This window comes from Micromys minutus (genome assembly GCF_963924665.1).
Source record: "Micromys minutus genome assembly, chromosome: 1".
NCBI classification, from domain to species: domain Eukaryota; kingdom Metazoa; phylum Chordata; class Mammalia; order Rodentia; family Muridae; genus Micromys; species Micromys minutus.
In genome coordinates, this window is record NC_137969.1 from 21,544,500 (window position 1) to 21,616,588 (window position 72,089).

General features: G+C 41.1%; 1 protein-coding gene across 2 annotated transcripts; it reads left to right on the plus strand.

Annotated features, from left to right (window-relative positions):
• Nucleotides 1-21,501: 21,501 nt before the first annotated feature.
• HS3ST1 (heparan sulfate-glucosamine 3-sulfotransferase 1) lies at nt 21,502-51,480 on the plus strand. Of its 2 annotated transcripts, none has more exons than XM_080923692.1 (2): nt 21,502-21,676; nt 50,016-51,480. In XM_080923692.1, exon 2 carries the CDS (start codon nt 50,122-50,124, stop codon nt 51,055-51,057), a length of 936 nt encoding a protein of 311 aa, XP_080779818.1. In that variant the 5' UTR covers nt 21,502-21,676; nt 50,016-50,121; the 3' UTR covers nt 51,058-51,480. The 2 variants fall into 2 exon arrangements, with proteins under 2 accessions (XP_080779818.1, XP_080779819.1); XM_080923693.1 differs by lacking the exon at nt 21,502-21,676 and adding an exon at nt 28,571-28,642.
• Nucleotides 51,481-72,089: the final 20,609 nt, after the last annotated feature.

Genomic DNA, 72,089 nt, shown 5'->3' on the forward strand with positions numbered 1-72,089 from the left:
ATCCAAGGGGCTTCAGAGCTTTGTCTCCTCTATAACATCATGATAAGATACCCTTTTTTTCTTTTTTACTACATATTTTATGTATTTACATTTCAAATGGTATCCCCTTCCCCAGTTCCCACCTCTCCCATGCCCCTTCCCCCTGTTTCTATAAGGATGCTCTCCCTCCCACCTACTTACTCCTACCTTACCACCCTGGCATTTCCTTACACTGGGGAAATCGAGCCTTCACAGGACCAAGAGATTCTCCTTCTATTAATGATAGACAAGGCCATCCTCTCCTACATATGTGATTGGAGTCATGGGTCACCCCATGTGTACTCTTTGGTTGTTGGTTTAGTCCCTTGGAGCTCTGAGGGTTCTGGCCCATATATAGTTACCAAACCCAGTCACTATTACCGAAGCCAAGAAGTGCTTTTTGACAGAAGCCTTGTCTCCTGAGAGGTTCTGCCAGAGCCTTACCGATACAGATTAAAATGCTTGTAGGTAATCATCAGACTAAACACAGAGACCCCAATGGAGGATTTAGTGAACAAACTGAAGGAGCAGAAGGGGTTTGCAACCTCATAGGAAGAACATCAATATCAACCAATAGGACACACTTTTGTCTGTTCAGAATCATATCTTCTCAAGCCCCTGAAGATTCTCACTCAGAAGGTCAGTGTTGAGGCCCCACTATGTGATTCCCATATTCATAAAAACTTGGGTGCAACTACACAACACTTTACCTAAAGTTCTAAGAGATATGTAGTAAAGATTTCCTTAGGCATTGCAGGGACCATTTTAGAAAAAAACAACTATGATGTAAACTCTAGACAATTTCTAATTTTGCTCATGTCAGCTGATGCTGCATGGCTTTCAAAATGTAGATCAAAATGCAGATTTCTGGTTCCAGGTCCAGAACTTCTAATTATATATGTCTGATGGTCTGACAATTGCATTTCCAAGATGTGCTCGGAAGGAGGAGAGTGCATAACAAGTTAGTGTGGGAACAGGTTATGCTTCAAGAAGTACTGACAGAGCAGCAAAGTAGCCATGGAAGTTCAGCACATTACTAGTCAGGCCTTAGAAGCAAGGCCTCTCAATTATTTTTAAAGAAACAGCTACTCTCTTCCAATAGCCCACAAAGCTGAACAAAAAAAAAAAAAAAGCCCTACTAAATACTGCATACCTTACAACACTAAGCCTAAAACCTATGTCCATATTCTGGAACATAAATATGGAGCCCTTGTTGTGACTACCACATAAAAGCAGACATTTCTTCCAAACCTTAACCCTTTCTATACTGAATAAAGAGAAAAAGAGGAACAAGTGGTCTATACATAGAGGAGCTGATTCTACAGTTCAGTCTTCCTGGAGTCTTGATAGAGTCTTGCCAATGAAACTAAGGCAAACCCAGGTTTGTGTTAGGGAGAGGTCAGATAAGCTGCTTGAGAGACTGTTCTGAAGGGAAATAGAACAAGTAAAGGTAGGAGAATGTTGATTGAACAATATTGAATTTGAGGAGCTATGTTCATGGGAGCTGCCATTAGGTGGGCTATCAATATCCATAAAATAACCATAATGGAACGCTTTTACATAAATCATCTTTTTTACTAATCTGAGCTAATAACTCTCCATTGTAAACATTCTTTCTTAAAAAATTGGAGAAATGGGGGACCAAAAATGTGAAGAGTCATTTGTAGTAGCCACTCAGTGAGTCTCCCTGTGGGCCACATCTCAAAGTCAGGGTGACATCAGAGACTGTGGTGTCACTTGGACATGTTGCTGTTTCTTTTTGTCAGAGTATCTAACTCCTGAAAAGCCACCAGTGAAAGCAGTATTTCAAACATATGGACCAGTGACTAACAGAGAGACTGTAGAAAAGGGAAACACTTTTTGGGCTTCATTGAGATAGATCCCATTCTTAGGGGAGGGCAGCCCTTTCACAGATAACTCAAAGACCAGAACTCCAATCATTTGTGAGTCATGGTAAAGGCTACAGGAATGAGCTTTGGTGAGATGCCTGGCATGCATTAAGTATAAAGGGTTCTCAGAGAAGCCAATGGGTTGAAAACTTGGTCTCAAATGTCATCTTTAGATGTGGGATTTGGTGGAAATGATGGAATTATGAGTGTTCTGATTTTATTAATGAACGGATGCAGTGGTAGATTCATAATTTCATGACAAACATTCCTCACTAGGTGGAAGTTGGTTGGGTCCTGAGAATGCCTTTGAAAGATATAACTCCTCCTCACCCTACCTCTTCCCCATTATCCTCTCCTCTTTCTTTCCCATCTTCTTCCTTCTCTTCTTCCCCTTTCTTGGCCTCCTCCACTCTCTGACCTTCCTTCTTTTCTTCTTCCTTTTTCTTCCTGAATTTTATGAGGTGAGGGTCTCTGTCTCAGCCTTCCACAGCCATTAGTCAAAACAATAGTTCCAACTGGCCTTGAAGTAAAACCTGGTTAAGTCCACGCTTCTTTTCAATGGTCTTGGTTTTTGTTTATGGTTGTTTGTTTGTTTTTTAAGCTTCTTTTTTTTTTTTTTTTTTTTTTTTTTTTTTTTTTTTTTTTTGCTATTTTTGCTGTGGTGAGCAAAGAATGCAGCAGTATGCCATAGAAATCTGACAAAAGGAGTTTTTGCCTAGGGCCTTGAATGAATAGTAAACAAAAATCAGTCAGTGGGAAAAACACCAGATTCTGGACCTCTGGCCTAATTTTGTTTTAATTCTAGTTTGCTCTGTTTCCTTCACTGACTACATTATAGCCACCTGTCATCCTGCTGGTCTCGGAGCATAATAATCCTTGACTTCTCCAGCCAGACAGAAAAGACTTTTCACTTAACTCCCTACTGTACAGCTGAGGTGAGGCTGAAATTAAAAATAATGAAAATCAATATGCCCTTTTACTAAATGCTGAAGAGCAGAAACAGGGAAATAAACAGTCCTATAATATCAAAACTTCATCTGAGAGGTTTTCCCTATCCCCATGGGACATACATAAAAGGAGACCATGCCTGACTTCTTGTCCTCTAGGTCCTTGTCTCCCCTAACCTAGCAGTTGCTATTTTTACCCATGCCTATTATTTGGACGCCCCCAAGTCTAGACAAGCTGCTGGGCAATGATTCTCTTTGGATCTGCTGCCTGCCCTCCAAGGTACAGCCTCCTGTGTTAGAACTCACCCGTTCTCTGAGTAATTGGAAGTGACTGATGTTCCCCTATGGGCTACAATTTCTTTATGATCTTTCAGAGAATGTCATGGCTACCTTCTCTGAAATCAGATCTGGATGTTACCATTAATTAATGGCATAAATTTCGTTCAAGTACTAAACCTCTCCACGTTTCCATTTTACTGTCAGCAAAATTAAGGGTTTGTATCAGCACTAACTCAGCCTGCTTCTGCCTTCCCAGGGGGTCTAGGGCCATCCATTCACATGACTCAAGCTGTTCACAGCATATGCTTTGCTTCAGTGACATAACTCATTAAGGGACTTTCTGAACCTGAAAGTCTAGCATAAGAGAACCACTCACCTCCCTAAGCTCAAAAAGTCTCTGGTTGTAAAGAATCCCAAGTGTGTGGGGTTTATATTTTCTAGCTCGTGATGCATTGTGTTTTACAACATTAGGGATAAGGAGATATATAAGACCATTTGGGGGCAATCTTAGCTGTGTATTAAAGCACTGGTTCCCTCACACCTTAATATCCAGTCATTTGAAGCATCAGAAATGATAAGCAGGACTCAAACTAGCTCATATCATCTAACACTTCCCCAGGACCTTCAAACTATGATCTGAGTCATGTGTCTTACGACTAAGAGCTTAGACATGGAAGTGACTCTCAGCCAATCTCTGTGTTTGGAGTCTCATCTTGGGCATATAGAGAGGATTTGGAAAGCCTAAGACTGAAAGGGGAAATAACCACAGTGTTTGTCCCAAAATGCTTTAGGCAAATCTACAGGTATCACTTGTGAGCAGTCTTCTGATACACCCAACTTATTAACCACATACTATGCTACATTTAGTCATGCTAACTTTATATATTTTTACTTTAAAAGATAATGCTTTTTCTGCTGCCTAAAGGCATGCTTGCCCTAAAGGAGACACAGCTAAAAGAATATGGTAAATGTAAGATCTAGAAATTAATCAATGCAAAGGGACTGATGTCCTTCTGACATCAAGGTGAGTATATACTTGCATTTTTCCCACTCCAATGTATCTGACCAGGACAAAATCCTAGAGCCCACCAGACAGATGAAGTGTCTGCCAATAGATGGCATACAAATCAAGGGGAGACTTCAAGGCTTTAACTTGACAAGCATAGACTGGGGGAGACAATAAGGACACAGTACAACTAATACCAAAATGATGATGTCAAGCTTACTGACAATATTAACTTATTAAGTCTCAGCTTCTCAATGCAGATTCCAAATACCTTTTGTCATAGGGATAAAAGGCATAGCTGTAATTGGAGACAGTATATGTTTGTTACTTTGACATGCTAAAAATTAGCTTCTGTTTTTTGTTTTGTTTTGTCTTGTTTGCTTCTTTTTCTGTTTGATTGCCAGTCCCAGGAACAATTTCTGAAATACAAAGAAAGGCTTCAAAAATGACTTGTATGATTAGTAAATCCATTTATATTACAGCAAAACTGTTAGGAGAAATTAGCTAGGAGATGGGCAAATTGAGAACAATTTTACAAAATAGAAATTTTATAGATTATGTGTTACTCAAGTGTAATCTTGGCTTAATGTGTCAGATTTCTCTCATCCTATCAATGGCCAAATAAATGATCTTCATAAAGATATCAACAAAATGTCTCAAGTGACCTGTGAATGGGCATCATAATTAAGATGTCTATCATTTTCTTTGGTCCTCTGATCGCTTTTTTTATAATTCTGTTATGTTTGGCTATTTTAGTTAGAGTAGCCATTCATCCAATAAATTCAAACTTGGCCTCCATTACAAGCACAATTTTTACTTTTAAAAAGCTGAAAAATGGAGACAAAGGAGAAATTAAGAACCATGTGCTGACAGACAAGCATTAGGTAGCCTAGAATGTTAACTCCATGGGTTGTTCCTTTAAAAGAAGGGATACACAATCTGTTAATCACCCAGAGGGCTGGAGTCGGATATGCTTAAATAGCCTGGTGACCTCTGCACTATCCTTATGGGCAGAGACCACACTTGAGCCTCCTCCAGACCCTTATTATAAGCTTGTTTTGTTCAGTCTACAAGATCTATCATCATGAAGGGTGTCATGAGTACTTTACAAAGAGTTTCAAAAAGTCACATCCAACCTTTACTTAGCTTGCTTTGTAATTCATTTCACGTGGAATTTGAGTTAGTTATCAGTAGGTGAATTTTTCCCAAATTCTGCTCTGCTTAAGTATGCCGAAAATAAACTACACGCGGTCTGGACTTCCAAAGTTTGAACCAACACCAGCTACTTAGTCATGTTGAAATGAACTACCTTCTTATCTTCTGTACATCAGTACTCTGTTGATCACGGAGGATACAGAGATTCCCCCACTCCCACTGACATCTATTAAAGTTCATGCTATTGACTGCAGGCTTTCACCGTTTTAGAAGCTTAGAATGTGAAGTGTTTCTTCTTGGGCAGAAAGTGTGGGAGAATCAGACATGAAAGATATAGATTAGAAGGAAGATAAAAATATTTGCATTTGAGTGCCCAGGGAACATCCTACTGGGGTAACATTCATCAATGCACAGTCACAATTAAGAGGTCAAGAGAAAGGGGAAACCAATATTCAGATCTGGATGAGAATCGAAAGATCCAAAGTATAGGAAAGGATGAGAGAGCTGGGACCACTGAAGCAAATGGGTGTTCAGACAATTAGTCTGTAGAAGGACAATAGAACCTCAGAATTGCTTTACTAGTTAATGATATCCAGTAGCACTTTAACACCAGAAGTGTAGGGTACAGGAATCATCACAGCTTATCTGAGTCAATTCAACCCTTTGCAAAGACACAGTAACGTGTTCACTTGGCCTTACAATGTCATGGGATTCCAATTAATTTTGTTTCTGCTGTTTGGTTATATGCACAGTAGCTACACATCGATGGGCAATAATGGCAAATATTTAGTATATCACAGTTTCTGTGGATCAGGAGCCTGTGTTTCATCCTTTGCTTCCAAAATTTTCAGGAAGCTTCAGTCCAGGGTGAGCCAGGGCTGCAGCCTCCCTTCAACATATGGCGAGAACCAACCTCTTCCAAGGCTATAATTGTTGTTGTTGTTTATTGGTTTGTTCTATTTTTTTTTTTTATGAATGCTGTTTGTTTCAAGCAAGCAGGGTGAAGGCCTCAGTTTCTTGCTATCTGCCAATGAGTAACTGCCCTCAGCTCTTAACCTTGTGGTCTTATCACAAAACACATCAGCTCCTAACATAAAATCCCACTTCTTACTATAAAAACTAGAGGAAGGTGAGCTGCTTAACAATACAATGCTATTATTGTCTGTAATTTAGTTGTGTGGGGTGTGTGTGTGTGTGTGTGTGTGTGTGTGTGTGTGTGTGTTTGCAATCACATGCACACCAGCACCTTGTCTACCATAATTTTGTTGGTTAGAACCAAGTAACAGAACATGCATTTGCATGTCCAAACACTGAGGTTAGAGTCTGTCACATACAGAGTTCGTGTTAGTGGATGGTATCAGAAATAGATTCCACAGCAGCGGCAAGAAGGAACATCACAAAATTAACTATAGGCAGCCAGATGAGACAACAAGGTGCTCAAATCACATCAAGTTAATGGGACAGGCTTATTTCTCTGTTCTTTTACCCCTAGGTGAATTTCTTTCCCCAAAATCAAAGCCTTTCTTTTCCCAAATAGATAGAGACCACAAACAAGATGAAATGAGGTTAGTAATCTAGCAGGGACAAGTGTAAGGATCAAGATTTTGGTCTCTAAATTGACTTCACAAGTTGAGGCAAGGCTGGGTAATAACGGCTTGTGAATAAGGCTTAAGGGATTTGGCTGACTCAGTGAGTTAGTAGCATGAGGTGGTTGCCAAGAATAGCAAAGCAATTGTGAACAGTGTTAGACAAGTAAAACTCCCTCTTCCAGAGGGATGGAGATACCCCTTCCTTACTCTGCTGCCATGAAAACACACGGAGGATGGTTCACATCATAGGTTCTCTATTCTAAAAGAAACAGGGGTCAAACAAATCACCTGCAAAGGCCCAGGAAACTGAACAGATTGGGATAACACATTGGCTAAAGACTGAGCATAGCCAATCTGCAAAGAAGAAAAATCCTACTGTGGCTATCCATATTCTTGCCCAACCCTGGAAAGCTTTGTTCAAGGAGAACAATTAGATGGCGCACTAGCAATTTGTCTGCTTGCTCAGACCAGACACCTAAGAAGCAATTGAAGAAAAGAAAAGGCTTATTTTGGTTTATGTTTTAAGAAGGAGTAAGAGCTATCGTGGCACAGTAGACAGCAGCAGGAATGGAGGGGGTTTCATGCATTAGGCCCACAGTCTGGAAGCAGAGAGAGATGAATGTTGGTACTCAGCTTGTCTTATCCTTTTTATTCATTTAGGGCCTCATCTCATGGGATGGTGCCACATTTAGAGTAAGCCCATGCTGAGTTATGTCTTTCTGTAAATAGGCCCATAAACAAACCCACAGGTATGTTTTTGTGGTGATTCCAGATCCTTTGAAGTTGGCAATGAGGACTAACCATCACAGACAATTTTATCCAGACAAAGGCATAGACTAAAATAAGTCATGCAGGATCAGCTTTTGCTCATGGTGGACTCCCATCTAGTAGACACTGGTGACCTAACAAGAAATCTATGCTTCTCATTGGAGGCTCGGTGAACGATGGACATATGCCACTGACTGCTAAGCATACATTATGTCTGACAAAGAGGACACTTTCCCTGTCACTAGGTGTGTCTCTTGAACAAGTCAGGCAAATAAACTCGTAGAATAAAAAAGCTGAAAATGTTAAGTTGAAGTGACCAGCATACCTCAAACCTCATTTGCTTATTTCCTGTCCATGTCAAATGCTGGGGTCTAAGGATCAACATCTGTGGCTTCATGAGCCTTCTTCTCATTCCTGGGACTTAGCTGAACAAACTGAAGCCACAAGAAGAGCAAAAGAGCTAATAGGGAGTTTATGCCTTTAGACTTTTCCTTCGGGGTGGTGTTAATCATATCATTGGTGGAAGAAGGTCACATGGTCAAGGGCAGCATGAAGGGCAGAGAAGTCTACTTTTGTCATTGGTGGGAAGGAGAGATCACACAGATGTCGCAGATTCCAGAGCAGTGGGCAAGTGAGTTCAGCTCTCTACAGAGAAGTGTCCTGTGGGGCACAAATTACTTCTCTCCTTCACAAGTCAGATGCTTTGATGGGAGTGATAGCTCCTTCAAATAATTTTCCAAGAATATCATTCTTTGTAGTCTTGGGCTAATCATCCACTTTTGGCAACCTCCAATTGTATACACAAAGAGTAACAATATGCTTTAATGTGAACATCTATAAATTAGTTAGCTCTGGTCTATGTGGAACAGTTTCCTTGCCTGGGAAAGTGATGGAGGGTATAAACTACTTGGGAAGGGAAATCTACAGAAATTCAAATCTCGTAAATGAAATCCAACAGCTGAGAAAGCACCATTCTGAAGAGCTAAATTAATCTGGGAGTGAGGGGAGGGGAATGGATGAAAAGAAAAATAGGAGAAGCTGAATTTAATTAAGGGACCTTAAAAGAAAGTATTAGTATCCAGTCTCCATAAAGAATAATAAATGAAAATAGCCGAGTTGGGCAGCACACACAGGCATAAATTGTGGTACCTCTTATGTTTCTTTCCTCCAAATTGAACTTATTTATCTGTGAAAAATTCCATAGATGTGAGAAGAAAAATCAGGCTGATTAAAGCTTATTTATCTGCTTTTAAGAAATTCTTATTGTTTGGCCACCAGAAGTAAAAGAACCCCCCGTGGTATGGAAAATAAAAACTGCTTTTTTTCTACCGTGCTCACTCTGCCAGAGAAAGAGACAAAAGAAACACTTGGATCAAAATACTCCACTGCTCTTCAGAACATCCTCTAATTTTTAAAAGATTTAATTTTAGTATTCAGAGTGTAGACCTTTTTTTTTTGATCGTTTCATTGTTTGTTGTTTGTTTTGCTTTGTTTTCTTCTATTGTCCCTCTTTTTCATCTCCTGTCATAAAGGGTAAGGATATAACTCAGTTGGTGGAGCATTTGTCTAACATACATGAAGCTCTGGGTTCAATTTCTATGTTTGTAATTCAAACACACTTCAGACCAAAAGGGTCAGAAGTTCAAAGCCATCCTCAGCTACACAGGGATTTCAAAAGCATCATGGACTACATGAGACCTTGTCTCAAGTAAAGCAAACCAAAACTCTTGGAACGAGCATGTCCAAAGATACTCACATCACACATTACACACTACCAAGGTGCTTTTTCAAAACCAGCTCGATATCCTCAGGAAAACATATTTTAAAAATTGCAATGGGTTAGCCAGCTCAGCAGCATTCTCCTTTGAAACTAGCATTTAGGGCCAGTTTAACAGAAAGGTGCTGAATGAACTGAACTGCTAAAGGTCAAGTCATGATAAGGCCAGTGACAATTAGAAAGCCTGGCTGGGTCCCCTGGTAGAAAACCCTCTAACCTTGGCCAATGCTAAAAAGCACTAAGTACTTATTTTTTAGTAATATGGCTCTCAGATATTTGCTGGTATTTTTTCATTATGGTATCACATGTATACACATTATTTCTATGCCCAGCTCACAGATATGAAAACAGAGCTAGAGAGGTAGGCTTATACATCTAAAACTGTGTAGAAATTAATTATTAAAGAAGAGTAATCAGCATGTTTGGTGTGCATGGACGTTTAACCCTAGCACTCCAGAAGCAGGGGACCCGTATGAAATCAAGGGCAATCTGGACTAGAAAACACAGTCAACAGAGTGTCTAAAATGAAAGGAACTGCTGTTGCCAGTCATGGAGGAGGAATGGGGCAACACAATTTTTGAGGTATGAGGTAGATCCTCCTTATTTGAAGACTAACCATTCTTAACCACCAGGGGGGTTTATCCTGGGAGAGAGAAGCCTCACTTGAAAGTCTCACCAACATAAATGTTTGGCTCGATGCAACAAAGATTACATAAAAGTGTTCCAAGAGGCAGAGTTTGTCATTGTGCTAACTAACCAGAAACCACAGAAATGCCATCTACAGAAGGGCAGCTAAGAATACCGCTCACATTCAGCCCACAGCATTCAGCATTAAAAAGGAATTATAGCCATGTGCAAGAACAGGTGACTTCTGTTAGAACTGGTGAACAAGGACTAAGAGACAGAAAGTAAATATACAGTGGCATTTAAAACAAGGAACTCTTTGCAAAACTGGGGCTCACTGAAGACTTTAGGGGAACAGGGAGAGGATATTAGTGAAGGTGAGACCTTCACGGTCTCCTCGCATGACATCAGTGATCCACACTTGGCCTGAGTAAGAACAGAAAATCTGTCGATACCTCTGAAATGTTTGTCTTCATTCTACTTTATGAACAGGAGCAGGTGCTGGGGTTTTAGCTCAGTGGTAGAACATTAACCAAGCAAACATGAGGGCCTGGGTTCAATTTGTGGAAACCAAAATAAGTAACAATAATATATGAACAATAATGACTGGAAGGTGATCTATTGCTTGCAGTTCATTAAATCTCCTTGTGCTGGCCTGTGGGGTTTTGAATTTATTGTCTTTTATAGTAAGTGCTGACATAATTGCTTTTTAAATGAAAATTTCTACTCTTATTGTACCTGTGTCTAAGAAATTAGAAAACTAAATAAACAATCAACATTATGTTTACCAAAGCTAGTACTGAATGGCATTAAATGTTAAAGACTAAACAAGGCCAAAGGCTGACTTTCCTTCTTAGCTGAACCTTGCTGTTTCCAGAGTCCTCCTCTGTGAGTTGCTTTTGGATAGTAGAATTACTGTTGCTTTCTTCTTTATTATTTCTAATTTTCCCAATCATCTTCAATATTTAAACAGGAGTACATTATAATGAACCAAATACAGAATCAAACCAACCATTGTTTTTAATTAAGTCTTGAAAGCAAAAAATTGTGTTAAAAGTAAGGCACGGGGCTGGGTATTACTCCAGTGCCCCCTGCTTCTGTTTCCATGTTAACTCTAAGTATATTCAGTAGAGAATGGTACCATTTGAACATCCTCCCAGGAGAGTAATGCCATACTGCATAGATACCTTTCTCTCATCTCTGCTGTTAGGACTACATTCTCTGACCACACAGAAGGAAGCAGTACCTTATAAACCTTACTGGTAAAGGTAGAAGGATCAGGAGTCATGAGCATTGTTAGCTATCTGGAGAATTTTCAGGCTGCCTAGCCTGCATACAACCCTGTTTCAAAAAATCTTATAATTTTAAAGCTATGACAAGAATCTGCTATACTAATACACATTCTTAGGATACTCACATCATGACTGATTGGCTGATTAACTAGTACTCAATTTTTATAGAGTGTGTTATTATTTTACATTTTATTGCATTGTTATCTATTATGCAATGTGAAAGTCTTGAGAAGAACATCTAAAATATGATTTCAAGAAATAATATACTGTAATTTATTGACCTTAGGGTTTAGCTTTTTAACATTGTAATACTAGAGAAATCTGAAATGCCTAAAGACTGGTGACAACTTACTCCTGATGCTGGCCAAGTGCTCACATGATGCTGGTACCCCCATGCCTGCTGGTCTATAGCTACTCTCCTTGCGAAGAATGCTCCCTTTGGTGGAAGAATTTTCCCCTGTAGAAGGATGCTCCCCCATTGAAGAACGCTTCAATGTAGAATGATACTCCCCTATAAAAAATGTTCCCTGTGGAAGGGTATACCCTCGTAGGAGGATGCTTCACCCCAGAAGGATTCACCCTCATGGATGGAAGGATGCTCCCATGTGAATGGATGCTACCTTGTGAAAGACAGCTTCTGCATTGCCTTCCAGTGATCCCAACTCTCGGCATCTGTGCTGCTAAGTAACAACCTCAGCGTGAGAATTGCCTGGGTCTGGTGATTTGTTTCCAAAACCTGAAAATGTAAAATGCCAAAGACAACTCTCTACAGATTTGGTTACAAAGACACTATGGCATCTTCCTTCCATGGCCACTTTTGTGTCACTTGCTCAGTCATAAGAAAGCTAACTACCTTCTATCAACTGTCCTATAAAGAGAACACATAGCATGAAACCGAAGGAAGCCTCTGCAATAGCTGCCAAAAAATAAAAATAAAAAAAAAAAAAAAAAAAAAAAAAAAAAAACACCCAGCTCTCATACTAAAAACCTATCAGAACTCAAGGCTTCTCAGCAGCCAAGTGAATGGATTTGGACATAAGTTTTCACCCGTGGAGCCTCTGCAGTCATATTCATATCTCATACCAAAATCTCAGCTATGCCAGCCAAAACTGTGGACCCACAGAAACCATGAGATAGTTCTAAGATAAGAACATTGGAGGTAACCTGTCATGCAGCAATATCTACCCAGTATGGGTGTAATAACATCGACTCAGTTGAGATTCTGGCATGGTCTGAAGTATAACTGTGGAATGTAATCACTTGAATATCTTTAAGAATACATGCTAAGATTCCACTTAACAAAAAAAAAAAAAAAAAAAAAAGGGCAGCCTGTATGCAGAAATAAAAAGAAAAGCAGAGATTTAAAAAAATGAGGGACTTTATGTCTCATGTCCTCAGATATGGGAGTGATCGTGCATCCTGTGTAATTTTAGCAATGCTTTATGTGACTAGAAAGCAAAGGTTGCCTACCCTAACACAGGACCATGGATAAGATAACCTACACAAGAGACATTCGTTTTCTTACAATTCTAAAACATAGCAAGGGCTTCTAAGGTCAGGGTCTGAGCAGGTTGGATCCTTCTGAGGGCTGAGGAGAAGGCTCCATGCCTCTGTCTTTGGCTTGCAGACAGTTCTGATCTGCCTCTGTCATTAAAGTCTCTTCTACTTCCAACTCATATTTACTCTTTGCCAGGTCACCGTTTTATATTGCATTGCTGCCATGCCTGCATGGTGCAGAAAATGGAACCTGGCATCTCTGTTGGGGCTCATGGCATCTTAAAATACATTTTGAGGAAGTTCACTTCCTACCCTTTATTTGAAATAAAAGCAGATACTAAAAGACGTGGACTAGGAACACACTGGAATCATTGTAACTTCGGCAAAGCCATGGTCAATGAAAACAATTAGAGAGCTGCATAATGTTTAAGGGCTGCAACTTGTAGGGGTAGAAGATGGCATCGGGATTCAGAAATCAATTGATTCCGGGAGTTGCATGAGGGTCTTGGGAGAGCCGAGGAGGGTACAAACAAGCTCCGCCATATCACCTCTCCTGTGCTGATTCAGCAAAGACTTAAACAGTTGAGAGCTAAGCATACACCTTTCCATTGCTGGAGATTATGTTGGAGAGTTTCACCACAGGAGAGGTCAGAAGCCTGCTAGGTGACCCCTACACCGGCCTTATTTATACAAGAAGAAAGGGCTCAGCTACACCATATAGACCTTCTTCCTACAGGAAAATGTCCCTGAGGAGCAGCCAGGAACCCTTGCCAGTTGGCCACTCCCTGAAGACAGTTTGCTCCCTAGAGGAGGAATGATTGAACTGAGGGGAGCTCAGTAATGATTCCTTCCACATCTGTCAATAAATGCATCCCGCCCTCCTCTCTGGCAAGCGGTACCCATGCCAACTCCAAGAGGCTTCCAGGAAAAGGCGAACCCTGAGGCAGGCCCCATTCAGAGAATGAACAGGAGCGGCAGAAGGGGATTAAATCCTGCCAAGAGTGGCCCAACACTTCTGCTATGTCTCTGCAAGAGGACAGGGTGCTGATGTTAGTTCACCTATGCTGTGTACCCAATGGTCTATCACTCTCCATTCCTAACTAAGAAAGAATGACCTTGACACAGATGCTCATAGAGCATCACCTGAAATCAAGGGCCTCAAAGAGAGCTAGGGTATGCCTGGGAACTTTAAGACCATAATAGCTTTTCTAGTTAAAGGCTGATTATATGTGGGAAGAGGAGCCCAATTACGCAGAGAACTGAGCTCTTAAGCCTAGCATTTTCTTTTGTCAATTAGTTTATGCAATGCAATTACAACAATATCATGAATATTGCATTTAAATACTTTTTGGATAGTTACATTCCTGGAATGTAAGTACATTTTGAAGCATAAAGAACTCAAGTCTCTTCATTTGAGGAAATAAGGTAGAATATACTGCAGTCTCTTCTGGGTCAGTGATGGACTCACCCAGGGAGACAGGATGGTAGGTGTGACTTGGACCAGCTTCTCTAGCCAGCATGACTGTTTGCAGCTGGGACATTCAACATTCGACACTAACTTCTCAGTGTCTCTTTGTGAAATTGAGACATATACAAAGTATATTTGAATCCCCAAGATGGAGTTACATAAATGCTTTGAATTTTACTTACACGGCTTTTGCTTTGTTTTATATTGTCTAATTGATTGTTTAAATTTTATGAAATATTTATTTTTAGTTAAAAAGCTTACTTGATGATGTTATGGCATATACTGAAAGTTCTTATATTAAATGTAAAATGATATATCCATCCAAGTATTTAGGAACAAACTGTCGAAACTTCAAGGCATGATGTGAAGTACGTATTACTCTCATGAAAGGATAGATGATTGATAAATATATAGATAAAATTTAGACATGAAAATGGATTGATAATGGGTAGAGAGATAAATAAAGGGATATACAGATGTTAGGTGGAGGATGCAAAATGACAGGTAGAAAATAGATAAATAAGAGATAGATGATATATAGATAGATAGATAGATAGATAGATAGGTCATAGGCAGATAAATGGAGAGATTAATAATAGAGAGGTTGATAGAAGATATGTAGATGATGGGCAGATAGACTGATGAAAGTGAGATGATAAATAGGTATAGAGCTGAATAAGTAGTACACAGATCTATAGATAGGCGATAGGTAGATGACAGAAAGATGATAGATCAGTGTACAGATGTATGGATTCTAGAGAGATGATAGACAGTGGCACTTTCAAGGGTTACTACAAATTATTCTGTAAGAAATTTGTTCCCAAAGAAGGGACCGGAAAGCGTTAACAGTATGAGGTACCTGAGGACCACATGGAGAGAGAGAACTGAGAAGAGAGTCTTGTTCAGCTTCCCTATGCTGCTTGGGACTAGGAATCGAAGGTGAGATGGGAGGCTCAGTGCCCCTTGTACCATTCGGGTACCCAAGAGGTCATGAGCTTGGGATGCTCATCCGATTAAGCTATAGTTTACTGTTCATACCATGCGCATCTGTGAGTTCTTTTGGAAATGGAATCGGATTTCATCCTCTCCATAACACTCTGCCTACATGCCCAGCATAGAGCTGCTGCAGAGGAGGGAGCCTATACACGTTGGTTTGGCTGGCTGGCTGGGCTCAAAGGGAGAGAAAACACTTTTTATTTTATTCTTTTTGTTTGTTTGTTTGTTTTATTTCCCGAATACAAGGACGTTTCCAATGCCTTTGAATAAAGTTCAAAGGAGAAACAGCATCGAGAGCCTCAGAAGGGCAGCTAACTTTGGTCCCAGAGAATTGAAAATCAAAAGCAGGGCCATGATTTTTCTATTGTAATGAGAGAATTGCAGTCAAAGCAGAATCGATTAATGTGAACAGGGAGACCACTTAGGTCCTGCAATGTGGCAATTTTCTGTGGCACTAATATGTGAAATCTGAAACAAAGTTTGACAGGAGATGACAAATCGAAATGGTATGTTGTTTATAGCTGTTTATCTAACCCAGTGAAGGGATTCTCAGCCCCTCTTCGGCAGTCATTCTTCTCCTCAGCTAAGCACCTAGGATCCGTGGTGCCCCTTTCTGCATGGAGCCAATCTGGTCCATAGCTGTCAGTGACTCAGGGTCTACAGTCCAGAGTGAGCAGTTTACAATTTCATTTAAGGTTGGAAGAAAAACACACGTAAATTTAAAAGGATAATTAAGTAAACAAGCATAATGTAGTCATCCTAATGCAATATCATCTTAAAAGGAATCCCCCTAGACCCTACCACCTGTGTTGGTTGACAGAGCAAGGGTGGGGCACTCTAGGTTTATTTAAACTGTAAAGGGATTGGAAAGGCTTGCTGCTTTTGCCTTTTGTTTTCTTTCCTTTTCTTTTATTTCAGTGTGTGTGTTTGTGTGTGTGTGTGTGTGTGTGTGTGTGTGTGCCCTGCACGTATGTATCTGTGTATGGATGTGGCATGTGCATGTGTGTGTACAGATATGCTGGCCTGTGCCTGGGTGTGCTCATCTGGAAGCCGGGAAGAGGCATCAGGTACTTCATTCCCCCCTCCCTTATGTTTTGAGAAAAGGACTCGCACTGAACCGGGAGCATGCCATTTCTGCTAAACTGGCTGCTCAGCGGGTCTTATCTCTGCCATTTTCCTTATGTTCCTCAAGCTTGTGTGGGCTTACTGCTTCTATAACCACTCTCTGGAGAATTACTAAGGCATCTCCACAGTGCCTTAGCCTCGTGCTCTATCTCTGAAACTCAAAGGCCTTTTCCTAGGGCACCGCTGGGACTAAGCCTTCAACAGTGGTGGTGGTGGTGGTTGTGCTGATGGTGGTGATTCCAACCATTTTTAAATCCTAGCAGATGAGAATGAAGGAAATCCTGAGAGTCTAAAGTTCAAACTGAGTCCTGTGATCACACAAGACAATAAAACATCAGGTTACGTTTTCAGAGGAAAGAAATCCATCTATCTCATAGCTTCTTAATCATGGAAGGGCAGGATGTTTGCACATGAGTGTGGACAGTTTGAGAGTTGGGATGGGCTTTAGAGTAAAGATGTGACAGCCAGCTGAGTTGGAAGGACTCCCCAGGTTTCATGTTTGTGGACATGACCCTGGCTTCTTTTCACCCAAGCAGACAACTCTGGCTAATTAACAAATCAAAAGAAACAGAAACAGCCTTAGACCTCAGCACAATCAAATTAGTGCAGAAATTTGAGAATGCCAGTTCACACAGTGTAATCATGTTCCCTTTGTTTGTGGTCAAAAGGAAGAAAAATTTATCTCACAACCCCAAAGCCTTCCTTGTAACTGATGAGCTCAAAGGATGGCTTCAGTTCCTATCAGCTCTCTCCAATTTTAAATGATCATTTTGATGAGGACAGGAATGCACAATGCACAATTAAGTGATATCCATCAAGCCTCCCATTCAAGGAGAACCTTTTAAAAATACATTTGACTTTTAAGGTGATTCAGCACAGAGAGCCATTAGCACACCATCTAAATCAGGACCCAGAAAGTTTATTAAAATTGGATTTTTAACCTGATCCCAATTTCTACTGCTTGTAAAGAATCCCACTGGACTCCTTAAAATCCGTGCTATTAACCTGAAAGACTCAAGCATCCATTATGAGGAGAGAGGATATAGGGCAGCCCTTCAGCCGTTCAGGCAGGGATGGTAGGTATGATTCCTTTAGGGTCAGGTTAGGTAGTGAGTGTGAACCCCCAGAATCCTAGAGGAAGTGGGCTCACTCTGCTCTCTTCTTCCTGCCTCCTCTCCCCATGGTTTACTCCTTTCTTCACTATTCTGAAAGAAAGGACAAGCAAACCAACAACCAGAAACATAAGAAAAACATTCAGTTATGGAGAGCACTGAACTAGGGTCCCAAGTTTAACTGAAAGGGGAACTACCAGGGTGAACCACTTTGCCTGGTACACTAAAGAGCCCTCTTAATTTCAAAGTAGAAAAGGGTTAATGATCTCTGGGAGTCATTAACAGGAACTTCCTATTAGTATGTCTCCTTAAACAGGTTACTGTGAGGAGTAAGCTATCCTACTTGGAAACTCGGCTGTTCGTGTGTTTGTTTCTAAGGAGGTTGCTATGAAAGCAGATGTATGCTAGGAAGATGACTTAGAAAGTAAAGTGCTTGCCTTCCAAGTATAGGGACCTAAGCCTGGATTCCCAATGCATCTGTGACTCCAGTGCTGGGGTAGATAAAGGAAGGCAGATACTTTGGTGAAGGAGGGTAGACTCTAGCCAGTCAGTCAAGGGAATCAGGATTTTCCAGTTATAGTGAGATATCTTATCTCAAAAACATAAGGTGGCAAGATATAGAAGACAACCAACGCAATTAACCTTTGACTTCCACAAATACTTTAAGAACATCTCTCTCTCTCTCTCTCTCTCTCTCTCTCTCTCTCTCTCTCTGTGTGTGTGTGTGTGTGTGTGAGAGAGAGAGAGAGAGAGAGAGAGAGACAGAGAGACAGAGAGAGACAGAGAGACAGAGACAGAGAAAGACAGAGAGAGACAGAGAGAGAGAGAGCACAGATACAGTGCGGATAATTGGTCTTGCCCAACACTTGACTCAAGTCTCAGCTCTATCTTAGATGTTGCTATTGAAAATCATCGACCAAAGTCATAGGTCACCAGCTTCAGTTTCCTTTTCACGGCTTCAGCTTTGATCTTCTGTGAACAGAGTTTACAGTCTAGCCAGAATGAATGAGTCTCTGGAAAGGTGACTTGTACATATATGGCTCACTACTCCTTGACAAAAGTATTTTTGCTGGCAGCAGTGACATCTTAATGTTTTTTTTTTTTTTATCTCTCATATCAAGTATCCAGTAGTGGCTCTAATAGCTTACATACTAGTGGTGCAGAAAATATCTGTAATACACTTGTTTTTCTAGTTGATGACACCGACTTGGGTCATAGTACTGAGTGACAGCGTTTTTCTGGTTGGTCGCCAGCATGTCTCTTATGAACCTCATTTCTCACCCTGAACCAAATCAAGTAACCCTTAAAATATCAAACGTGTAAACTTATTAAAACTGTTGGATTTTAGGTGTGCGTGTGTGTATGGAGTGTGTATCTGTGTGTGTGTGCACACACACACACATGCACATGCACACTTGTATATGAGACAAGCACCTTCCAGGACAGAAGAGGGTACTAGACACACCGGTGCTGAACTGACAGGTGAGGCAAGCCTTCTCTTCTAGGAGCAGAACTCTGGTCGTCTGTTGAAGCAATGCTGACACTTCACTGGAAAACCTATTCTATAGTCCCTACCGACTGTTCTTATGTTTTTGTGTATTTCTTGTGAGTATTGTTGCTGTTATTAGAGTTTTATGTTTGCTAGTTTTTTGGGGTTTTTTGTTGTTGGTGGTGTTGTTGTTGTTTGGTTTTGTTTTCTTTCTTATATTACATGGCCAAGAACCTACAAAAGGTCAGTAAGTGATAATTATGCCATGGTTGCTATATCCAAGGCTAGTCTAATGTATTGGGAGGACAAATGCAAAAGCAGGTCTGTTTAATACAGCCTTAGGGTTGAGATGACAGAACAGACACCCAGGAGTGAGCAGAAGACAGGCCCAGAAGACATCTAAGAGAGATGTCAATGTCTCAGCAGACAACCTAGCCAAAAAACAGCCAAAAACGTTCATGGGTATTTTTATTTACCTAAATCTAAGAACACTGATTATTGATCAATAAATATTTTATGATATTGGGCTGGGGGGGGGGGCAACTGCAAAGCCAGTGCTCCAGTTCTGTTCAAGTGCTGGACATGCCTCTAGTGGTTTCTGCTAAAGGAGGTGACTAACAGAGACTCTGAGCTGGGGCTGGGATTTTATAGTCTCTCTGTCTCTCTCTCTCTTTTGAAGTTTTGTGGCAGGTAATTAAGAAAGCTGGCTAGTTGGCCTCTGGCTTCCAGGGTGTGGATAGAAGTCTTGCTATTCTCCCTTTGTGTCTCAGGGATGGCTTGTGGAATTCCTACCACGTGTTAGGTATTGAAACACTTTGGACCCTTCTGTGGGGGGAAAATAGTCTTAACCAATTTAAGGAATGAACATCCCTCCCTGTTTTGAAGGATTTCTTATGCGCACATGCCTGTCTTCTAGTAGAAGCTGAACTGATAGTTGGCAGCCGTTGGATCTTAACTCTCCATTTGACCACAACAGACATTTGCAAGATTTTACCCAGCTTTATAGAATGGGAGAAAATGTGTATGTCTAAATCTAAGGTAAATTTTAAATGTACTTTTCTAGACACAGATTTAAAGTGACTTTTGTAAATGCACCTCCTCCCCCCCTTTTTTTACAATGGGCATGTCAACTGTACATTTATCCAAAGATTAAGTAGCCAGGTTCATTAAATTTTCTACGAACTTATTATTTAAAAGGAAGACTTGGTCTAAGATCTTTAAGTGGTTGCCTGCCTTATAAGCCACAATATACTGTACTGGGCATCTGCTTGCCTTCTAAGAGGACTGAAGCTAATCTTTGCACCAGCTAGGCGGTCAGTTTCCCAAAGGAATTTTTTCTCTTAGATGGGAAAATTGATTCTAGAAATGCAAATGGTAAATATTTATATTCTGATTTTTTAAATATAGAAGATATTAAAATAGTTAAAGGAAGTTCTTTTAAATTTGAATTTGGGTTCTTCTCCCCCCCCCCAACACCCGACCCCCACCCCCACCCCCACCCAAGCCTTCTCTTTTCTTTTGGTAACCTGTTTTGGAAGGCGAAATGCTCTGGCTGAAGCAGCCTAGCATCTCCAAGGAGATTCCAGCTCCTCCGCCCTCCAAATCTTAAAAAACTGAGTCACAATATGCAGGTTGGCTCTCACACAAAACCTCTCAGCTTTGGAACGTAGGAAAAAACTTGATTAGTTTCAGAGGTGAAATTTGCCAACCTAGTTACTTTTGCTAAAGGAAAGCTGAATTCTTCCGGGCTCGCCTTAAGTCGATCTTTCTGAGGTGAAACCGATGAAGAGAGGGTGTTTCAGGGCGACACGGCACACTCATTCTAAAGCCAGCTCTTTAAGTGGATCCTTCCTGTCCCTGCTGCAGTGCAAGATGGAGCTACCGGCTCCAGAGACCTCCCGGACTGTTCACTGAGCACAAGCGCCTAAAGCGAGTCACCCGCTGGTAAGGAACACTGGGTGCCGACACACGTGGGTTCTGCGAAGGTCTAGGGGACCACGCGGAATTTACCAAAGGGTTAACGGACATAAGGGCCCAAGGCTAGCTAGGACCCAGAGGGGTCAGGACTAGAAGTCCAGGGTTTGCAAGGTGGATAAAGTCAGCCAAGCCACACGCCCCACCCTCTAGACTACGCCGATCCCTCCCCTAAGACTAAAATCCGGGGAGCCGAGGTACTGGGCAAGCGGAGCCGGCTCCTTCGTGACCCAGAAGCGCAGAAATCCGGTGCTTAGCAGGCTTGCTGGAAGTCGGCGCTCAGGGACTCGCTGGGAGGCGGGACTCCGGGCAGCACCGGAGCCAAGGAGGCAGCAGTGGGCGCTCGAGATCCTCTTCTGCCCTCCGCGCTCTCCCGGAGCTTCGGCCTCCACTGTCCCCTCCTCCGGCTCCTGCTCCTCCTCCTGCTCCTCCCATCCTCGGAACCGGCACCAAAACGCCTGTCTGCAAGGTCCTCAGCGCTCTGCAGCCCGGAGCTGCGGCCACCGCCGGGTCTCTCTCGGTGAGCGCCTGTGTCCCTTCACGGCTCGCCCGTCCCGGGGTAACTGGGAGTTTGCTCCAAGGGGCTCAGGTGCTTGGCGGAGGTGCTGCCCATGGCCCCGCCGGAGAGAGGACCGAGGGCTCCGGACCGGCTGGACGGGTACGCGACTAAGGTGAGCCCGGCGCGTGAGGGGTGACGGTTACCTAGGCACCTTCTTCTGGTGTTCCGACTTAGAGTAAGTGCAGAGCCCAAGGTGAGATGAGGCTGAAGCAGGTAGAGTACACTCCCCTGGAGGGAAGACTCGGGGATTTTCTAATCCTCCTGTCTTCTGCCCCGGGACGTCACCTCTAGAATTCGCGAGATGGACTATAAGGTACCAGACTTTCTGACTCTTAAAAGACTGGACTTATGTCCCTAGCTGACTCCAGAGGGTCGTCGCTTCCCGTTGCTCGGCGCCACAGCTTCTCTCTAGGACCTTGGGCAAACTGCTGCTAGAGCGACCGCTGGCTGAGCCCGGGTACCACCTGGGGCGGAGAACTGGAGCAGGGGACAGCTGACAGGAGCGTTTGGGGCATTTGGGGTGCGGAAGCCTTGGTCTAGTCTGCCTTTGCATTCGGTAGCGCAGTAATAAGGAGAAAGAGCATCTTCCGGGGTACTCGTAAAAGAAGGTGACAGGCAGGACCGGACCGTAAGTATTAAGAAAACCAGTGACATACTGCTGTTATTTTTTTTTTCCTGTTACTTTTTACTTTTTCTACCTCGGCTTCTATTTCGAGTACCACCGATAGAGGAGGCGGATGGGGGAGGGTGGTGGATAAGGGATGTCCGTACACGAACCTGGGAAGCCTGTATTTAGAATGAGCACAGTTCACTCACTTGGAGCCCGACGTGTTCAGGTGCGCCATACACACCCGTCTATGTAGCAGTGAACTCCGCCGTTTTCCCCTCTGGACCCTGCCTTTCCTGGACCGCGAGAAGCATCTTTCCGAACCTGGAGCTTAAGCCAGTATAGCAGGCTGGAGAAACCGGTGCTGGAGCCAGATGCCTACCAAGGGTTGGTGGGGCTACAGGCCACACTTAGGAATTATTTGTGGGGTGCCTCCGATTCTTTATGGCACTGCCTAAGCTAAGGAGGCACCTTATTTTATTTGCACACACAGGGTTCTCCTCTGGACCAGGAGTAGCACCCTTCCTCTCCAACCCCCACAACGCAGAAGCTGTGGTATCCTTGCTTTGCCTTGCGCGAGACTTACTCCTCCTCTCCCCCTCCGCGTTATCCCGGGCTATTTTTATCCATAACTATGCTAAGATGCTTTTGGGGGGATCCTGAAGAGGCAAGTCTTGAAGCTGCTCTCCCTGAAGAGGTGTCTTGTTAGCCAGGAGCAGGAAGGGGGATACTGGGGGATGAATAAAGGAGAACATGGATATGGGAGAGAACAGAGTGCACCCTTGCTTCAGCCTGAGCTCAGCATTCTCAGGAAAGTACCACCAGCACCCTGGCAGCCCCATCTCCAGGCCATTCCCCCAAGCCTGGTAGAGGCAGGTCTCCAACACAGTTCCACGTGCCCCAGCCCTGGGTAGTTGACCAGCTGCTGGAGGAAAAATGAGGTCCTGTGGTCTCTCAGCTTTGCCCCCAAAGCTCACTGTATTTGTTGAAATTCAATTACCAGCTTCCACACAGGAGTTTGTTCCAGGAATTCTATATTTAACTTTAGTTTTTAATAAAAGGAGATAGAGATAGCTCAACTTCTGCAACCCCAACCCCCTCAATTCTTAAGTACTAATTCCTTTGGACCGCAGGAATTAGTCTTGCTTTCTACTTCCCCAGCAACGGTGAGTTAGAATTAGCCTGACCTTCCAAAATTTCAAAGGAGTGTTCAAGCTACAATGCATTGTGTCGCCCTTCCTTATTTTCAGTGTGCTTAGATTTTTACATTCACTGGATTGAAAAAAAAAATAACATTGATATGTAAGATAACACCCAAACACACACAAACACACACACACACACACACACACACACACACACACACACACACACACTGCCACAGCTATGTATGAGAAGGTGAACTTTAAAAGAGCCTCTTTGGCATCGGTTACCCATCTAAGTCTTGTTCAACAGGGATGGACAACTTCCTGACTAAGCACTCTTAAGTCTCTGCAGTTAATTAGCCAGCAGCCAGAGAAGATGTCTTAGTGAGCAAGACTGAGCTGTGCTTCTGGGCTTCACATCCTCCGTCAAGCGGCTGTGCATACAACACACCACATCTTTAAGATGGAAAGTTCGGACAGGGGATCTAGTGAGAAAGCAGTGCCTTGGCCTTACAAAGGGGAGTTTGGACATGTGGAGGGACCTTGCTGCTAGTGGGGAAACATAAATTTAATCCCTCTGGAAGATTATCGTCTTCCTACACCTCGCTGAGCAGAATTGAGTTTTGCCTTACTCAAGCTCCTTTCTATAGCTGAGACTTTCGTTTTCATCCTAACAGAAGAAATTCTCAGCCTTGAAAAATCCCAGGGATTCTCTGAAGGGAAAAGATTCCTGGGAGCTTTTCTTGTCTAACATTAAAATTCAGTGGTGATTCCAAAGCAGGTAGGGGCAGGCTGGCTGGTCTGGTCTACCCAACTTTGTGCTCTGCCTCTCTTACGACCCAACGTGCACTCTGGGAGGCACACAGACACCAGCAAGACTGAGCCATGTTCTCTCCTGGGTGGTTAGATTTGGAGGCAAAGATGTCAAATATGCGGATGCCTTAATGGGTCAGAACCTGTGTCTGTCACAAGTATCTAGACACCAGTTCCAGAGCCAGAGCTGGGAACTGGAGCACTTTCCTGGCAAATGTCTAGCAAGTGTACTGTGTTCCTAGAGGTTACAGAAGGACAAATGGGACATTCCAGTGAAAGTTAGAAAATACCAACACTGAGGTTCCCCAGTCCCCAACCTAGCCCCGGCACCTTCTGCTTTCTACCAGATTTTCTTGCTGGAATAAGAAAGCGAGAGGCTTCAGTCTAAGATGAAGTCAACCTCTGTTCCCATGACCTTAGGCCTACTGTTCTGTGTGTGTGTGTGTGTGTGTGTGTGTGTGTGTGTGTGTCTCATGGTCTTTCCTGCAGATTAGTGGCTGAAGAATGATGAAGAGGAAGTGATAACACACACATGAAGGACATTTTACTGACTGCGAAATGCTTGTGAATTTTTATTTATTAAACTTTCCCTCCTAGCATTTATACTTTATATCCACTTATGGTTCATGTTAATCGTAATTGGGAAGTGCCTACTCCTGAGTTCATCAATGCACTGAACATTAAATGAGGGCAGATTTAAATAATCTTCATCTTATGTGCACTCTATATGAATTACCTCAGCCCTGGACCCCACTGTTTCTAAGAATTACAACTTTCAGGACAGCATTAAGTTTTAGAGTTGTTTTTCTTGTTTTCAGAGATGGTCATATATCTTGGGCTGACTTCCAATTCCTTATGTAGCTAAAGATGACCTTGGACATCATCTATCCCTCCTGCTCCTCATTTCCAGTGCCAGGGTTATAGGCATGAACTGTGGCACCCAGTTATTTTTGTACTATGGTTCAAACCAGTGTGCTAGGCAAGTACGCTACCAATTGACCTACATCCTTGACTTTTAAAGGATTTCCGCTGTAGTTTTATGTTCAGTTTCTTCATATGTCTTAACAAGATACATTTGGGGGGAGAGACTTAATACTGCTTAATCAAAACCAGAAATGTTAAAGGTCAAGGACTCAGCTGGGGGAGCGCGAGGAATAGCCACTTTTGTGGCTCTCTCTTGTCTAACTTGGTCATCTGCACACAGCGCTTGCAGCTGTCTTGCTTCTTACCCTTTTTTCTTTTTTCAGAGTCTGTCCCCAGAGCCTAGTTCACTATCAAACACTTAATGTGTTTTCCTAAACGGGTTTGGAAAAGTGAATGAATGATTGAATGGAATCTTCACAGCTATTCAAGAGAGCAGATGGTATCATTTCTATTTTAACAATTGAGAATCTGCAGATTAGGAAACGTTGTCAGTTTTCTGAAGGTACAGAGGATTCCAGATAGGAATTCGGATCTATGTGTTCCCGTTACAGACTTCAGTACTACTTTGGGCGCCTATCCTTCCAGCACCACGTGAAGTCCCACTACGTGTCTAGAACCAACCAAATATCATTTTTCTATAGAGATTCTCACTTTCTTGATCAGAGAGATGTGCCTAGTTGGAGGCAGAGTTTCTTTTCCTAGTTTGTATCTTGCAGCCCTGAACTCAGTCCCACAGTCCCACCAGGGGACGGGAATCTGGAGGGAGCAGCTTGAGGACACAGAAACTGCAGAGTGTTTATCACCCACTTGGGTCATGGATCAAGTGGCTGGCGTCAGCAGCAGCATCCAAGTCTCAAGATGTGCTCCCAGTGGAGCCACTCCTCGGGCACCATCTTGACATGATCCCCGGAGTCTCGTCCCTTCATTCCTTCTCATTTTCCAAGCCTCGATTCTCGGCATCTCACTTCTTCCTAGAGGCACCACATAGTCTTCAGACAGATTCCGTTTTGTGTCTGAGCTAAGCAGCATCTTAAGCAGCTGATGCACACAGCCTCCACAATCCATCTTCAGGACTGCCTCTGGCGTGAAGCCTTCTCAGTTCCCTCCGCCCACAGGGAATTCAGTCCATAGCTTTCGCAGGCCGTTAGAATAATATTTACTGGGCCATAGTTTGTCAATAGTTATGTGCTACCAGGAGAGGACTAGAAAAATGAATACATTATTCTTCGAAGGAAAGGTTTAAACATAACAGAAATAGATCCCGAAGGACCTCTTTCCTAATTTTTTTTTTCTCCCCTAAACGCCTGCTTTTTGGTAACTTTCCAGCAGGGGTCGCAAGTGGCAATGCCTTTAGCTGCCAGACAAGAAACAGCCTTCATAGGACAGAAACAGGCCTGGAGCTCAGATCCAACACTTTTGTTGCCAGTGAAACCTCTGGCCTAACCTTGCCAGGTTTTTATTTGCTGTTTAATATGAATAACAGGTTAGCAGTTTTATGGAAAATCTACTGACATCAGCTTCTAGCAGCCAGTTCAACATGTCTAAATAATACACGGGAGTGGACAGAGCATTTTTTTTTTTCGTGAAGGGGCCTCGGAGTTCTCCCGCAGGCCTGCAGAGTACGTGGCTTCTGCGTGCTTTGGATAGAAGGAAGCTTGGGTTGGAATGTGACACTCCCAGATCTTACCTGTAGGATCACAACAGGAATGTAGGGAAAGGGTTCTAGACGGTTATAGTTATAGTCACTTCCTGTCACATGGTCTGCCTCAGCCAGTTTGGGATGCCGCTGGCCCTCGTCTCCCTAAGCATTTTTAAAATCGCATTTACACCTTTAACTGGTTTGCTGAGTTCCAACCCTGCTCTACTTAAGGTTCTCCCTGCCAGCAACACAGCGGGGAAGACAGATTGAAGTCCTCACCACTGTGCACGTGAGGGGCACTAAGAAGGGGAACTGATAAAAATCCCCCCTACTTAGACTGGCCTATGCTAAAGATGGAAACAAAAATCAGGAATGTGTGCTATGAAAAGTCAGGGTAGCAGGTATGTTGTTGTGAGGCCTTAGGCAGTTAGCCTAGGTGGGCTCGAGTTTAGTGTGACCAATATTAAGTTTCAGGATCTGACACAAAACGGTTTTCAGTGTGGGAGGATGGAGTCTTGGTTGGATTCTGCAATTTCAAATATGTCTCTGTATACCTGTCAGGTTTTAATTGATGAGTGGACATGTTGAATGCAAACAAGCCTTGCTCCAGTCCTTGTGTTAAGTATAGTGATGGACTACCATCAATGAGATTCCAGACCGACATGGAAGACATTAATCACCAGGGACTGGATCACCAGAGCTTTGGAGGGATGTAGGGAAGATGTCCTTGTAGAGAACCCCTGTTCAGAACGCTGGTGTTCAGTGCCTTTTTAACTGAACAGCGAATGTGCATATATACGTGCCAGAAGTAGCTTACCTGTGTACTTTCCAACTTGTTTTCCATTCCTGGATTAACCTCCTAGGTGACAATTGCTTTGAATGACTTTTCTTAAAAATGATTATTACTTTGTCTCTTGAGAGCAACATATTTAGTTGTTTTTTTTTTTTTTTTTTTTTTTTTTCTTTTTTCAAAGTATGAAGGGGGATTGTACCCTTAGATGTCCTCTTCCAAATCTGCCCGGCTTTTCTTAACAGACAGTTGTCTAGGAGATGAGGAAATATTTTGGATTCCTGATGAGCTTACAGTCCATCAGATACACTAGCAGGGTTGTGTGTCAAAGGTGGGAGGTGTACAGCCATCTTCAGTGGGCTTATCTCAGAGATGAGCCCCAGTCGTCACTGGTCCCTGTGTTCAAATCTTTTCTTTTCTCTGAAGACGATTGTGTGGCCCCTGAGTGCGCTCAGCTGTCGTCATCCAGCCACTGGACTGACTCACTTGCTTACTATGCTGAACTCCCCCACACGGAGATATGCTCCGTGAGATTGAAGACCTGGGGGTGTATGTTTGCTTCAGTTTCTAGAACACCATGTCTGCTCCCAAGTACTAGCTCAAAAGAGAAACCATGAGAGTTTTCATCTGGAGAAATGAGGGGGGTTGCTTCTTGGGGGAAGAGATACTTAAAGAGAGAAATGGGGATTAGAGAGAGAAAAAAAAAAAAAAACAAGAATAAAACATAGTTAGAATTAGTGTGGATCCCATTACTGAGAACTCAATAAATTATTTTGGGGTCTACAAAGTATAAATTCAGCTGAGTAACTTGTCCTTCAGCAGGAACCTATTGTTGTGACTATCTTAGCCACAGAAAGCCTCTGACTCAGAAAGAATGCAGGAAAGATAAGGTCTTGCGCTATCAGCGGATGATAACAGCTGTCTCCACCCACCCACCGACCCACCCACCTACCCACCCTCTTCAGTCCTACAAAGGTGGGAGAGCTTGGCTCCTGTCTTTACGTTGAAGGAAACTGAGGCCTGAAAATATATCACCTTTTCCCATTCCCTGTGCGATGCTGGTAGATGCTGAACCCGCAGCAAGAATCCTCCACCTAAGCTGAGCAGATAGTTTGAGATTATTCAATCCACCGGAGGACGGACCGCGTAACCCACACTCGGTGAGTGTTAGACTGAAAACTGTTCACCACGTCTTCTTTTATTCATCAAGAAACTTCCACTTCTGCACTTTATGTCTTGTCGCCTTTCCCCTAGAATTCCTGCAGATTCAGGGCTTGTGAGCTGTGCAGTAGGTTGTTTTATGTAAATGTCTTCATTCTTTCATGTAGGAGAGTCAATCAAAGTCCTATATCAGCAGTTAGAATACAGTCAGAGAAAGGTGTTTGCAGATGATGCTGAAATGAAAAGGCATGCTTGCCTCGCTGTGCTCAGAAAAATAACTGCTCCAGACACAGGGACCAGAATAGGCTGAAAGTCCCCTAGAGAAAACTAGTTTGCCCTTGACTCCCACCCCTTCTCCAGACAGACCCTATCCAACATAGGGAGGAAGGGGGGACTCAGTGTCAGGGACAGGTATCTGAGATACTATTTTCAAATTATGTTTGCCTTGCTGGTAATTTGTCTCTGTACTGGCTTTCAATAATGGGTGACTTTTCTGGGGTTTTACTTTCTCAACATTATTCTGAAGCTGCAAAGACATGAAAGTGCCTGGTTTCATGCTCGGGAAGTTGCCTCATGTAAAGTCGAAAGGTTTCACAAATGCAAATATGAGACTGCCAATTAAAATTTGAATTTCAGAAAAAACAATGTGGAAGAGTTTAGGTGTATCCCAGATATTTAAAAATATATTTACTGTGGACTGAAAATATAGGTCAGTGGACTGAGAATATAGGTCAGCGGGAGAGTGTATCCTTCATATCTCTGAGTACTGGAGTTCATTGGTGGTCATGTTTGTCATCCTATACTTACAAAATCCCACTAGTTTCTTACATCTTCTGAGAAATTACTTTTCCAAAAACTCCAAACCATGTGAAGGTTAAGGAAAGGGTTACACTGTAATCTCAAAGGTGAAATGGTTTAGCCTGTGGGAATGGTCCAAGACAAGACAAAAAAAAAGTGTTGTTTTCCCCAGTGACCACAGCAAGGAGCAGCCTAGTCTAAGAGATCTTATTTACCTGCTAAAACGAGGGCAACAGAAACTGATAGGTATTTAGTAACTGAGACTCACATGATCTCTTTAAGACCATGATATCATGAGCCAGGTCTTTCTCAGCCATCCGTGGGAAGAAGGAATTTTGACCTGTGAGGCTACCAGAAGAGTACTGGGTCTGCTAAGTCAGGGCCTTATTAAATGCAAATACGCTCCAAGCTCATCTCTGTAGGCCTAGTATTAGAATCTCTAATTCTGTGTGCTTAACTTGCAGTACCTAGAGAAGCCAAGAAACTAAGAAGAGGCTATTGGGAGGATTACAGCATCAAGGAGAGAAGGATTGTAGAGCACAGGCAAGGTGACATTAGAGATGGGGGATATAGGGCAGATGAGCAAAAAACGGTTGGAGGATAGGAGAGAAAGGGCAGTAGGAAGGGGAGTTAACCAGATGTAAGGATATTAAAAAAAACCTAATGGAAACCTACAATATTGTAACCAAATTAAAATATATCATTTACTTTTTAATAAACTGAAGGGAGATACCCAGTATGGCTGAAAAACGCTGTCTCTAAAGGCCATGGGTTATTAAAACAAAAACCCATGTCAGTGGTGGGATATGGCATAGGTATCTCTAAAACAATACAAATTCTTATCATTTTCTTGGTTGCCATGCCGATGGTAAGACAATGTTGCTAAAGACATCATATGGATGCATAACAGAAATCGAGCTGGACTGGAAGTGGGAGCTTTCCCTCCATAGGCTGGCTTTCACAGTCCTAGAAGGAGCTGTCCAGGCATCTTTGAAAGTGGGAAGAGGTGTCAATCCATGGTCTCATATAGCCATTAATCCTGCCATGAAATCAGCCTGCTGGGCAAGATGTATCTGCTTATGTGACGTGATGGGGGCACTACTGTAACGTAATCAACTGTTCTCTGGTTGGATCTGATACTTGCCCCACAAAGAGAATCTATCCCCATACAGCAAACCTGCTCAAAATCCATGGCACTCGAGATAATGGGTCCTAGTGGAAACTGAACACTGTTGCTTATCTGAATTTCACTGTCACCCTTCCTTCTAAATGCTGATGTTTATAAACACAGATGTTAACCAGTACATCCTGTCTTTCTAGCGAACAACAGTCCCTAGGTTTAGAAACAGGAAAAAGTCATTGTCTATAGTTGCACTCCAACTGGTCACCCCACCAGGCTCCACTGCATGGTTCCAATCCAGTGGCCACAGCAATGGCTCTGGTTAAACCACATAAGTCACAACATCAACCCCATAGTAATGAACCTGGGTAGAGGACTAATAGAGATGGTAGATGGTGTTCTATAGAGGTGGGAAAACGGTACAGGGCAGTGAGAAATTTCAATGTTTTATATACGTGTATAAAATCATCAGATAAACAAATTACTCATGAAAGAAAGGTTGGCTATCTACTAGGCTCCACTGAGACCAGATGTCAAGTGTTTTGCAATATCACCCCTATAGCTGTTCTCCCATAGATGACTGTTGGCCCAGTAGAGGGCCTTTCACATGCACCTTGCCTGATTATCTGGACTGAGACTAGGAAAGTGAGTGGAGATCTTTCAAAGATCATTAGAACAGGCTGTGAGGATGGATGAGGATGGACAGGAGATTGTCTGCTCTGGCAGCCGCTAGATAGGGTATGAAGTTAGCAATGAGTTTGTTGCATGTATATCCAGGGCAGTTTTTAATTGTTTCCCCAATGGTAAGATATTGCTTAAGATAAAATAATCCATTTCTGTTGCTATAGTATTAGTTCCTTGTGTAACATGAGCAGCATACTTGTAGTGTGTTTCTCTAGACTATTGTCAGGAAAAATATAAGTAGAATTACTTTCAGTTATCTAGCCAGTTGAATATGGTTGGAATTTACAATGTATGAGACATACCATAGACGGTAATTTATATCACCTGGTTAAACTTTAGTCTTCACATCTGGGAAATGGGCATGCTTAAATTTATAACACATGTTGTTTAATGATCAGTTAACCAAATAAGCTATGTCAAGAGATAGATGATGCCAAACAGAGAGTGTCACATGAAACCGACAACAGAAAGTGACAATTACCCTGAATAGGAAATTGAATAATGTATCTCGAAAGCCAAGAAGTAGAACTCATATGCTATAATAATAGGGGAATATGTCAGTAATTTGTTTTACCAACCTCAATTTATCTTACCCATGTGAAACACAAATGAAGATATTCTGTAGGATAAGGACAGAAGGCAAGAGTGCATGTTGTGGGAGACAGGAATGGAAACAGAGGACATAGAGAGAACAAAGATGATGATACAAGAGAAAAAAACAATAGATGCAGATAAAAGGAAGCCAAGGGCAGGGAGTCAGTAATGTGCCAGGACCATCCTCACCACGCCCTGTTCACATCCTTGTGCCGGCACTTAGGATAATGATGCCTGCATCCTGTGTCCTACTACTCAGTGTCTCAAAGTAAGGCTCTTGATATGGAGCAAAAGGTATCAAAATCTTAACTGTCCAGCCAGAGAGAAGCCAAGGGATCCTGGTTCAAGTTGCAGATGAACAAGGGCACCAAATGCCACCTTGTGGAAGGAATGGCCACTGTGCCTTTGCTGGTCCTCTGTCAAGGTGGGCTTTATATTTTCCTTATTTAAACCCAGTCCTGGAGAAACCTTTCCGAGTGACATCCTGCTTGGCCCTGTCCTCCGTGGGAATTCTCTCCCCATTCCACTCTGAGCTCCATCTGAACACCTTGAGTGAAGGATCCTTTTAAGGGGATACCAGATTCATCCCCTGTCAACCCTCCTAAGACCACACACAGCCAGACCACTGTGCTGAGAGTAGTTTGGAGTTCACAGTGACTGCGAACACAAGAAAATATGCCCGACCAGGAAAGAATTGTTTTTTTTTTTTTTTTCTTTTTCATTGTATTTCACATTTGGAAAGTAATTTGTTTCTATACCACCTTCCTTGTCTTATCTGTAAAATGTGTTTTACTAATTGATGGGCAATTTTATTAGTAATTTATGTAGAAGATCCATTAGAAAGCCTGACACGTAGACAGTATCAACATGGCGGTATCCAATAGTCATTGTTCGTGTCTTTTTGGAAAAACAGATTTTCGTAGAAAGCCAAATCAATAACAATACCATCTTGAGTATAGCTCATTGACCCCATTATGTGATGGTGCCCCACACTAGGGTAGTGAAGCCTCTCAGGATTCCACACTAGTGTAGTGAAGCCTCCCGGTCTCCCTAAAACAAGTAATCTCATGACTTTGCTCTCACGTAGGAGCATCTTATCTTTTAAGCAGGAAGAAAAATCTCAAAACCCTTTAGATTTCTCCAATAGTTCCTAACGATCAAAAATTAGCCCAAAGGTAAATAGGTAGAGGTGTGTGTATGAGAGTGTGTATGTGTGTGAGAGTGTGAGTGTGTGTGTGTGTGTGTGTGTGTACAGATACAATAGGAAACCGAGGCACAGAAGCATTGAAAACAATGAAAGCAGAAAATTAATTGACAAAAGAAAGCTCAAATCGATCTCTGTTACTTTGAGCAACTATTATAGCTGTGTTTGTACAGGGCAGGCAGTGATTGATCAGGCTGAACTTCATAACTTCTTTGTTATTGCTATCTTCAGCTAAAATACAGATCTTTTATCTGTCTGCTTTTTTCTCTTTCCCTCCTCTGGCTCTCTAATATTTGCAACCATCTGCAGTCTGCAATATTTCTCTTTGTAAGTCTTTCCTGATGCCCTGGACAATCTTTACAAAACTCATAGATAAACAGAAACTCCCCTGTCCCCCAGTGCAGTGGGGAATCCCAGGGATTGTGGCATTGAACTCTTAGGCACGGATGTGATTTCATCCCATAGCATAAGGTTTAGGTGTAGATGTTACCTTGGGCAAGTAAATCATTTTTCTCTTCCTTGGGTATTCACTTATACAATTATTTCTGTTCATTTATTTAATATTACATCTATCTCAGGAACTGAAATTACAGAGTGAGGGGGATTTGCCAAAAGAGACTCCCCAAAGCACATCAGACTATTGTTGGTACATAATATCTACTGAATGAAAACACCAGAGACCCTGCCACCCTCCTTTTCAGTCTCCAAGATTAAGTGCAATGATGCATTTAATGGTGATTTTAATGACAGTCCATTTAATTAGTTGAAGCATTTAATGCATATAGTAGGTGTGTGAATGCTCTCTTTGCTTGTTCTGTTTTGCCTTTAAAAAGTGAAAGTACTAATGAGCTTCCAAGTTGGACAGCTGGTAAGTCCACTGAAATCCCTCCCCACCTTATTCCCTGTAATCTAATAAGGGGGGCCCTGTGATTTCCCTCACACAGATCAGAGGCATAGGTATCACCACACCTGGAGCACACTACCTTCTGTTCTAGAGCCTCGGTGCCTTTCTGTCTTCAGCTTTACCCTGGGTCATTCTTACATTCTTTCTGATGCATCCTTATCCCATGGCAAGTCATGTCCTGTGTGCAGACCAGCACAGATCTCTTTTCCGGGCACATGATGGTTCTATGCTTTGTTTCTCAGGTGTCGAGGGCCTGTGAGTTTAGGAACCGTCTCCTGTTTTTAACATTGGGGTGTGTTTGCTGTCCCTTCAGGCTGGTGACCTGCTCTGTTTGAAACAGTGGCTTCTGATCTCTTTCAGGATCCCTGAAAGGTGTAGGTGTGCAGGGGCCTGTCAAAGGCCTCCGGGAAGCAAGCAAGCAACTCAAGGAGGAAATATTGAAAAATAGGACTTTACCTAAGGCTCAAGCAGCTTGAATAAGCATAACACATCTCCTGTACTGGGGAAGCCCTACTCTTCCAGGGGGTATGGTTATGATCACTGTTGACTTGACTATGTCCCTGAGGACTTGGGTCTCAGACAGCAGGACAACTAATTCTGCCTATTGCTTGATGCCTTACCCTAAGTTCAAGTGCAGCAGTACAATAGAGAATAAAATGTATGTAGATGGATTTGCTGAGCAAGATTCAAGGGTAGGATGTGGTCCTTGTAGTTGGGAAGTGAAAGTACCATTATTATAAATTCAAAGTACATGTATTATAAATAGAAACATCAGTTCTGAGGGCGAGCCCATGTGTGAGTTCACACTTCTTGAGTTCAGATGCACAGCTGCACTTTGTCGCCTAAGGAAGTGAATGCAATGTGCAGATGGTCCTTCTGTAGTTGGGGTCATTGCTCTTGGTTCTCGGTCTTTGTCTGAGCTCTCTCTCCAGAGCCTTTGTGTGAGAGAGTTTTCCCAGGGCTCAAGGCTCCTGCTTCCCAGACACCATTAGTTTAAAGTCTTGCAAGTTGAGTCTGCTCCCACTGTTACCCATCCTCAGTCTCAACTTTATCTCACACATCCCAAGTAAAAGTCGGGAAGAGCCATGGATTGACGTCAGGTCACATGGTAGGGATTTGGTTGCATGGCCCACTAGGGTTGGGCCTAGCTGGCTTAGACAGACTAGTGTGTCAGATTATTATCACTAGCTCTCTTTCCTTACCTGGATAGTTTTTAAGGTCCTTCATAAAGACCAAACTAAAAACCTTTGTGTCCTGTAGTCTTTCCTTTTTTCTTTCTGTTAGTATTTTTGGATTGTAGGAGAACCTTTTCTCTGAAAATTGTTAGGGTTTGGAATGTTGCAATTTCCTATCATTCTTAGGACAGTTATTTAAAAAGACAAATACAGTTCTTTTAAATCCCAAATTATCATTATCATTTTTGAGCAGGTTATGACAGAGTATATATGTCATCACACTCCTGTTTACTGTAAGTCTTCCTTGTATCAGAAAAGTTAGACTAAATTTCATAGTAGGGCATTTAATTCAAATATTGACTCAAGTAGGACAAAGGAGTTCCCTTTCCCCCTTTGGAAATGAAAACCTGAGACCCTGAAAGAAGAGTACAGCCCCTAAGGAGACAGACCTGAGGCAGGATTTAAATGTGAGGAATCTCAAGCACATTATTTTCTATACCCATCTTCTTATCCCTGTGCTGTAGCCCGGACTTTACTTAAACATTGTCCCAGAAGCACACTGCAAGCTTCCTTCAGTCCCTCAATTCATATGAACTCCAGTCTACTGCCTGTCATTATGGGAGTCTCTCTGCTCTCAGTTTCCTCGCACAGTAGGCCCTTGGGGAGAGACATTCAAATGCAACCTGCCCATAACAGCACACTCCAGTTCTACCTTATTTCATTCTTGTAATGACTAAACATCTTTTCATAGAGTGGTCTTTAGTCTATTTTATCTACTGCATACCAGATCCTTAGTTCAATTAATATTCATTGAGTAAGTGTTAGCTGTGATCCAAACACAGTCGATTTCTCTATTAATTGTTATTTCTCTATTAAAAATACTTCTACTCCTCCACCTGTCTTCATGAAGAACATCTTAGCAGCTTAGAAATTCGCTGTGTATTTGCTGCATTTCACCTAACCTTCCTTTTAGGCTGATAATGGGTGAATTCAACAGGAATAGTCCTGTTAGGAATGTGAGGTAATTACCATGACCCGAGAGGGTGTGTCTTAATTTTCTGAATGTTTCTCTTTTAAGATATGCATTAAGTAGTTAGACTCTCTGTCCTAATTACTTCCCTGTTCAAATGAGGTCTAGAATATCCCTGAGTCTTGAACAAGGTCACAAAGAACTCAGAGCACAAAGCTGAACTGGGCCCCAGCTTCTTACAGTAGCTTGACACGAATTCATTTCTGGGCACCGGCCCTTTCAAGCAAAGGAGACTTTGTAGGGCCTGATGTATGTGCCTGAGATTATCTAGGTTAGTTACTTAGACCACCTGAATAGAGCCTTTATCTGCTACAATGGAAGGCAGAAGTCAGAGAGTGACAATGGCTGACATTTCGTGAGCGTTTTCTCTCTGCCGGTTTGCCTCTTTAGCCCTCTCTTTACTAACACTTCTTTGGTTTTTAGACAATCCTACAAAGTCTGTACTGTCACAATCTTCACATCTCAGATAAGACAACAAGGCACACAGATCACAGGAGAAGGTCTGTGGAGCTGGGGTTCAAAGCCAAACTCTTAACTCCCCAAACCTTCCCTTTGTGAGCTCGGGGATTCATCTAGCTGATACTAGAAAGTTTCCTGTTGATGCCAAGAGATCTAAATGCTTTATCTAAGTAAAAATAAATAATACTGTAAAGATGCAGGGCACAAGTCAATCATTTTGTGTTCACATCCTGAATAAAAAGACAAGATGAGAATCCCGATGGCCTTTCTTGACAGGTGCCATCTGATTTGATCAGAAGATAGTGAAATTATAGGAAAAAATAATAAAAGACCTCCAAAAGAGTCATGTCAAGGGCAGCATATATGGATAGATGACATAGCTTTTAGATGAGCAAGATAACAAAACAGGTGTCCCTTGTTTATAATAGAATCATTATGGATAAATTGAAGTTCTAGTCAGAGAAAATTGAAGCACTAATTAATTTTGTAGCACCCAGGCTGATGATCATAACAAAGGCATGTTGAACCTAAATGGCATTTAAATGTTTTGGTTTGTTTTGGCTTTGTTTTTTAAGTATAATTTCTCATGGCTTGCTTGTATTTGTGTGTGTGTGTGTGTGTGTGTGTGTGTGTGTGTGTGTGTGTGGCAGGGGAGGGCATTAAGTGTCCCATATTTATTCAGAAAAAGATATGTTCACTATGAAGTCAGTGTCTGCTGTGGTGCCAGGCCTCACTTAGTTTTATTCCAGTTTTACTCATGGGCATGAATGCATACTAAAATCCGTGTCTCTGTCTGTCTCTGTTTGTCTGTCTCTGTCTCTGTCTCTCTCTGTGTGTGTGTGTGTGTCTGTGTGTGTGTGTGTGCTTGTCTGTCTATGTCTATTTTTATGTGTGTGCATCTGTGTCTGTAATAAATATGCATATGATGTCTCTCCATGTTTGAATCTACATCTACACTATGCATGTACATGATGTCTCTGTATGTGCACCTTTGTCTACGATATGAATGTATGTAATTCTGTGTGTGTGTGTGTGTGTGTGTGTGTGTGTGTGTGTGTGTGTAGAGTTCACACATGCCACCATATGCATGTTGAAGTCACAGCGCCACATAAAGGTGTAGAACCTCACCTTCCACCTTGTGTGAGACAGGCTATCTCTGTTATTTTGTTGTTGTTGTTGTTGATAGTTGTGGTACCTGGTCAGCTGGCCTTTGAGCTTCTGGGAAGTCTCCTGTCTCTCCCTCCTATGTCACTGTCGGAGTACTAGCATGCATGTTACCACACTAAATGTCTCATGGGTTCTGAGGATTCAAAGTCAGGTCCACTTGCTTGCCAAGTGCTTCATGCACAATGCAAGGCCTCCAGCCTGTGGTTGGGTTGTGTCTTTGGCACTGTTCTTTCTCTGGTTTATTTCTGGTGCTTGGCAGTACAGATAGGTTGTGCTGTTAACATAGGACTTTTCAGCTTTACTATGGTGAGAATGCAATGTGCATTCAACAGAAATTATATTTTAGTTTTAGATTTGGAGTAGCTCCTGATCCAACAATGCTTGGCATCATTCTCTCTTGGGGTGATGCTCTTGGTGCACCTTCAAGTCAGATGATGTCACTAGGAAAACCACAAATATACTGGTGCCCCTAGGCTGTACATGTTAAATGCTTTTTTGATTTGCAAGGATAAGTCAGGAAACGATGAAACGTGTATACAAAAGGCTGCTTTCAGTTTATTTTATGGTTCTGAAACAGGATCTCACTACGAAGCCCAGTCCTTCTGCCTTTGCTTCCTGAGCATTAGGATTTTGGGTGTATCACCATGCCTGGCCAAAATACTTGTTTTTATATGTCCGTGACAAATCAAGCACCCATGTTTACCAAAACTCTGAGCAGCAATTTCCAAGAATGTTCAACAGTTTTCCCCAAGTGGGAATCTATTTGATGAAGCGGCCTTGCAGGAATTCAAACTCAGAACACTGCTGTGTTTGTTCTCCTACTGGGGACACCATGGGGACACACGCTCCTGAGAGCTCATCTCTGTTAACTCTCACCAACAGCATGTGAGCCCCACAGCAAGTTCCGACGTTAGAGGTTACACACACCCCTGTTTTCCGCTTCACACAGCCTAGAATGAATGCCTGGTTGAGGATTCTGTAGAGCAAGCCCTATGTCTCTCACAGGATTGTGCCCACACATCACTTGTCCTATGGTCTCCTTCTAGGCATCCCCTGCTTCTTTCCAATTCTCTTCTATCTGAGCCTCTTATTTGCATGGTCGTTTATTTGCATGGCTGTCTTCATGTCCACTCAGAAACTCTGTTCTTAGTTCCTTTATGAGTGCCTTCTACTTTAGAGGGAGCTCTTTAAAGACCATGAGTGAATTGTTTACATAGATCTTCAATTTCATGCAAGTTCAGAAGCCTCACATAAGCTCCTGTGTAACCTTAGGCATCAGAACGTACAGGTTTTATGTACTCACCATTTTATTTTTCCTTACTTTGTCCTTATTTGACAAGAGATATTCATTCACTAATTAATAAGACACAATATTTCTCACATAAATATTCATAGTCGTATCTGTAAAACCCTGAGTGTTTAGAGCATTCCAGTCCCTGGACTTTAAGGACATCTGCCAGAGTTGTCATCAGCTACCTCTGTAGATGGACCACGTGCACAGCTTGTTCGCCACAGGCCCTAACAATCAACTGACTTCCTGTGTGATGTCATCTGCCTTGATCCAGTAGATAGTTCTGTGCTGATGCAGTGGAAGGGCTTCCAGCAAAAAGCTTAGTTCTGCTGCTGTGTCCCTGAGGACTGGGTGCTGTTGAGGCTGCTCGAAGCAGTATCTAGAGATACAATGCTTATTCATTGTTCACTATCCTGGAGGACGAGATCTCAAGATTGGGTGTTGAGAACTCAGCTCGTTATATGGCTTGGTTCCTTGTCTTTGGGCAGCTTCCCTCTTCCTTGTCTTCACACATGTTGTTGACCTAAGAACTCTCTCCCATTCCTTCCCTTTGGAAGGACACCTGTCCTTTGAGATTGGGACCCGGCTGTATGACCTTACCTAAACCAAACTGCTTCTACAAGATTCTTACCTTCAACTACAATCATATTGGAGTACCAGTGCTTCCCAGTATAAATACTGACAAGACATCCCTTTTAAAGCTGGCCTAAGAAAAAAGACTTTGCTTTGCAGTGCATGTATTTGTTTACAATTGCAGAGTGTTCTAGTCTCCCTTGCCCAGCACAGATTCAAAGGGATTTGTGTTCATAGGCATTTGTTTGTATTATTTCTAGGGGTTTTGTGTTCATAGGCATTGGTTGAGGGCGACATGCTACCCTACTCTGTGTAGCATCTCTGTGCATGACTTCGGGCTTCTGGCTCTGTCTGTCTCAGTTTCTCTTTCTGTGAGTAGGTACCACAAGACAGGCAGAGATGTTGGTACATGGATTTTTAGGCCTAGCGTACCCCTTGTATCTTGGCACTTCTGGGGAAATAAATAGAACCCGGGAGTGTTTGCCACATGTAGCATGAGGAAACACCCTCTGCCCTATCCTTCAGCTAAGAAAACACCTGTCAGAGGTTGGGTCACGTCTGGGGCACTGTTGCTGCAGCACCTAGCTCCAGCTTCTGCTGGTGAGGATCTAATTCCACTAAGCTGCATGGTAACAGGAGAGGCTCTGTCCTCTCTCCTGTCACATGGCTCTGCCGTGTGCTGCCTCTGCCGCTGTGTTTCTGTGTCTAATGAAGGATTTATTTAGGTCATTGCTGCCTTCTGTGCCCAACATGAAGCACGTTGAGAAGGAACTCTGTCTCCCTCCCTTCTCTGGAGCTGCTAGCATCTGCTGTTCCACTTTGGTTGGGGGTGGCCGCGGGTGTCTTAGAAAGACCCTATTCTGTGCTGTCCTCAAACAGAGAGCCTAATCCTGTCTGTGTGTCACTTTCTTCCTTGAGCTTCTGTCTGGTTGAATCACTGCAGTAGTTTGGCTCACGAACAAATGCATTTGACTAATTATCATCCCCTAGATCCTATTTATACCAGGAAGCATTTCGAGGGATAAAATTAGATACCATGATTTGAAGGCTTGCCACATGAACAGTGTCCTAACCGCCCCATACATACTATTTTACTTAATCCTTACAATAAAAATATAGGGTTGATGCTCTTGCGAGTTTCAGAGCTTTCCTGCAGGTTTTAAATCAGAGAGCTGAGGGAGGAACCTAAGCCTTGGCTGAAAATCCTCTTGTTAATTCCAACTTTTTGTTATCTATCATCTTTCTGGAATAACTCCACCTCTGTGGCCAGACTGATCTCTCTCTCTTTCTCTCTCTTTGTTGCATCCAAGGATTATTGTTAATCCTGGGTTTAAAAACAAGCTATGTCCACCCCTGTGAGAAACAAACAGAGAAAACAAAAGACCATCCCCTCCCCAGGCCACAGCGCTGAGAATTGTAGTGGGCATCAAGATTAGGCCTGTTCCATGGACTACTCAATGTCTCCTAGAACATAAGAACACAAAAATTCACATGGCAATCTATACATTGGTAAGACTTTTAGCTCTCTAAAAGGGATTACTCACCGTTAATAGTTCAAGAAACTAAAAATCTACCAAGCCTCCATTTATCTACCTTTCTTCTAATTCAGCTCCCTACCTCCTTTCCTCTTCCCCTATCTACCTGCCTTCCTATCTACCTTGTATTTGGAGAATGGAATCTACACTTCATATGTGCTAAGGAAGTATCCTACAAATGAGATACACCACATCACCTAGCCAACATTTTTTATATGTATCTGTATCAGTAAGTTCTAATGTATTTTTTATTAGTTACTCACTAGCTATATCATGCAGAAATTAAAGTCTTTGAATAAAAAAAAAAAGAACACAAAAATTCACACCTCTCTTAGAACTTTTAGAGTACCCTTTTCCTCTTTAACTAGACCCGGGAAGATTGGCATGTCCTCTCTGACGTGGACAGCTGCAGTACTTCCGGTAGAGTGTGATGTGCTACAGACTGTGTTCAGCTGCTGGAGGAAAAACTGAAGACAAACAGCTTCCCAGGGTCCTCACATTCTAATCTTGTTCCTGGAGGGGAGGATGCTGTTGTGTTGCTTGACATCTAGCTACCCTGTGGCAGGAGATGTGGTTCTGCAAGGCCAGCATGATGCCTTCCAGTTCTTGCCCCCACCCCTGAACTCCCATCCTCATCTCGGATCCTCTCCGGCAGTGTTCATTATCCAGGTAACCTTTTGTGGACTTGGAACCTTCCCGAATTACGGAGGACTCCAGAGAACTCAGAGAGCTCAGAGGAACTGCATTCCACAAGCATGAATCACTTTGAAGAGAACTTGGGCCCACTTTTACTTTGTTTAGCTCAGACAGCAAATGTGCTCCAAGAACACTTATTAACATTATGTGAGCCATCCTTCGGTCCTTCCTACCCTGAACCCTTCCCACTTTATCCTACTTCCCAGCAATTATCATAACTCCAAACAAAACCGAATGTCAGCATTAGCTGAGGACTGTCATGTAGAGGCAATTTCAAGAAAATAAATATTTATGGAGGTCTTGAAATACCCATGTCCTTTCACAGACTGACAGGCACAGACTGAATCTGTTTCCTATTCCTCGCCTTCCAAGATGCCCTGCCAAGTATAGAAATTTGACACCGTGGCAACAGATTCTTAAACCATTGTGCGGAAGAAAGTGAAGGCATTTTTGACTTTTCAGGATGAACAAATAACCTGATGCTTTCAATTGCCCAGTTTAGTTGCATAAAAATAAAATGACAGTCCTGTTGTTCAAACTGTCTCTAGTCAGGTTTCAGTACATTCCAGAAAATGAAATCACTCATCACCCTGGGAGACTTGGAAGGAGCAGGTTTTGCACAGCAGTCGATTAGAGCCGATGCCTTCTGCCACCTTCTCTGGCTTTTGCAGGAGTTTGTGCCTCTGCCCAGAGTGTGCTTGTACTATCCACAGAGAAGCTTCCCTTCCAAGATGGGAAAAGGCAAAGCAAGAGCCTTGGAGAAGGACCCTGCAGGTTAATTTAGATGCTTCCTTGTTCTGCAACCTTGAGATAGCTGTTTAACCTTAATAACTTCCTCCCATAACTGCCAAAGGCAAAAGCAGGACACTAATGTTTGTTAAAAGCCTACTGTGTGCTAGACACTCACTGTGTTGCATAATTAACATACCTAATGGTAATTGCCCACATATTCAGTAGGTTTAGGCCCATTTTGTAGAATTTGTATAGGAATGGCTCTGAGGTTTAGGCAACTCCCTGAAGCTCTCCAGGTCCTGTGTGTCATGGGACATGAGAATTCTGGCCTTTCATTAGTTCTTCTACATTTACCTGCCTTTGGCATGTGTGTGTGTGTGTGTGTGTGTGTGTGTGTGTGTGTGTGTGTGTGTGTGAATGTCTGGCTTCTTAGATGTGTTCTCCTTACTGTGTCTGCCATACCTCAGGAAACGTTTGCAGCCATTCCCTGCCAACTGGTTCTTTCACATGGTAATCTTAGTACTGCTGTCTCCAGGTCCCACTCTCCTGCTGTAACATCTGACATCTGTGGTCCCATATGACTTCCTGGAAAACAGGGGGGTGATACACTGAATACCCAAATATACATACCTGGGATTACTTCCTGCAAGAGTTCCCATTGAATTTGTCTAATTGTCAGAGCTTTTAGTCTCCACTCTTCTCTAACACCCTTTCAGTGCTTAAAAATATTAAATAAAATGAAAACAACCACGCTCGATGGTGGATGGTTCTAGAGAAGACCTTTGCTCTCGTGCGCACTGTCTTCTGCACACAGTGACTACTTAGCAAATAACATCTTCCTTTCCAGCTCTTCTGTTAAATCAAAGCCTTTTCCCCTAGAGGAGATGCATGCTTGAGTTAGTTGTATGCTCACATTAGGTGGCAGGACTGTGAAGGTATCTTGAAGACAGATTCACGAGGATGTCGCTGTCTCATGAAATATTCTGCTTATGTCCTCTGATAGGGATATGTTTGTTCTACGGGTGAGAATACAAGGCTATATTGGGGTTAATTATATTTGGAATCTGAGTCAGATTGTGAATTATGTAATAGGAAGACTTAAGAAAAAAATTAAAATATTTTTGAAGGGCTATTTCTTAGCTACCCCTCCTTTTTAATTAAGACGTTTTCTAAACTCCTAGGTGAGCTTGTCCATTATAAAGCGCCCTCCCCCACTTCAACATCTGGCTTCTTCTTGACTCTCTAGGAATAGGAGAGACATTGTGATTTGGCAATCTTTCCAATGAATAGGCTGTTATGTTTTGCTTTTTGCTAAATTAAAATCTGTTCCCTGTAACTTATACTCATTGGCCCTACAGACCCCTGCAGTTGACAAGTTCGTAGAGAGAATAAGTCTCTGCCCCCTATAGTGAGCCAGGAATAATGCCATTCTCTGGAGTGATCATAAGAGGAAGACTAGTCACTACCAAGAGACTCAGTGGTGTGTAGGACTAGGTACAGGGGTGATGGGAAGATGTGATTTGGCCCAATGAATGGGGCCTTTACAATTGGATGATTTAAAAACCATTGAGGCAAAGTTTATATGTGAAATAAGATCTGAATAACAAGAAAGACACCACTTCCCAAAGCCTGGCCAACCACATTCTGGAAACAGGGATCTATAAATGCCTAGTCCAAAGCTAGGGAGAACGTGGTGACGTATGAGGATGGGGAAGCTAGTGTGGCAGAGAAGAAAACTGAAGCCCAAGGGGTAAACAGGTCCCAAACTAAGGGTGTCCCCAGCCTGAGATATTTGGACTGAATTCAATACAATGAAGACCACCCTCTGGGAGAGCCTGTGGATTATTGGTTTTCCATACTTGCTATTCAGTATTGTCATGGAGTGGGTACAGAGAGGTGGGCAGGGGAGGGAAAGGAAACCTGAAGGCTTCCATTCTTCCTTTGTCACCCCAGAACACAGAAAATAGTCTCTGATTAAAGGAGTAGACTGGAGAATGACTTTTCCCTTGGACTTAATAGTCCATCTATAAAATATGAGATTTAATTTTGTCAGCCTAGCTAGTCTGAGTCTTAATAATCCTTCATTTGGGGTATAGCTACACAACAGGACTTCAACCCCAAAGACCTGTTAGATACATACGTTTTGGTTAAGGATCGAGCCAAGGGGGTGTAGATATGGCTTTCTGATTAAGAGCACTTCTCTGCTGATCTTCCTGAGGACCCAGGTTTGATTCCCAGCAGCCGCACTGACCTCAGACACTGAGAAATGAGATTCACTAGGCTCTGGGTTTCCCTGCTCAGACTCCACTTGGGTGCTGGCTCTGCTCAGCTCTGACAAGCCTCGGAAGGCTTTGAGCCCAGCTTTCCCATAGCAATGCTGTCCTGAGAGCTCAAGACTGCAGCGTGCCATGTGTGAAGCTGCCGGCTCAGAGCCTGGTGCCAACAGAAGCTGGAGCTGCTGTCAATGTATTTGCCAGGGTGCCTGGCCTCAGCTCCAGGTGCTCGGAATAATCTGTGTCTGTGCCCTTGACAGCTCCAAGCTTTCAGATCGCCCTCTGTGTTCAAGGTCGCCTGGTTCACTTCCTGTGGGAGAATAATGAAGTTATCAACAGAAGGAATATGAATGCATTTTTGTCACCTGCAAGTTCAGGCTTGCCTTCTTCCTCCTTTTCCTGTGCAGAGGTTTCTCTGTGAATTGGGAGGAGAGCTCTCTATGAAGGTGTCAACTGAAGAATTACAGCTTCCTCTGCCCTCTGTCCTTACCCACCTCACTTGCCCCAGGCTACACAGGGCCAGGGAGTGGACTGCTATTGTCAGAAAGACCACACAGGCAAATCAAGACTTAATGTAAAATACAAGAAAAATTGCTCATTAATTTTATATTATGTTTTTTTTTTCTGGAACAATGACTTTTTGTATACATTGAGTCATATAAAATTGGATTTCTCTCATAGGGCTTCCAAGAAAATTTAAAGCACAAATGTGACTCACTTCTCTTAGGTAAATCTCTCTGGCACACACTTCTTCAAGTTCCAAAGGAATCATTTGCAGAATACTCTTATTTCACAGATGATCAGATTGAAGCAAAAAGTCAAAGTCAGTTCATTTAAACTCAAAACCAGAGGAAGCACACCTCACCTGGCACACGGTCTGCACGGGCTCTTTTGTCCACCTCCTGCCTAAAACCAATAAATGGCTTTAGTGCAGTGCTCAGTGTGCTATGTACTTTTGACGTCTGGAATGGGGACCTGAGGCATTGTAGCTGAGAGTATTGCATTAGGCCTTTCTTTGTGAAAGACCCACCCCATCCCTAGCATTGCTGTGTATCAAGATCACCTGCTGGGAAGAGTCATAACAGCACTCGGGTCATGTGACTGGAACTCACTGGCCACAAGTTGCAGACCCAAAGTTTCAATGTGGCCATTTCGAAGCCATTCCAGGGTCTCCTCATGTGTGAAGTACAAGGCAAAGACAAGAGAATTCTCTTCCTCGTTGTCGGAAAACCCATTGTCAAGGTCAGGAAAGCCAGAGACTGTTTTCAAGTTCACGTGAACTTGCAGATGTTTTCCCTATGAGTAAAAGATCAAATAACTCTGATTGTGCCAATTGGAGCTTGAGTTATCAAGACACAAGAAACATAAGATTATTGTGTTCATATGTGTTCTATATATGAGTTACTATGTTATTACATATATTCTGTACATTTACACAGGTAATACACACATATATATAGGTATACATTTTAAATCTACATGACATTGTATAGCTTATCTACCTATAAATATATGCACTCTATATGTGTGCATGCATGTATGCATGCATATACATACATGATTTTAAGTGTGTATGTACATACATGTGCATATATATACATGATGTTATATCTATGTACATATGTATACATAAATGATAACTTCTGTTCTATGTTATATTTTTTGCTTGAAATAGTTTTCAAAAAAATGAGATAAAAATCCTATGCAGTATATCTATAGCTTTCTATTTTGAAATGTTTCTCATTCTTCTTATGTAATGTATATTTTGTATTTTGTCATATATACATAATATATATTATATATGTACATATATGTATGTATATATACACATTTTGTGTGTGTGTGTGCATGCATGTGTGTGTGCATGCATGTGTAGGGCTAGGCAGCTTTATCTGTATAACATAAATATCCTTATAATGCAAAATATCTAGACATAAATAAATGTATTAGAAAAAAAGAAATAAGGAGTTTTTGAATGCCTAACTGTTCCATTTTAAATTTTTATTTTTTTATATTATATAATTACATCATTTTTTCTTTGTATTCCCCCCCCAAAAAAACACTCCATATACACCACTTTGCTGTCTTTCAAACTTATGGTCTCTTTTTCCATTAATTGTTATTGCATGCATATGTGTATAGTATATATACATGTAAATATAGAATTATATCTACTATATATTTATATTTATATATCCATCTGTTCAGTGTGTATGTTGCTTGTTTGTTTTCAGGGATGATCATTTGGTACCGAATAAACAACTGGACTATCTTTCTTTCCCTTAGCATTTCAGACAAACAATACTTAGTATCTTCTCTGCTGTTTGCTGGTAATTCCCTGTTAGGAAGTGTCTCAGGTGTATTCTGTGGTGACCAATTTGCTTCAGAATAAAGCAGAGCAGCCAGATAATGCAGACTGCAGTTGTAGCTGTAGGTTGGTCATATACATGTTGAATCCTGTGAATTGTCAGTTGTTCCTGGGTCCTGAGTGCAAAAGCAGAACTCTAAGAAAGTGACAGTTGTGCCCATCACACAGAGTGAGGCACTCTCGCATGTCAAAGTTAGTGTCACCTATGTCTGCTGTATGGTTCATTCTTTCCCCCATGACATTTCTGGGCACAATGCCCTCAAACATGTAATAAGCAGGAAATAATGGCTTTTTGGCTCCACCCACTTAAAAAGTGCAGATGGAAAAATATTTTTGGTGAAGCTTTCTGAATCCTCTCATTGAGAAAAGCAATCTTATCAGACTGAGTTCATCCCTATTCCAACCCAACCCAACCCACACTGCTTAGCCACACCCACCATGAACACCTCCCCCACAAGGGTGTCCTCTCTGACCTCAAGTCTTTCTTGCAGGGACCCATAGCTCATATATCAATTTTTCTTTGTGTTTGCCATTCTCTAAAGGCTTCTGTCTGGTTCTGTGCTCAAGACTTTTGCTTTGGTTTTATTTAATTTCATTTATTTTACTTGTTAATGCTTTGTGTATATGATTACTTTGTCTTCGTGTATGTATGCATGCAGACCACATGCGTGTCTGCTGACTACTGAGGTAAAAAAGGATTCAGATCCCCTGAAAGTTGGAATTATAGCAGATTGTGAGCCACCATGTTGGTGTTAGACGTGAAACTGGGTCCTCTGGAAGAGCAGCAAGTATGTTTACCAGCTGAGCTACCCTCCAGTTCAGTGGTCAGGTTTATAACATAGAATTTTTAAGTAACATAACCTTGAGTCTGGGGACCACAAATTTGGGAGCCCTGAATTTGCTCTTTGTCCATGCATTCTGGGAAAGTAAATGGTTAGCTTGACATGAAAAAGAGGCAACCCTCCAATCCCCTTGCTGAGACGTTTCCAGCCCTTAGTGAATGACCGAAGCAAGCCTGTGCCTCTAGGTCTTTGTGCGAGAATGATAAACCTGGCTCCTGTGTGTCTGTTCTTCAGAGAGGCTACCATGGCTTGTTATCTGTGTGAGTCCCTAGATCTAAGCTAACAGCCCATGTCTGTAAGGACTTTATCACAAAAGGGGATGCAGTTCAAAAAATGTGGAGGGATGAAGTGAGGATTTTGTAAATATAAAACAGGTCTCCTTTTAGAGCTTTTCATTTGGGCCCTGAGTTTTAGGATGAATTGTTTTTGTGCCCTTATATTTTAGGACCATCAGCTATGAATTGGTGATGGATGTAACCTTGATTCCCTGTGCCACACTGTGTGGCAGAGATGGCAAAGAACTCTGCCAGACCTCAGCCACTTTATAAGGAGTAAAGCTTTGTGCTCAATGAAGCTTTTTGCTCTTCTGACAATGTTGCCTTTTTAATCCCATTAGGCACACTTCAATATCTTCTTCTTTTAGGACGACTTTTTTTCAATGTTTTCAGGCAAATGGGTAAACAAATCTCCATACAATATCAGCCTAACATAAAACTCCAGCCTGTGTTTTACTGCTGCCTGCTGCCTGGAGTCAGTGGATACACATTTTCTGCTGCAGAATTCAACAAACCATCCCCCACACCCCGTGATGGAACCATAACCACTGGTTGCTGCCCATGAGCCAGGGTCATTGTCCTTTCTCATACCCAGACCTGTGACTGACCAGACCTGTTCTTATTGCAAGGGTATAGCTGCAGGTGTAATGTACTTGAAACAGAGATGGATTCAGAGTACTGTCACATCTGTCTGTATACATGAGCCCCACCCCACACTGAGAAACACAGTATCAATGCATGATGGGGCCTTAACCAGAGTCTGAAGCTGGAGAAAGCAATGGACTATTCGTTCATTCCTCCACATTGAATTATCCACCCCACTGGAATAGAAGCCCTTAGTGGGAAGCATGGGGCACAGAAACCAGCCTGCTTCCATGTGACTCGAGCCTCTGCCTGAGGCTGACTGCAGGGAGATATTTCTTAGATGTGTTCTGGGGTTGAAAGGCTGTTTCTAGTCCTTTTCTTTATACCAGGGATTGGCAAACTATGGTTAATTGGGAAAGCCCCCTTTTGTCCAACTACACATAATTTATTTTTAAAAATAACAATTAATATACAAGAGGCTTAGAAAGATGGCCCAGCAATTAAGAGCACATAATGCCTCTTGCAGAGGACCAGAATTCACTTCTAAACAGCTAGTACAGGAGGGCTCACAAATACCTCTAACTTTAGCTTAGAGGGAATCACAGGCTTCTTGCCTCTAATGCCACCTGCACTCATGAGTGAAATTTGCAAACACATACAAATGCATACACACACACACACACACACACACACACACACAAAATATTGAACAAAAATTTAAAATCTCGTGTAGTATTTAATATCATATGAGAATTATTTGACATTCAAATTTTTGTGTCCACAAAGTTTCATTGAAACGCAGCCACACCCCTGCCTCTTTCTATTGTCTGTGGCTGCTTCAGATCTAGAAGAGCACAGTTGGAGTTGGAGTTGCCATGGAAACTATATGTCCCAAAAGCCAAAAATATTTACTCTCTAGTTCTTTACAGAAAATGTCTTTATAGAATAGAGAGTTTGAGGGAGGTGAGGACAGTGCTCACAACTATAGGTGTTTGTTTGTTGGATTACTTCTATGTCTGCTTGGGGTTAAAAGTGTTTTGTTTTGTTGTTTTTTTTTTTCTCCCCAGTAATTGGAAACTGGAGACACTCATGTTCCAGTAAACAAGAGGGATCCTTGCTGCCACTTCATGATCCAGGGACGTGTGGCCCAGTGAAGTTCCTGAGCTGTACAGCATGACCTTGCTGCTCCTGGGTGCGGTGCTGCTGGTGGCACAGCCCCAGCTCGTGCCTTCCCACCCTGCTGCGTCTGGCCCGGGGATCAAACAGCAGGAACTTCTGAGGAAGGTGATTATTGTCCCGGAGGACACCGGAGAAGGTGCAGCAGCCAATGGTTCTACAAAGCAGCTGCCACAGACCATCATCATTGGGGTGCGCAAGGGTGGTACCCGAGCCCTGCTGGAGATGCTCAGTCTGCATCCTGATGTGGCCGCAGCTGAAAACGAGGTCCATTTCTTTGACTGGGAGGAACATTACAGTCAAGGCCTAGGCTGGTACCTTACCCAGATGCCCTTCTCCTCCCCGCACCAGCTCACGGTGGAGAAGACACCTGCCTACTTCACCTCGCCCAAAGTGCCTGAGAGAATCCACAGCATGAACCCCACCATCCGCCTGCTGCTCATCCTGAGGGACCCATCCGAGCGTGTGCTGTCCGACTACACCCAGGTGTTGTACAACCACCTTCAGAAGCACAAGCCCTATCCGCCCATCGAGGACCTCCTAATGCGGGACGGACGGCTCAACGTGGATTACAAGGCTCTCAACCGCAGCCTGTACCACGCACACATGCTCAACTGGCTGCGTTTTTTCCCACTGGGCCACATCCACATCGTGGATGGCGACCGCCTCATCAGAAACCCTTTCCCTGAGATCCAGAAGGTCGAAAGGTTCCTGAAGCTGTCTCCACAGATCAACGCCTCGAACTTCTACTTTAACAAAACCAAGGGCTTCTACTGCTTGCGGGACAGTGGCAAGGACCGCTGCTTACACGAGTCCAAAGGCCGGGCGCACCCCCAAGTGGATCCCAAACTACTTGATAAACTGCACGAATATTTTCATGAGCCAAATAAGAAATTTTTCAAACTCGTGGGCAGAACATTCGACTGGCATTAATTTGCCTTCTGTTAGGCTCGGAACTTTTCCTGTTGTAACTTCTGGTGTACATCTGAAAGGGGGAGGAAAAAACAATTTTAAAAAAGGCATTTAAGCTATAATTTATTTGTAAAACCCACAAATGACTCCTGTACAGTATTAGATTCACAGTTGCCATATATAGTAGTTATATTTTTCTACTTGTTAAACGGAGGGCGATTTGTATTGTTTTTCATGGTTGTTAACATTGTGTATATGTCTCTATAATATGAAGGAACTTAACTATTGCACTGGAAAAAATTAAGAGTTTTTTTTTTTTTTCTGGAGAAGACTTTTTTTTTTAAAATATAATTAACCTGCCTCCAATTCAAAATAGCTTTGTCTGCACCCTCCTTGTTAAATCTATAATCTTTTTCTGCTTAAAAAATTTATTGGTATTACGGACTTCTGCTCTCTTTTCTGAATTTGTTCTTTTAAGTTTTAATGTCTCACTGTGGTCATCAGATTTAGTTTCTACTTCCCCTTTGAATTTCCTCCTCACTGCGAGAAAGTGGCCGTTTTAGCCATGTTTGAGTCAGCCCGGAATCTGGATGTAACCCCTGTAGCCTGCATATGGGTGTAACCACTACCAGTCTACATGTGGGCTTTTAACCCTGTCCGGCCTTCACGTGGGATTAACCTCTGCCAGCTTGCATGTAGATTTAACTCATCTGAGTTGTAAGTGAAGGAAGTGGTACTGAGAATGAAAAACAGATGATAACCGGCAAGAGGTTTCTTAAGATCCAAATTAGTCTCAGAGGATATGGGCAAAATGCACAATAAACAAGCTTACACCCTTGGATTTCAGAATGACATTGGGGCTGTCAACTTGGCCTTGGGAGGCAACTAGTCTTTGCAAAGCTACTTAAGAGAAAGCAAGTTCTATTGGTGTGTGTCTGTCCATCCTGAATCTTGAGGAACAGAACAAGGAGTAGCATTTTTCTCACTCTAGAATTTGTTTCCTGAAAGATTAATACGTACTTATGATCTTCTATTTCATACTCATAGAGATATAACTTCAAAATGGGCTCCAACTTTACAATCTTGAATAGCAAAGAAAATTAAAACCCCCAAGGACTGAACTTAAGATGTAAGAAAAGTGCAACATAACCCTGTGTACCTGCACACTTGAACTGGAGTTTCACTTCTCCCGTTAACAGCCACAAAGCAGAAGAAGCTGGTCACAAAAGCCAGTTCTAAGTCTCTGGATTGTCACACATACCTGACAATCAACCTTTTAGGATGAAATAGACTAGGCCTTTTCCATAATAATAAATATAGATAAGACAATAAAGATAGGGATGAAGAGATGGCTTTGCCTTAGAGGCTAGGCACACAACCAAAAAATAAGATGCTAGAGATGAAAAGATAACAGAGTATGATTATTGCAGTGGGGGAGATTGCCAGGCAGTAGAACTGTCACTTCCTCACGCTTGTTCTGTAGAAATGACACAGAAGCAGCCATCCTTGACTTGTTTCTGTGAAACTTTCCCCAAGAAACTTCAGATGAAGGTGTTACTCTGACAAGTTCAAAGAATGGGGAATAAACACCGAAACTGGAGGCACTTGTTTAAAGTCACACTGAGTATCAGGCTTAGAGCCCAGGGCGTCCCAAGCACAGGTAATATCATTTATTTATTTATTTATTTATTTATTTATTTATTTATTTATTTATTTACTTACTTACTTACTTACTTACTTATCTATCTGTTTAACCATTTCTTCTCAGCTCTATGTGAACTCTAACAAAAACCTTAAATTCAGAGGTAATGTTTTTACTTATTTCTTCTTAGCTCTATCTGAACTCTAAAGAAAAGCTTAAACTCCGAGGTAGTGTTTTTATTTATTTCTTCTTAGCTCTATCTGAATTCTAAAGGAAAGCTCAAACTCAGAGGTAGTGTTTTTATTTCTTTCTCCTTAGCTCTATCTGAACTCTAAAGGAAAGCTCAAACTCAGAAGTCATGTTTTTCTGACTTGACCTGACACGTCTTTCCTGGTGCCAAAAGTCTTCCACCCTAAGAGCTGCACTTGAGCCAGAGGAAGGGCAAGGGAGAACCAACATTTTCTCAGCAGTCTTCTTAGGGAAATGAGTCATTTTGGGTGTATTTTAGCAGTCCCAGCGTGATCTGACCTTAACCTGGCTCATTCTTATTCCTGGCTAGGACTAAGAGCAGAGAGGATGGTCTCCTCTTAGGTACTCATTTAGGTTATCCATCAAGCACCTTATCCTCAGAAAGAGAAGCAGATATATTGATAGCAGATTTCCATAGACCTTGTGATATGCAGAGTGCTTCCTTCTGAAGCATATCCTGGGATCTTTTGTGAGACTTTACCTGAAGAATAAGAGGCTCCAGAAATATTACACCAAGTTTCCAAAGCTGCTCAAGGATATTGGGATGGAAAGAAAGCTCAGGTGGGATGGATCTCTGGTGCCCAAGAAGATGCATGTCTGGAGATGATATGGTTAGAGCCTGGTCTGCTGCACCAATAGGTGCTAGATAGGAATGAGGAGAATCAGGACTGGCAACAGTAAGCCTGAACTACTAGAAATGTCATAGCTGATGGCGTGGGGTAACACACTGCCAGTGATTAGTGGATGTAAATATAATTTATTGCTTTATTGGGGGAACTGAGTACTGACTCAGGGAGTGATGGTCTTGCACAGACCAGCAGAGAAGATGCCAGCAGTTCCAGTGATAGCATATTATTAATTAACTCATTCATTGTTCTTTCTTCTTTCCTTCCTTTTTTCTCCTTTCTTTCTTTCTTTCTTTCTTTCTTTCTTTCTTTCTTTCTTCCTTCCTTTTTTTCTTTCTTTCTGATAAAACTCCAATGAGTCATCAGTACATTCAAAAAAACAAAAACCCATCACTTCCTACTTTGTTCCAGGTATTTTGACCTCATCCTAGCCCTATTCAGAGGATACTACAATAGACCCATGGCAATCCCTGTTAGAACAAAGAGCAGTGAGGCAGGAGTCAAATGGTATTTGTTCTCTCCTGTTGAATGCTATTCCTATTAACAAAGACAGTGTCCTTATGGGAGGTGTAAGAACCTAACCATGCTCAGACCACAGCCACCTGAGAGCTCTAGAGGAAAGGCTAAGATTTGCTGAGAGAAAGCATCACTAACAGGATTGGACTCATGCCTCACATACTGTTCCAAAAAAAACATAGCATCACTTTTTCTTCCTCTAGGAATGGACAGTGTTGAAATCCAGTTGCTACTATATAATTGTCAGCTAACAGTCTGGGAATTGATTACTATATGAAAAAATAACATGATAGACTTCTGAGCTCAGACTGCCTTTTTCTTTCTATCCTCCACCAGAAGCAATCATGTTTGTTTCTTACAGATGTGAAGACAAAGTCCACAATATTCATTAAAATGATCTTTTCTTCTTGTGATTCTATGATATAGCAAGCATAGTATTAATTCTTCAAGTATTTGAAAAGAAAAAGTCATGGGAGTTAAGAGTTTGGTATCTTAAGAAGCAAAAAAGAAGTGCTAGAAAGAGAAATGGCCTTGAGTTGGTACAGACTAGATAGAACAATATGTTCCAGAGTTTAGCATCAATTCAATCACACTCCTGGAAGGAGTCAACCAGCCCAAATGAAGAAGATAAATGAAGAATGAGGTATGAGATTTTCCTGATTGCCAATCATGGTTTTTTTTTTTTTTTTTTTTTTTTTTTTTTTTTTTTGAAGAAAGAAAAGAATATTACTTAAAAGTTGCAATAGAGCTATGACCAAAGTCACTTAATTCTAGGGACACAGAAACCTTGTTCTTTAGCAGCAAGGTATTGTGGAGGAATTTCTCTGGAGCCAGAAAATGATAGTCATTGATGTTACCAAAGGAAGACATGCTGCATAAAGCCATGTCTTGAATGAGAAAGTGGTGATGGGGGAGGGAATGGATATAGAAGTATAGGGGAATCTTGTGCAGCAAGTGTGTAGCTTGGATTAAACACCCTACATAGCCAAGATGTATCACTCACTTATAGCCTTGGCAGGAGGTTTCCAGGATTGAGATGCTGAAAGTGTCAAAATCCTCTATGTGTTTTGGAATCTTGTGTAGGTTTGTCAATTGCACAAGCAAAACACACCTTTTATGTACTTCACATCTTATATTCACTGCTTCTAACTTGACTTCAAGAAAAAAACTCAGTAAGAAATAGTATCTTGGTTTCACATTCAAAAAGTATCTTAAGAACAAAGATTAAAACATTGACTTCTGATGACAGAGAAAGATATTTATTTAATTTGCACATTTTTCTAGTGTCCTGAATCTGCACAATTTCTATCCATCCCCTGGTGAGTCAAGGGAAGAAGAAACACATAGGTCTCTGTCCAGAGGGCACCATCTACCAAGAAAGTTAGTTATATGTGAGGTTGGACAAAAGTGAACTGAAAAGTCAGTGTCCATAAGACCACACATTAAGAATGTCCTAAAGGGTGTTGCAACTGGCAGAAGTTAAAAAAAAATATATAGCACCAAGCATGAGATAAATGTCAGAGCAAAGATGCCCCAGGAGCAGAGAATAAGCAGAGTACACATAGCCCATCAGCTCCTCCAGTTGCTTGACTACATTATACTCATGTAAGGACTAGCCCTGGATCTTCAGCTCAAACTGACACCAAGGCTACTCCACTTCTTTCAAATTCCACAGTTAGGTTCAGAAAAAAAGAAGGAAGGAAGAAAGAAAGAGAGAGAGAGGAAGAAGGAAACAAACAAACAAAATCAAGATATGTGAGTGTCAACCCAATTTGGCCATTCAGCCTTCAGTACAAATTTCCTCTTTGGGAAAAATGGGCTGATATTCAACTCAATTGGGAATGAAAGTCAATGAGATGAATGGTAAAGACCATCAAGCTGGTGCACACATAGGATTTAGCTGTGAAAAGGTTTAGAGTTTAGAGACAGACAGGAACTGATTGTAAATCAGTCAGCAAAAACTCACTGTCTTTGTTCTGTCTCCCACTGCCCAGCTATGAGAGTGTAGTCATTGCTGTTGTCGGCACAGACCGATCCTCTTTCCCATGGCTTCTTTGTCTTTTTCCTTCCACAAAGGCAGAGTACCAACAGCTCTATAGAAATGTGTTCTTGAAGTTTTGTCTTAGCAAAAGCCACATTACCTAGAGATGCCTACAAAGTTATGCCCCTCTGTTTGTGGAGAACGAATGACTAATGTTTGGCTCTTCAACTTTGCTTTTGCACAGGCTTCCTCATAGCACAATTTCTGCTCCTAGATACTCTTGACATCAGCCTGTGTTCAGACTTCTAAAAAATATGCCTGTTTGTTTCTTCCCATACTTCTTTTCCCCTCTAGTCATTTTGTTTTGATTTGTTTGTTTTGTTTTGTTTTGAAATCATGTTCTCAGTAACTAAATCTGCTTCTAGGACACCTAATGTCAGATAATAAGCCTGCATTCATGTCTTGTTCTACGGAAATAATATGGATAGTATAACCAAATTATGGATATCACTTTTGAATAAAATCACAAGTATAAAACAGGTCTATGTTATTGGCTAGCACATGGAAGGCTTAAATGTGAGAGTAGATGAAATTATTACCAAGTAAACTGTTTTCCTTGGATTATTAGACTATCATCAAAATCCTATTGATGAAGGTAGATACACCAATAATCCCAGAATTTGTGAACTGAGACAGGAGGAACACTAATTCAAAGTCTGGATGAGCTACATAGAGAGAACCCAACTCCGGAAAAATAATCATATCAAGGCATTCATGTAAAACCCGAGATTCTGGTTTAGGAATTATTTCTGGGTACCACAGATAAAATTGCATTGTTCTAACTCATTTCTGCTCTGTAGTACAGTATTCTCTTTATTTCCATGTTTCTTTCAGAGTCAGTATAAAGGAGATTTTTTCTCTTAACTGCAACCTTGCAGTACTTTGCCCTGTGTCTATCTAGGTAGGAGACAGACGTTAAGTGCTAGTTTATGGACTAGGATGATAAATCTTGTCTATTTGTCAATCTAACGTGAAAATTCTCTCCATAACATCCCAGCCTGGCAGTGTGGCCTCCCCCAGGTAGTCCTTTCTTTGGTCCATGAACTGCTAGGCACTTAACAATATGGTGTTTTATTCAGTCCTCAAAATCCCCTAGAGAAATAACCAAACCAAGATTCATGTGTTTGCTTATTAACACAGAGCCAGCAACTAGTACAATATTTGACATTGAAATCACAAATGTTTATTAACTAAACAAATCTTCCTGCTGCCCAGCTTCTTTTTACTCCATTTTACTCTGCAGCCTATTCTGGAATATTTAACTATTCTAGAATTCTCCTAGACACCCCATTATGTCTTCAAACTGACACTTGACATTCATACTTCTCGGAACTCTTTTCTCTAGGTTCTGCCCATGAATCCAAAAATGAATATTAATTGTGAAGCCTTGTTCATATCTATGTGAACTTGGACAAATATCTTAATTTCTCTAACTTTCTACTAGGGAATATAATGTCTTTTCCACAGTTGTTATGAGCAATACATGAGTAATGGACAATTTAACAATTTTAAAGTCATAATTCCATAAGCAGTCGGTGAGTTAGTCTTTGAAGTAGCTAATAGGTCTTTGTTACCACTAACTTTGCTTGGCATGGGTAAACAGACAATGACAGTATTTGCCCTGGGTTCCCATTAGCATTTCTGGCCTCTATAGTTATCACCTGGGTATTTTCTACCACACCAGGCCTTCAGAATTCTCCTGAGCATAGTCTCTAACACAGTTGGCTGCCAGAACTCTCCCTTGAGTGGTCTCTACCACACTTGGCCTCCTGGCTACTCTCCATTTCAAAAGGGAAGAGAGAACTTTTCCAGTAGCAAGAGTGAATACAAAGAAGTCAAAGACAAATCCTGCAGGAGCTCAGGACAAATATCACCTAAAAGTCTCTGGCAGAAAGAACTCTAGCTTACCCTTTGGTGTATATATCTTCTTTAGTGACCTTCCTTCACAACTGAGTAGCATTCAGAATTAATATCTTAATTAGGTTAATCTGTGTGGCAAAGAAAATAGTTTGTAATTTAGTAGGTTAGTCCAGAAAGAACTGGAAATAAAGACACAGGCGAAGGAGACATGTTCTCCTGGCTGTGCCTGCTATGCACAACAGGACACCGAGAAGATGACATCCCAAAGAACTGCTGTGACTAGTATAAGCTAAGGATAGTTCTATAAACACTCATCAGGCATGTTTGCAAATATCTCATTTTTTTCAACACTAGTGAGAAAGGAAGAAGATACTGATTAGAAAATGTTCTGTTTGAAACCTTGTTTTTATCTTAGAAAACTATCCCATGGCAGGCTTGGTCCCCTGAGTCACAGACATGGAGTTAGTAGATGTGTATTGACCTAAGCTGCTGTGATCTAGTAATGTGTTTGCCTTTATGTTAATACAGACTTGAGTCCACTTTTCTAGTCCATTCAAATGGCCTGTGCTTACTTTTCTGTCTGTTTTCAAAACAAGCAAAATCTGTGGAGTTTTTGTTGTTGTGAACAAATAAACACAAGAACATTATATAACAACCAGAGCCTGGATTCTGAGCCCTGAGAAAAAAAATTGTAATTGCAAATGTTTGTGTTCATATCCTACTTTTTTTTTTCAGCCTGGAATCCATACTACCATGCTGTGTATTTATAGATTTTTGATTTTTATCACTCACTTCCTAGTAAAGGCCTGTGGCTATACTGCCTAAGGAAGCCAGTATCTCATCTATGTACCTACATAAAGGAGAAGTTAGCTAGCAGTTTTCAGCTAAAGATATGCTTTTTGCTTAGTAGTAATTTGGAAGAAAGAGAAAATCAGTTATCCCTGGATTACTTGTTATGTACATCCTTGTAAGAAAATACACTAGCACTGTTGGTTCCATGACAAAGCTGTAATCTCGTAGAACCTGGAGGCTAGAGGAGCAAAGTCAGGAATGTCTGACTTGGAAGAGCCTCATGTGTAATCATATGCTATATATCAAAGAAAAAACTTAGAGAGCTGAACTGGATGAACATCCAATTTGATGCCTCGAATCACACGTGTGAGTCCTAAGTTGCAAGGAATGTACCACCATTTTCTCCCCCAATTCTTTCCCTCTCTTCTCCCTTTCTCTATGTTGCCAACTTGGTTTGTACATGGCCCAGCAGAACTAGGACATTAGAGAAACATTTTATATGATTGGCTTGTTCTGAGATTTCCAAAAGAGAAACCAAAAGTTATCAAGCAATAAAGAGAAAAAGTGCCCTCATTCTATTGTTCCAAAATGACCAGCTGGGATTCCTTATGGGAAAGAACTACCTAAGGGGGAAAATAATAGGAGCTGTGATTCATGGGGGCCATTTGTAGAGACTAGCTATTTATCAGCGTACTATATATTCTTTTCCAAAGAAATGGACAGCACACCTGCGTAATGGATCATTGGCCATACTTTAAGGGGGAGCTTAATATAGGTTTAAACTTTCATGATCTCAAAGTCCATTATACTAATGCATGTTATTATAAGTCCTTGTGCCTCCTATGTAATTTCAGCTACTTTTGCCTCAGTCATTTGACTCTTTTCAGGCTAATTCTTTGATGATATTGATGGTGATTACGTGATTTTTACATAAATCCATTCATTCCATAAGTAGAAGGCAGGCTTGTTTGTTGTGTTGTTTCTTCTGAACGTTGTTGTGTGATTTGATCAAACCATTTGAAGAAATGCTTTAAGACACACTTAAAGCAAATTACAGATTGAGGTCTACTTGGGAAACTGCTATATGGGGGCACATAGCCTGCTAGACCAAACCACACATCTTAGACAATTTGTCAAACACTAAAGACTGTTGCTGGGACTTTTAACACTGGCTCTTAAAAGCTGTCTGTGGCATTCAAAGGAGAATGCACGGCAGGTTCTATTTCTAGCTTCCCAATTTGGAAGTTCTATTTTAGTAGCAATTTACATTTCCACACAATTAAAGACTACCCAATTCTGATTTGCACTTCAAGTATCCAATTTACCTGTAATTTACATCTTTTCTTTTCTTTTTTCTTTATCTCTTTAGAAATAAACAACCACAGACACACACATTCACACATACTTTCTCTCTCTCTCTCTCTCTCTCTCTCTCTCTCTCTCTCTCTCTCTCTCTCTCTCACACACACACACACACACACACACACACACAAGAATAACCCTAGGTTTTAAATGTTGTTATAACGATAAGATCTGTGCAGTACTAAAACAGTTGGACTAAGCATTTCAGAAGGTCAGTTTGCTGGTATGTTGAATGGGAATTAGAAAAGGCTAAAGCCCTTTAAGCCTATGAGCATATTCAGTCACACAGAGACATACAATATTTCTATATTTATTTTTATGTTAATGTGCATGGTAACATTCAAATTGTTTGTAAGTATGAATTTACCACTAACAATATAACATTCTTTTAAACATCATTGCAATGCCTGAAACATGAACACCAGCTGACTCAAATTCTTATTTTTAAATTGCTCTGTGCCTCTAACTACAAATCTCCACAGAGAAGGAATCAAGGTCCAGATATAGTCAGAAAATAATACTGTATTTTGGGTTCGTCTCATTCTTGACTAATAGCATCTAAACTCCCTAAGTATTAAGAAAAAATAAAGAAATCTTTGCCGGTTTACAAAAAGCCACACTTCAGTCTATGTTAGCACAAATATTTGGCACTAAATAATGATAGGATGGAAGACAGTTGCCAGAGGACCATACTTGTTGTTTTGAATTTTTTCTTAATATCAATCTCTTGATCTTCTAGGATATAGACAGCAAGAAATAATATAGAATTATACACCGTGTTTTCTGCTATTTGGTTAACTGAGCAGAAATTCTCCAACCTAAATGATGCAAACTAACAGGTAATGGTAGGGAGTCTGGGAAAAACTGGCTGGAAATACCTGGACAATTTCTGGCTTATATACTATTTCTTTCATTACCTGTTCCCAAACTGTATCTTTTTTAAAAAAATAAACTGTTAATCAAACCAGGAAACTATTTTTTTTCAAATTACATTGGCTGTTCCAGAAAATCATGGAACTATAATAGAACAGTTAAGAACATTTACGTTACCATCAGTGAGACAGAAATGCAGAGGGCCACACAGATCTTCATGTACAGTTGAAATGGGATGGATTTATAAAACTCAGACCTTTACCTCTGAGATCAGTAAGTATCTGAGAAGATTGTGAGAATGAAAATCAACATGAGGACAACAAAGTGGTGTCTTCCAGCAACTGGAGAATTACTTATTCTGAGAGAAAATAAGCATATATTTAATAAATAGCAGAAAAGAAACAGTGAGGGATCTGAGTCAGTGTATAGAAAAATATATTTTGTTTTTAACATACCATCAACAAGTGCACTTTTTGAGTCAACTCTCTCAAAAGTAAAGGTCATTTTCTTGCCATGTAATATTCAAATAGTGAACAACTCATGGTAAGATGCACATAAGATATCATTTTAAAAGAATTGTTCTTCAACTAAGCCATTTGGAAATTTATTTTTACCCCTTTGGGAAGGAGAAGTTGTTAACTTTATTCTACAAACATAAACCAACATTTTTTTTCTTTTAGCAGTTTATTTTTTTATCTTGCAACAGCTATTCCTTGAAAAATTGAGCTATTCTCCTCTACAAATATACAGTGACCTACTTAATATTTTTTCCTTCTAATGGGAGAGAGATGAAAATGTGAAAAGTACTCTTAAAGAAGTTTAAAGTGTGACAGATATTTTAGCCTAATCACCTCCATATATAGTCAAGTATTATTTCGTTCATAGCCAAGAGGAAGAAACAACCATGTGGAGTATTTCCTTTGCTATTGCAGTATTAAAACACCATGACAAAGGCACCTTATAGGAGAAAAGGTTTATTTGAGGTTTACTCTTTCGTAGGTTTAGAGTTCATTGTGGTGGAATAGAGGGAGCAGTGGAGGGTGCTGAAACAGTAGCTGAGAACACACATCTTAAACCACAAGTGGGAAGCAGAGAGAATTCACACAAAATGTTGACAGTCTTTTGAAACTTTCAAAGTCCACTCTTAGTGACATATCTTCCAGTAAGGCCAGATCTAAATCTCTGCAAACAGCAAACAACTGGGGACCAAGTGTTCAAATGCTGGACACTTATGGAAGACATCTCTTTCAAACCAAGCGTCCTTGGTAGATATCTAGATACATAAAATATGATGTATCCATGTGACACTATATTGATCAAGTACTAAAATTAATGATGTTTTGATACACACGCATAACTGTACCTTGAGCCATTTCCAAAAGACAAATCTGGTTGCCCATACAAAATGAGTAGGCAAATCTATAAAAATAGAGAATAGACTGTTACTACAGAGTAGGAGGAAGGCCCAATAAAAAGTATGGTTTTATGCAGTTTGTCATTGGCATATGAAATGCATTTGGAAACAATGACATTTAATGTACACTGTTTTGAGTGATCAGTGTCTATGAATTATATATAGAAAATGAACAAAAGTAGAAATTCATTATAATATATTTCTTTGCAATTATACTTACATACATTCTATATATATTTACATATATGTACAAATATTTGTATAATGTATAATGTATAATTTATGTCTTTCAATGAGGATGATGTCTAGTCTTATATTATATATGTATTTTGTTCACATATTGTATTCATGGTTCATTTGTAGCATATATAAAAAAATTTTTATAAAGGCACTTAATCTGCATCTTTTCTATGGGGAAATTTTAATCTATTTGATATGTTACTTATCAGTAATGAAGATTAGAAATTACCATGATGCCTAATGTGAAACAAGCCTATGCCCACTTCTGTAATGACTATCTCCTGACTTAGCTTAAAGAGAAACAAAATAATTTACACTTACAATTTAAGTTATTGCTTGAATTTTCTGCTCCACCATATCAATAACTTCAGCATTTTCTTTGTCAAGTATGTTCTTTCCTAGCTACCCAAGAAATAACTACTTCAATGTGTATCATCAGTCATCTCTTTCAAAAATGGAATTTAACTGTTTGCCTTGTTAATTGTGTTTTATAAGGATTCCTGATTCTGGATTGAACACCACTAACTGAAATGTTTAAAATGATCATCAAATGCTGACTTGGCAAAAATGGATGAATATTGAGTCCTTTTCCAAAACTCACAAAAGAATAAGTTAACAAAAGAGGCTATGATAAACTCAGTAGTCTAGAATCACCTCGAACACATAGCCTCTGGGTATTTCCGTGACTTTCTAGATCGGGTTCATTAACATGGAAAGACCCACTCTAAATACAGGTCCTACTGCTGTGTTAATTGGAAGTCCAGACTCAGTGAAAACAAAAATAAACTGGGCTGAGCAAAGTGTTCATCTGTTTCCTGACTGTGGTTGTAATATTCTCAGTTGCCTCACCTGAAGCTCAGCCTCCATGACTTTCCTTTCATGATGGTCTGACCCTTTAAACTGGAATACAGAATAAACCCTTCCTCAAGTTGTTCTGTCAGATATATTTAAGAAAAATAACTAAGGGAAAGAAAAAACAAGATATAGATTGTCCTGAAGCTGTTCGTATTGTAATGTTAATTCCACTTCCCCAAGAAGGGCTGCCTAGTCACATACTCATGAGGTAACTTAATCTGAACCTTCCCATTTAAATTAGAAAAATAAAGGAAAGCCAGTGACTGGATAGGGTAAGGGAGGTGGAGAGAGAGGATCAGGGAGAAGAGGTCAGAGGAGGGAGATGGACAGAAGAGAAACTCCAAGATGGACCTCCATAAAGAAGAGCTAGACCCAGGTGGGCTTAATTGGCGTAAAATAGCTATGAACATTAAGGATTTTTTAGAGCTAATATCTCATATAGGAGGGCAGTTTGTATCTTTCTCTACTTGATGTAACCTTGTTGTATTAAGAATTGAACACATAGACCTGTATGAAAAGCTATCGGGCTATAGAGTTGTGTTTGTGTTGGATTTTAGGGTAGAGAGACACCCCAGGATGGAGGCAATAGGGAAGGTGGAGGAAAACTGCAGGGAAGCGAGACTGAGGTTGCAGCTCTGACTGAGTGACAGAGACACAGCAGCTCCATACTAGAATCAGACCCGCGGAGCGAGACCACGGGGCCAATAAAAAGATAAGCCATTTTTTTTTTATTTTTTAATATTTACTGCAACAACAAGATCCCAGCTTTTGCTTGTTTGTTTATATCTAATGGACAAATAATTGTGTCAGATAGCAGCCTGTCTCATTCCTGGATTTTTAATCCCTTTAGACAACAAGTGAAAGCTGTGACATCCTTAAAAGTGAGACTAAGCCTCTGTATTTAACATTTAAAAATAAGTATGATCATATGGACGGATGATGATTCTTTCTGTTTCATTTTTTATGTATTTGGACGGAGGACATAGTGAGGTAATTAGGAGTAGATGAGGTGTGTATTGTGTGCGACTGTCCTCTGAGCCAAGCAGCTGCCATTTTGAGGTGTTCAGCTATATCCACTGTAAAAGGATTAGTCTAGATGGGCTTACTGACTGTATATATCATTTCGTGGAGGGGTTGGAAGAATCACCAGACCATCCTATTTTATAAAACTGTCTTAACTGCATAGGGCCTTGGGGGTGGGGTTGTATAATATGTAGACTGTGGAAGAAGAGCACCCATATCCCCATAAGCAAATGCTCACATATTCTCTGTAAAGGAAATTCAATAAACTCACCAGTTCTCCAGAATGAACTTCGTAGACTCACATCTTGTTCTGTTATTAGAAGCTTAGAAGGACGATGAATGCTGCTTATGTCTTGTCCTGGGGAGGAATATTAATAATGTGAAATCATGAGGTTAATTCCTTTCTAGTGAAGTCTCAGGAGACTAAGGAACCTGTGTGTGTGTGTACGCGCACGTGTGTGTGTGCGTGGTGTGCTTTCAAACACACACACACACACACACACACACACATATACACATACACATACTCATACAACAAAAAACACTAAGAGGTTGAAGCATGAATCAAGACTTACTAGCTGATACAAGTCTTCATGGAATTACATTATCTTAGAATGCAGGACTTAGATCAAGGGGACCACCATCCCAAAAAGTAGATGACATCCAAAGAAAGGGGAAGAAAGAGGGATATACGACTCACCAGCAGGATAGCAGTGCTCCAAGCTAAAATCCTTGCTCTGTAATGATGAGGTATGCCCTGCTTTACATTGTTATATTCAATTCCTTAGAAAGTAAAAAGCAGACAAGCTTGAAATGGCTTCCTCGAGATACTTTTGAAACATTGAAGTAGTTAGTTAAACTCTTGACTTTGAAGACAGTGGGTTTCTTTTATTCGTTCTTTTCTTTATACTATCAAGTCTTTATAATGTACACATTTGACATATCTTTTTTATATAATATAATTTCAATGATGGAAAATTAAGTTCAGCTTTAAAAAAAAGTGTCATTTAAATGATCCTTAAATGTTAATGTCCAATAATTTCTTTTTTTTTTCAAAACTCAACCAAGAATTATGATTTCCTCAATATGAATATTCTCAACAGAATTGAGAAGTGAGGGAGGTTTGAGAAGCTGGCAAATGAGTACACACACAGGGTCAGCATACGGAAGCTCGGGAGTGAAGATCATGGCTGCCTCATAGGGAACCAGCACTCCGTCTTATGGATAGGTTCCACACAGGGAACTCACAACTGAGCCTGATTGGTTTGTTTTAACAACTGTACCAGATGACCACATATTTTCACACCCTAGAAAACGCCAATGTATTTAACTATTCTGGAATTTAAGCAAATTTATATGAGCTAGAAGCCCACTGTTGTCAGGGATCTGTTTTTCCTGCTGTCTCCTAGGGAACATCGTTTTCTCTTGGAATCCCAAATCACAGAATATTTGCACCTTTAAGTTTACTGTGGACAACTTAAGGAGTCAACAAAGAAGATGCACTTTGTGTGTGTGTGTGTGTGTGTGTGTGTGTGTGTTTGTGATATTTTGATGATGGAAAATTAAGTTCACCTTTTAAAAGTGTTAGGGAAATTACAAACAGAGATTGTGTTTTTCAGATCTTTCAAAAGTAGGTGTCCTCTAAATCAGGTATTTTCTGATGACCACCACCCAGCAAAACCTTTGCTCTCGCTAATATGTTGTTTAAAACTATGATTGGGCCACCCTTATGTATTATATACATCACCAGATGCAGATCTCTGAAAACTCAGAACACTTTTGGTGGTAGTGAAAAAAGAAAACTAGAGAAGGAGCAGGACAAGGAGGCACATAAAAGAATGAGGGAACGAGCAGCCAGACTGTCTCATTGGCTTTTTATTCACACTTTCACACCACACCTTCATCCTTTGCCAGTGCTTCAACACTTCTTCATTACTTTCTTGGGAAGGAGTTCTCTGCACTTGGCAAGAGAGTCCAGAGGCCTGATCCGGCTGGGAGACACCCTCTACTAACTTCAGTGTGCTTAGCTAAGTTCAAGACTCCCCTTCCCTAGGAACAGAAAAGGGGTCAAAGAGCACTGGCTCTCAGTTTTGGGACAAGTTCCTTTTGCACACATAGTTTCTGGCTGTATTCCTTAGACAAGCAGGGGGAAGAGAATCACAGAGAGTGGTCTTCCTCTCTTTGGAGCTCTTGTTTATTGTCATGTCTAAATATGAACACAGGACCATGGGAAGTAATGTAAGTCTCAACTACTTTAGCAGCTCTGGGATTTTGGACAAGGATCTTACTTACATTTCTGAGACTTGATTCTCCCCTAAAGACTGTCACAGGAGAGCAGTGATTGCTCTGCAGCTGTGGGAATGTGAGAAAACATAGGATGACAAGAGTTTCCAGCATGAAAGAGGTCCTATGTCCTTGGCTGATGATCCTCTAGTTCAAACAGCTTTACATGTTTAAAGTCACATTTCATGTTCAAAGATGTTATGGACTGTCCTAGAAAAGAAAAAGAGGAGGAAGGTTAGAGGGCTGGTTTAGTGCTTAATGGGGCATACTGCACCAATGGTCGATATGTCACAACTTTTTATTACTCCTGCTTTAGAAGATCTGATGACACAGGCTTTCCTGGGAACCTGCACTCATGTAAGTATAATCAACCCCACTCGCACACACACTGATAAAGAAGCGTTAATTTTTTTTTTAGAGAGCATCCTGCACACTATTATATAATTGTACAGATGGACTTGAGTTTTGATATTTGCCTTTGCATGCCTGCAAAGACAGTATAAATGGGTATTCATGGGAGATACTATGCAACTCCAGGAAGCAGTGACATTTCCTTGGAGTCTGGTTAAAGGTTAACTCTGAGTAGAGAGACAGGGCCTGGTATCCACATCCCAACACCTTTGATCCCTAACCATGTAGAAATCATGATCTAGTTGCATAGTAGGTGACCATAATGCTAATGCCACCTGAGCTCTCAGTGGATCCAGTGACAGCTTGAAATGGTTTTGTGTGTGTGTAAAGACTGTGATATTTGGAGGCAATTTTTGTCATAGGCAGTCATACCTCATTCAGATTAAACAATCTACAGAACAAAGGCAATGTGTTGACCAATGAATGATAAGACATAATGCTCCTCTATTGTGGGGGTTAAAAAAACTGTGCTAAGACATAGATGGGGAACTAAGACCCTAAAATCAAATCCAGAGCACTCAGCAGCACAGACTTGCAATGGACTATGAGTACATTCTTACTTGGGAACAGAGCTTACATGTTTGAGGTGTTCCAACTCCTTAAGCTTGAACAGCAGTACTTCCTTAGATGAGAAGAACCAGATTAAGCTTGACTATCTTGAACAAAAGTCAATGTTCTTCAAGCCAACAGCAATGAATCACTTTTCATGGGTCTGCTTTCTGTGCCTGCATCACTTTAATGCTCATGAAATCATATCAATCTATGTGTCATTACAACTACCCTAGAGACAGCTCTTCCTATGCAAGACATTGACACAGTCAGCTCTGGAACTGCATCGATGACTGTATAAAATACTCTAAAACTAGATTCTTGGCCTATGAAAACTACTTTGCACCTTGAAAACCTGTGAGTTCTTGCTCTGCAGCTGTGGGAGTGTGGGAAAACATAGGGTGACAAGAGTTTCAAGCGTAGAGGAGGTCCTATGTCCTTGCCAGATGATCCTCTATTTCAAACAGCTTAACATGTTTAAATGTCACATTTGAAATGTGCAATAGATAGTCATTAATAAATATCCGTGGGTGTTTGAGGTTCAGCAACATGGCAGTATCAAACCAGTAACAGCTTCTATGTAGAAAGCAGGTGCAAGAGATGGAACTCCTTGTGCTCTCCAACTGACTATCCCTCAGAATGAACGTGGCTCATTTAGCAATGAATGTCATAGCCACTATGGGAGTTTTAAGTTTTCTGAAATCACAGGGATTAAGTCCAAAGCCATAGCTAATGGCTTTGAGAGAGTGGAAACTGAATCTATGAGTAGAGTGGACTTTGGAAAGCAAATAGAATTTGGTAAGCTTGCATAAGAGCACTCAGGATTAAATCCTCCTGGCTTTAGAAGACAGATAGCACTGTGTGTACATGTGTATACACACACACACACACACACACACACACACACACACACACACACACGCACACGCACAGGCACACTGCAGACTTACCAAAAGAAAGCAGATAGCTTCATTGTACTCTGCTAACAAATAGCTATCATTATCCCTGAGCTGATACCAGAACTGAACCTTTGAAAATCCCAAACAATGAGCTGAAGAAACCACTATCTGTTTTTATAAGACATTATCTTAACTAGCATCAAAAGTCTAACTAGAAAATGTTTCACTTTATCTGCCCTATGAACTTAGTCGGTTAGGGGGCTAAATCTTGGAGAGTCTTTACTAGGGTGGAGTCTCACTGCTACCCAGTGCCCATGTGTGAGCTAAAAATACTGCCTATCCTTTCCTGAATAGCAAGAGTATACTAAACAATGTCAAGGCAATTTTCAGAGATTACACCCTTTCTCTATCCTCTGGATGTTAGTGAAAGACAAATGATGTGGAAGGGCTTAGTTAAGCTTTCACAGAGATGTCCTAGAGAAAAATATTCCTCCATTGTGTCTTATATTGTCTCAAGGTATACATTTTTCAGAATATACAGGTCCACTTCTACAAAGGACTTTTGAGAACTCTTATTGATCCAGGGTAGATTTGCCTTGTGTGTTTTAAATGTTTTAAAGGTAACCAGCATAACCAGCATATGACTCTCTTCACAGTCATCACAAGGTCAAGCCTTCAGGTCACAATTTAACAAGAGTCAAGTTTGTTAAACAACATGATGCTGGGACAGTGCATCTGACACATGTTGAGATTAACCCATCACCAGTCATTTCACCCCTATTTTTCCTGTACTGTTTTTCTGATTGGGTTTTCAGAAGAGAAAAAACAAGGAGCCATGTAGGATCTCTATGGTAAAATGAGCAAAAGTAGAGATAACTGTTCAGTTGCTCCAGCAATATTTTGAAGGCAGTTGTAACAAAACCAAATGACTTCTACCTATCAATTTGTCAAACATACAGGAAGTTTATCAACAGGATATGTCCAACACTGGTAAAGATCTGTTAAATGGGACATTCTCTTACCACAGTCTCAAAAGAAAACATAACAAATACTCCTGATAGCCACTGAGAGGCAGGTATCAAGGTCCATGTGGGTAGGTGCATTTTCTATTTTTGTAAAACAACCCATTTTTTCCTGAAAACCCTGATAAGAAAAAATATCTCATCAAAGACTTTAGAGCAAAGATGGCAGAACTGTTTCTTCAACAATGGTAATGCAAAGTAATATTGAAAACAATTAAAATATGTACTGAGAATGTGCGTTGAACTGAAGAGATGGCTCAGAAGTTGCTGTTCTTGGAGAGGACTAGGGTTTGTCTCCTAGCTCCCACAAAGCTGCTCACAAAAATCTTTTACAGTATTTCCAAGGATACAGATCTCTTCTGATCCATATGTGCCCTTCATAAATATGGTACCCTCTTATACATGCAAACTACATATACACATACAATAAAAAATTAAGTAGCATATGTATGTGCTTAAAAGTCTGAATAATGTGCAAGAATCATGATCACTTGGCATAGTGTTAAGGGCAAATATTCATCTATAGAAGAACATTCACTGCAATGGTTAATATTATCTGACTCTGGGTGTGAATATCAAGAATCATTTGTGCTGATAATAGGAAATCAGTCAAGAGCTCAAACAATGGTGGCAGTGTTACAAGTGTGACGTTAATGAAGTTTTCGCTAATGACAGTATCTTACCAGCCAAGATGTGGTTACGCAGAAATTCTTACACATTTCATGGTGTTGGAGCCCGCTCTCGGTCTCAGTGCTTTGACTGCAGACGTAATTCTGCGAGTAAAATGCAAGAGAGAAAACAAGAACAAGGAATAGCAACAGAAAATCTTGCTTCAAACATGCCCCTTGCAACACTTATGACAGCCTAGATTTAATGATTAAAACAATCATCAAACAAGACACATGTTTAATGATTAGAAAAGATTCAGCAACTTGAAACACAGAAACACGGCATGCTATGTAGACCTCCAGGAACGCTGCTTAGAAAGCAACAGGAACATATGATTATCATGTGAGTTGGAAACAAAGAATGAGCATGAACATAGGAACATATGATGTAACAACATTTTACACGTGGAAAACATGGTTCTATGGGCAGGTTAAAGTGGACCTAAGGGGTAGCATTAGTTCCCCTCTTTATTTTTTATTATCAATTTATTCATTTATTTTAAAGTTGCTGGGGATAAAACTCAGGGCTTCATACATACTAAGTAAGCATTCTGTCTCTGAGTTACATAAGCAAACACATATACATATATGTATGTACGTATATATGTACATATATTCTCTCAATCTGTATGTATATGTCTATGTGTATATGTGTATATATGTATATATTTATACGTATATATACATATATACACACATATATCTGTGTATATGTATATATAATGACTATATATACAATCATATATATAGTCATTATATATACATATACATATATATGTATATATAATGAGAGAGGGGGTGGGGTGGGGGGGAGGGAGGGAGAGAGATCCTGAGTTTCATTCAGTTTTTCAGACTGGCTGGAACTTGTGATCCTCATGCTTCCAACCTCCTATGTAGGTGGGGTTAGAGGACTGTATTTTCTAGCCTAGATTACTTGCTCTTCCTGCTCTTTCTTGCTCTGGCTAGATCACTTGCTTTCTCTATATGTATTTCTATCAATTCCACCCATCCCGCTCTTACCAGTCCCTTCTCTCCTTTTCTTTGTCTCTTCAAACTCCTAAGGTCACCTTTGCTTAAAACAAAGATAAAATATGTAAGACGAAACTGTAATATTATTAAGGATGTTTCTCTATCTCCACCTGAGACAAGCAGGATCAACTGAAAACATTCTAAAGGTTATCAATGTTTCATTGGTATGTTAGTAAGAAACTTGTAGAGAACCCCAGTCATGTCAAAAGTATGTGCAAAGGGTGTGTGCTTTCCTAAAGGACAGTGAGGAAAACAATTTAAAATGATTAAAGACTTTGAAGGTCTTAGAATAGAAATGAATATGTAAGACTGTTAAATTTGTGTAAGCTATTTGGAGTAAAGCCTTTTCCAGAGAAATACATTTGAAATCTAATCTTTCAAAATCACTCTCCAAAATATTTTGCTTTAGAAGCTCTATATCGATGGGGGCGGTGCTGTACTGAGTTGTTCAATCCTGTGGTCAAACTTGAGGGTTTACCATTTGAAAAGATGCTGGAGATTTTTGTGTATGATTCACCTCTTTTATTAATTTGAAAGTCTGTGTTAGTGAGAATGGTGAGAAGAAAATATAGCAAGCTCAAAATAGGATTGTTTATAATGAACTTATCACTGAAACTAACGCAAAAGATATGGGCGAGCTTCTGCAGAACCACAGAGCTAGAGCACATATTGTAAATACCGGAGTTAATAGGATTAATT

Excerpts from the sequence above, each read along its gene's own strand:
- HS3ST1 (XM_080923692.1), top strand. The coding sequence starts at position 50,122 with ATGACCTTGCTGCTCCTGGGTGCGGTGCTGCTGGTGGCACAGCCCCAG.